General features: G+C 40.7%; 2 protein-coding genes and 1 long non-coding RNA gene across 4 annotated transcripts; 2 read left to right on the forward strand and 1 right to left on the reverse strand.

Moving 5' to 3' along the window:
- Window positions 1-8,320: 8,320 nt before the first annotated feature.
- On the forward strand, window positions 8,321-29,348 carry LOC117421189 (ventral anterior homeobox 2-like). The gene is made up of 3 exons (XM_034912976.2): window positions 8,321-8,822; window positions 15,412-15,599; window positions 28,917-29,348. The coding sequence occupies exons 1-3, from the start codon at window positions 8,570-8,572 to the stop codon at window positions 29,073-29,075; spliced, it is 600 nt and encodes a 199-aa protein (XP_034768867.2). The 5' UTR covers window positions 8,321-8,569; the 3' UTR covers window positions 29,076-29,348.
- Window positions 29,349-30,258: 910 nt separating this feature from the next.
- Window positions 30,259-38,039, reverse strand: LOC117421400 (protein TEX261). The gene is made up of 6 exons (XM_034035774.3): window positions 37,863-38,039; window positions 35,892-35,971; window positions 32,128-32,281; window positions 31,928-31,995; window positions 31,323-31,425; window positions 30,259-30,879 (listed from the first exon to the last, which is right to left on the reverse strand). The coding sequence occupies exons 1-6, from the start codon at window positions 37,930-37,932 to the stop codon at window positions 30,764-30,766; spliced, it is 591 nt and encodes a 196-aa protein (XP_033891665.1). The 5' UTR covers window positions 37,933-38,039; the 3' UTR covers window positions 30,259-30,763.
- Window positions 38,040-38,086: 47 nt separating this feature from the next.
- On the forward strand, window positions 38,087-41,658 carry LOC131740081 (uncharacterized). Of its 2 annotated transcripts, none has more exons than XR_009330736.1 (3): window positions 38,087-38,419; window positions 39,999-40,283; window positions 40,639-41,658. It is a non-coding gene; the product is annotated as an uncharacterized LOC131740081 (long non-coding RNA). The 2 variants fall into 2 exon arrangements; XR_009330737.1 differs by having other exon boundaries at window positions 38,088-38,419; window positions 40,753-41,658.
- The last annotated feature ends 21,101 nt before the right edge of the window (window positions 41,659-62,759 follow it).

Here is a 62,759-nt window from a genome sequence, read left to right on the forward strand (position 1 = left end):
GGTCAATGAATTCATTATATAAAAAAAAGCTAGAGGCGGAATAGTTTCAACTGAATTCTCTACCCAACAGTATTGGATTAATTCTTAGAAGGAATGCAGATTCTTTGTCTTACAGTTATAGTATTTATAGCCTTAAAATGAAAATGTTAAGCCACACAAAAAAAGCTGATTCGTTTTGTAATTCTGAATAGGAATGGACAGATGAGGGGATCACAATGTTTGTGTCAAGCTTTGGAATGATGTCACAAAGTACAGAACTCTGGGGCTCTGTGACATTCTAGGGCTCAAAGGGTGTCATTCAACAGCCCAGCCACTGGGGGGCAGAAACACCTGAGGGAGAGGAGACCCAGGACAGCGGAGAGACGTGGTGTTACACAAAGTGCATCAAATCGTTCGGGTAATACACGCCGTTGTATTACTTACCAGCATTATTATTTCCTGTTTCTTTCGCCGTCAGGCACTGGACAAAAACAACTAATAAAAACAAACCTTTTCACCTGGATTACAATTGTCTGTCTGTTCTTTAATCACCTGTAGACAATATACCACTTTGCCACACTGTTATCCAGAGAGTAACGAATATTCAATATTGGTTAAGTAGAGAAGTAAATCATCTGCACAAAGTCTACGTTTATAATCATTTTTCCCAATATTAATCCCTTTAATTTCTTGCAATTGTCTGATTTTCTCTGCTAAAGGCTCACTAGAAAACAGTAAGGGAGATAAGGGACATAGCCTACTTGACGGGTGTCTCTGGATAAAAGGAAATAATTCAGAAAGGATGTTCTTAGTATACACTTGGGCATGGGGAGAACTGTATAGAATTTTTATGAAGTGAATTATTTGTGGAGGAAAGTTAAATCTTTCAAGGGTAAAAAAGCCCATTCAAGCCGATCAAAAGCTTTTTCAGCATCAACCGACATTAAGTAGAGATCAGTCATGTGACAGTTGTTTAAAGAAATAGGTCTGTCGTGAAGGGGAGTGTCCAGCTCAGCCTGGTTTGAGAATAACTGAAATTACTGTCTGATACATGGAGGGAGGTAGTGCGTTTCTTATTGCGATTTAGTGTACAACTTCCATAAAGAGGGGTGACATTTTATTCCAGATAAAACTCAGCAACCAAGCCATCCACTCCTGGGGCTTTTCTGAAGGGAGAGCTTGTTAGAATGTCTTTGATTTCCAAATGAGTAAAACCCTCAGTTAACTTATCTTTCTGATCTGAGGATATTTGTTTGAAGTTTACTGAATTTAAGAAGAGTGAAGGATCAAAACTTTCATCTAAAATCTGAGATGTGTACAAATGTTCATATAATATTTTAAAATTCTTGTTTATAATCGTATTATTTCTTACTATCTAACTGGTATGAGGATCTTTAAGAATTATCAAAGGCTATGAGTTTATTCGCTTAGTTAAGGAACAAGGTTTTCTGATTAGTTAGCAGCCACGTAGTGTATTGTATTAGAGTTGAGTTTGTAACTGTTAGCTCTTTGTAGTAGGAGGTAGTCCTCTTCTAGCTTCAGTTTTTGAAGTGTAATTTTGTCAGTGTTTATCAATAGCTTCTTATGAATTTTTTTAGGTTGGATTTTTTTTCTATTTCTATTATTTTACCTTCTAGAACAGCGGTTTTTTTTTGTTTTTTTTTTGGCTGTATATGAGATAATTATGCCTCTTAAATACGCTTTAAAAGCGTCCCAAATAATATGAGGATGGGGCTTGTCTGGGTCTTTGGGATCAACATGATGAAAAGAATCAATATGATAATTTATATGTTTGATGAATTCAGGATCCAGGAGGTGTTTTCTATGAAATCTCAAAATGTTATGAGAGAGTTAATTAACTGTAGGAGTTACAGTGCATGTCACAGGAACCTGGTCAGAGATTAGAATTTTATCTTGAATTTTAGAATGTAATTATTATTATTATTATTTATTTCTTAGCAGACGCCCTTATCCAGGGCAACTTACAATCATAAGCAAATACATTTCAAGTGTTACAATACAAGTAATACAATAAGAGCAAGAAATACAATAACTTTTGTTCAAGCAAAGTACAAGTGTGACAAACCACAATTCAATAATACAGCAGATAATAGTGATAGTTACATCAGGATATGATTAAATAGTGATAGTTACATCAGGATATGATTAAATACAAAGTACTACAGGTTAACCACTTGGCAGATTACAGTATTCTGAAGTACAGGATTAAATGCAGTAAAATAGGGGGCAGATAAAAGCAAAATAAAGCACATTTACATGAAGGGTGATAGTGTCCCAGGATACAAACAGAGGAGTTCTACAGGTGCTCTTTGAAGAGGTGAGTCTTGAGGAGGCGCCGGAATGTGGTCAGGGACTGGGCAGTCCTGACATCTGTAGGAAGGTCATTCCACCACTGCAGAGCAAGGGTGGAGAAGGAGCGGGCTCTGGAGGCAGGGGAGCGTAGCGGAGGTAGAGCTAGTCTTCTAGTGCAGGCGGAGCGGAGAGGTCGAATGGGGGTGTAGGGAGAGATGAGGGTCTGGAGGTAGCTGGGTGCAGTCTGGTCAAGGCATCTGTAGGCTAGTACAAGAGTCTTGAACTGGATGTGAGTGGTGATCGGGAGCCAGTAGAGCGAGCGGAGTAGTGGAGTAGTGTGGGCGAAGCGAGGCAGAGAGAACACCAGGCGGGCAGCAGAGTTCTGGATGAGCTGGAGCGGACAGGTGGCGGACGCAGGGAGGCCAGCCAGGAGGGAGTTGCAGTAGTCTAGGCGGGAGAGTACCAGGGCCTGGACCAGGAGCTGGGTAGCATAGTTGGTGAGGAAGGGTCGGATTCTTCGGATGTTGCTCAGGAAGAATCGGCAAGTGCGTGCCAGAGTGGAGATGTGCTGGGAATAAGAGAGGCAGGGGTCCAGGGTGACTCCAAGGTTCTTAGCTGAGGAAGAGGGAGAGAGTGTGGTAGATTCCAGAGGAACAGAGATAGAGAGATCAGAGGAGGGGGAGGAGGAGGGAAAGAAAAGGAGGTCAGATTTAGAGAGGTTGAGTTTGAGGTGATGCGAGTGCATCCAGGAGGAAATAGCAGACAGACAGGTAGAGATACGGGAGGAGATGGTGGAGTCAGAGGTGGGGAAGGAGAGGAAAATCTGAGCATCATCAGCATAAAAATGGTATGAGAAACCATAGGATGCGATGAGGGAGCCCAGGGAGCGGGTGTAGAGAGAGAATAGGAGAGGACCCAAGACTGACCCTTGGGGGACTCCAGTTAAGAGAGGGTGAGGTGTGGAGGTTGCTCCACGCCAGGTTACCTGGTAAGTGCGGTTGGAGAGGTAGGAGGAGAACCAGGCCAGAGCAGTGCCAGAGATCCCCAGGTCAGCGAGAGATGATAGTAGAATAGAGTGATCAACGGTGTCAAAGGCAGCAGAGAGGTCGAGGAGAATTAGGACAGAGGAGAGAGAGGCAGCTCGGGCACACTTAAGTGAGTTGGTGACAGAGAGGAGGGCGGTTTCAGTGGAGTGGGCAGAGCGGAAGCCAGATTGGAGAGGGTCAAGCAGAGAGTGGTTGGACAGGAAAGCAGAGAGCTGGCGGTGTACAGTCCGCTCGAGGGTTTTGGAGAGGAAGGGTAGGAGGGAGACAGGACGGTAGCTCTGGAGGGAGGTGGAGTCGAGGGTAGGTTTTTTGAGGAGGGAGTGATAGAGGCTTTTTTGAAGGCAGAGGGAAAGAAGCCAGAGAAGAGAGAGGTGTTGAGAAGGGAGGAGATGCTCGGCTGCTTGACTGTGGTGGAGCGCCCTTGACATCACTAAAAGCGATAATTTATATGTTTGATAATTTATATGTTTGATGAATTCAGGATCTATGAAATCTCCAAATGTTATGAGAGAGTTAATTAACTGTAGGAGTTACAGTGCATGTCACAGGAACCTGGTCAGAGATTAGAATTTCATCTTGAATTTTAGAATGTAATAAGCTGTAGGAGTTACAGTGCATGTCACAGGAACCTGGTCAGAGATTCGAATTTCATCTTGAATTTTAGAATGTAATAAGCTGTAGGAGTTACAGTGCATGTCACAGGAACCTGGTCAGAGATTAGAATTTCATCTTGAATTTTAGAATGTAATAAGCTGTAGGAGTTACAGTGCATGTCACAGGAACCTGGTCAGAGATTAGAATTTCATCTTGAATTTTAGAATGTAATAAGCTGTAGGAGTTACAGTGCATGTCACAGGAACCTGGTCAGAGATTAGAATTTCATCTTGAATTTTAGAATGTAATAAGCTGTAGGAGTTACAGTGCATGTCACAGGAACCTGGTCAGAGATTCGAATTTCATCTTGAATTTTAGAATGTAATAAGCTGTAGGAGTTACAGTGCATGTCACAGGAACCTGGTCAGAGATTAGAATTTCATCTTGAATTTTAGAATGTAATAAGCTGTAGGAGTTACAGTGCATGTCACAGGAACCTGGTCAGAGATTAGAATTTCATCTTGAATTTTAGAATGTAATAAGCTGTAGGAGTTACAGTGCATGTCACAGGAACCTGGTCAGAGATTAGAATTTCATCTTGAATTTTAGAATGTAATAAGCTGTAGGAGTTACAGTGCATGTCACAGGAACCTGGTCAGAGATTAGAATTTCATCTTGAATTTTAGAATGTAATAAGCTGTAGGAGTTACAGTGCATGTCACAGGAACCTGGTCAGAGATTAGAATTTCATCTTGAATTTTAGAATGTAATAAGCTGTAGGAGTTACAGTGCATGTCACAGGAACCTGGTCAGAGATTAGAATTTCATCTTGAATTTTAGAATGTAATAAGCTGTAGGAGTTACAGTGCATGTCACAGGAACCTGGTCAGAGATTAGAATTTCATCTTGAATTTTAGAATGTAATAAGCTGTAGGAGTTACAGTGCATGTCACAGGAACCTGGTCAGAGATTAGAATTTCATCTTGAATTTTAGAATGTAATAAGTTGTTTAAGACAGATCTGGACACAGATATAGTCTTGAATGACTTTTATGTGATTGGGAATAGAATTTAGTGGGAGTAGATATTTCTACTGGCTACTGTCTTTTAATGTGTCCTTTTTAAAAAGACAATTTAGCATGTTTATTTAATTTCTCTTTTTATCTTTTTTTACATTGTGTGGCGTTGTTTTTGGTGTCACTGCTGATTCTAACCCTTGTTGTTGGTAAAACAGGTGGTTACACACTAACCTGAAACCTTGTATTTATTTATTTATTTATGTATGTCTCAAAAACGGTGTTAATTTATAACAAATAACTTCTGATATTAATAAATATGTAATTTACTAACCAATTTGGTTCTAATTCAGACATACTGTAGGTCTCTGTTTGTGTCTAATGTGATCAAAAGCAATACAAACACTAAAGTGCTTTTAATCTGCTCCATACAGTTAATGTTTCATTCTTAAACTTCATTTTTTGGTAAACCCTGAATAATCGCTGAAGGTGATTAAAGAAAACTGTATAAGGTGCATATTTAATGAGAAACAGCACCTACAGATAGGAAAAGATGTGCTTATTTATGGGCCATTCCTACAATTAGGCTTTTACACAGAAGGAAATTACACTGAAAAAAATCAAATGCAACACAAATAGATTTTCCCAAAGAATGTATTTAACCAGTAACGGAGCCTCTTCTAGAAAAACGAAACGTGTTAAAGTATATGGTGCTAACTGTAATATAAATTGGTGGAAAATGTAATCAAACAGCCGCACTTGTGATTCCCTTATAATTGAACACACGCTTCTTATACGTACCATTTAACAAAACAGCCATCACATGAATGAACAGCGGTGAGGAACTCGGAATGAATATATTACCCACGAGGAAGACACCTGACTGTGTAGCGCGTGGAGGACACAGAAAGCTCCACGCTAATGAAGGTAGCAGGAAAACAGATACATTTAATTCAGTAGGGAACATTGGGGACACGTGTTGACGTGACTTAGCATTGCTTTGCACTTGTAGGTTTTCGTTATTATGAGTTATTTTGAAACACATGTAACGGGTGTTGATTGTGCAGGGTGTTGTTAGAAATGAGATGGTATTAATATGGGTGAGGCTAGGGCTGTTACTGGGCACAGTGTTGGAATCTGTATATCTGTGCAATAGCAGGTGCAGCTCCACGCGGGCCCACGCACTCAGAGGGAGCCGGAGCGGTTCAAAAGTTTTTATTTATTTATTTATTGACAATGATAATATCCTTCGCATTTATATTTGCAGATGTTACACATTTGCGTCACTGTAGCTGCCGGTGTGCGTTGCCAGTAATTCAGATTGCATCCTGTATCAGGTATCGCTATTGTCTTCATTATCCTCACTTTTTTCCCCGGGAGGCTGGTACGAGGCTCGTCTTCATGGAAGGTTTCGGGTACTATTCACCTCAGACATTTGCAGTTATATTCTGCGTGCACGATTTAGACGGAAGCTGATGGGTGCAGCTGCGGGCACCAAAATAAACTACAGCATATCAACATGCCTGTATTTCTGATTAAATAATAATAATTAAAAAAAAAAAAAAACCGTTTCCTATGTTAGACTATCTCTGCAAATGTCTGTAGTGTTGGATGTAAAGATGTACGCAAAATAAAATGAAGTAGGTGAGTAGAAAACGTTCTTATTATGTAGCTACTGTTTCATACGTGCTAACATTCAGACAATTAAATATAGTTCAATATTGAACACTTGATTTGGTGTGTTTGATGTTTATAAATAAGGGTTAAATTAACGTTTCGGCAGGAGGGCCCACAATAAGTCCTGCAGTGGGGCCCATCTTCCTCTTCCTCTGTCACTGATCAGTGCGTGTGCTTTACGCTTCCTATAATTATAAAACCGTGCACGCACATACGGTATCTAACAATACGGTATCTGAACATTTAAAACACTGGCATACATTGAGACTTAATCGGATTGTAACCAAATCCCTTTTGAAACGCCTATAGGAGACTATGAGAAGTCTGGTGAAGATCGGTGCAGAATCAGTGCTGTATGGAGTTCACCATCGCCACGCGTAAAGCCCCCCATTTGTGAATGAGGCGCTCAAAGAGAACACGCCGGAATCAAGCTAAGTGCTGAGGAAAGTGTAGGACCTGCCCTGTTCATCTCTCGTGCCGACAGCTTTTAGCAGGCTAGTTGAATGCTAGCTTACGCTCTAACACGCTCCCCTCAATGACACATAAAAGTATACACCAACAAGAAACATGTTAGTTGATAAAATAAACAGTTTTCCGTGTTAAATCTTTGACTATACAGTATATATATATATATATATATATATATATATATATATATATATATATATATATATATATATATATATATATATATATAGACACACACACACACACATCAGTGTTGATTGTGTTCTATAAACACTGATGGTATTATAATGAATAGCCCTTATACATGCAAACTCAACAGGGCAGGAAGAAGAAGAAGAAGAAGAAGAAGAAGAAGAAGAAGAAGAAGAAGAAGAAGAAGAAGAAGAAGAAGAAGAAGAATCGCAATACATTTTGGTAGCCTCCTCTGGTCTTAAAAGCCTGTATCTATATTCTGTGTCAGTACACACAACGCGAGGAGTCGAAAGTATTCTAATACTTGGCTTAGCCCATTGTTTCTTCAGTTTGCTATTGTTCAAGAACACAGGCTACACAAAATAGTTTTGCCTTTCAAGAACGCAACTGTGCACATAAAATATCCATTGAAACACGATGATTAAATCACAACATCAAAATCACATTGAGAGGAAAATAACGAACACATATGAACAAGTACATAACTTTAGCTCAGAAAAGAATATGGGCCTGCAATTATTTTGCATTAAATGTAAAAACTCGTAAAACAGCATAATAATTTAAAAATAAATACACACACACACAGGGACTCGATGCTTTCTTTGTTATTACGTTGCGGCCTACAGTCAATTTAAAAATCACCCCCCAGTAGGTTTTTAAGAGTCATTAATCTTGGTGTGATTCTTAACTGGCGTCCCGTCACTATACCGTAAGAGAGGAGCACGATAGGAGGGTAATTCTGACTGATGTCCCCTCTCCTCATCTCGAAAATAGGAGTCTTGTTAAAATGTTTTTTTTTCGTCGTTAAAACGGAGCGTTTAATCCCTGGGGAGGAAGATCATTTTTGAGACTGAGTAGAATCTGCGATAAATCCGATCGCTCTGCTCAGGAAAGTTTGGAAGAGGGATCCCCGTGTCCAGAGTCGGCACTCTGTTGGTTGCGCGCCTTCTTGTCATTTCCTTCATACTTGGTTAGGCAGAAAAGCACCTCCCCAAATATTTTCACAGACAGAGCTTCAAGTCCATAGATCCCCTATACATGCACAAAATGTCTTTTTGGCGAGTGTGTCTCTCTAGCTGAAGGAGGGTCCCCTAGACGTCTCCAAAAGGACCCCCCTCCCCCTCCCCTCTTGCCGTTCGGATCATGTTCAGGCACTTGGAGGGGAGCTGCGTTCCTGCATTACGCAACCTGGCTATTTTTTTTATTTAGGATCGGAGGAGAGGTCTTAAAGGAAAATAGAAACAAAAAAATAGATAGATATTTTACGAGAAACCCGTTTATATCGATGTTTGATCAGGCCATTATCACGGGCGATGGAATCGGCGAGGACAGAAGCCACAACTGTGGATCCAGCGCCCTTTGTCCTGAGAGAGCGAGGGAGAATAGAAGACGTACCGAAACGGAGAGCCGGTCGCCCGGGCACGGACACCCCGACACCTCGGGGACCTCTGCTTCGACCCCGACCTCTTCCAAAGAGGAAGGACAGGACAAACGTTCAGGACCGGACCCCGACTACTGCAGGAGGATTTTAGTGAGAGGTAAGGAAACCCAACACAGTTTCAAACTGAAAAAATACAACGACCATCAGATACAACGGGCCTTCCGATTTAAATCGAATATTTCCAGTATGACTTCAAAGCAAGAAATGCACTATATATATATATTTGTTGAATCCCGAATCCACAGCAATAAAAACAAAATTTTACTGAAGAAAAATATCGACATTTCCATTTGCACAAATACAAGCAGACGGTATTAGTATTATTTCACACTTTAGCCTGCTGTGTCTTATACCTCCTCACGAGGTCCTGTTCCAACACAAATAGTATGTCGCTTGACACACTTTAAAAAGGCTGTTATTAATATGGAGGTTTTAAATATGGGTAACGATGCACACGAATCATGCGCTATAGGGAATAGCACCGCTTCTGGTTTCAATAAGCACCATGATGATGAACTGGTGTGTACTGCAGGCTTAAACAAAAGTCGCATAAATAACTCGACATTAATAACGTACTCCTTTAGTTAACAATTTAACTACTTAGTGGCTAATGCCGTTTTTTTAACACTGGCAAATTACTTAATAGTAACGAGTAGCTAACAGTATTGCAAAGAATGCCATGAGTTTCAAATTATTGCTTGTACCAAAAAAGAAGAAAAATACACTTTTGCGATCCGTTAACCAATCAACACAGTAAGACGACACAGATCTTATACAATCAGCGATGCTGTTAATTCAGAGGGGCATGCTCATCTGCCGGTTAATCTAATTAATCTAATTCCGAATTGTATTCAGGTACATGAAGAATAAGTAAAACAATAATTCATGTTTAGATTTTCTTCTTTATTATGCTAACTAAGGCTGGGACCAAATCAAAACTTTGACAACCCGCTAATCGCAATTAACAAAACTGTATTTAATAGCGTTTTATTTGTATCAGTAGAAATAAGATACAAAAAAGAAAACGCTATTAAATACAGTTTTGTAATTACTGTAATATATAGTTGAGCAAAATGAACACAGACATTCTAAATGCATCAATAAAATGAACACAGACATTCTAAATACTTAAATAAAATGAACAGACATTCTAAATACTTAAATAAAATGAACAGACATTCTAAATACTTAAATAAAATGAACAGACATTCTAAATACTTAAATAAAATGAACAGACATTCTAAATGCATCAATAAAATGAACACAGACATTCTAAATGCATCAATAAAATGAACAGACATTCTAAATACTTAAATAAAATGAACAGACATTCTAAATGCATCAATAACATGAACACAGACATTCTAAATACTTAAATAAAATGAACACAGACATTCTAAATGCATCAATAAAATGAACACAGACATTCTAAATGCATCAATAAAATGAACACAGACATTCTAAATACTTAAATAAAATGAACGCAGACATTCTAAATACATCAATAAAATGAACACAGACATTCTAAATACTTAAATAAAATGAACAGACATTCTAAATACTTAAATAAAATGAACACAGACATTCTAAATACATCAATAAAATGAACACAGACATTCTAAATACTTAAATAAAATGAACGCAGACATTCTAAATACATCAATAAAATGAACACAGACATTCTAAATACTTAAATAAAATGAACACAGACATTCTAAATACTTAAATAAAATGAACGCAGACATTCTAAATGCATCAATAAAATGAACGCAGACATTCTAAATACATCAATAAAATGAACACAGACATTCTAAATACTTAAATAAAATGAACACAGACATTCTAAATGCATCAATAAAATGAACACAGACATTCTAAATACATCAATAAAATGAACACAGACATTCTAAATACATCAATAAAATGAACACAGACATTCTAAATACATCAATAAAATGAACACAGAGCTTTTAAAGTCCAGATGTAAAAGGCACCTTTCATGGGAAGAGTCAAACAGTAATGGTAATTCATTCCGGGCTATAGCCCGACTGTTTCCTTAAAGCAAACCAACAAAAACAATCCACACTTATGAATAAGATAACTGACTGCATCCGGTTGGTTTGGTTGTACTTGTTTGTTTCTTTCATGAGCTCAGTATGTAATGGCTATTTTATGGTAAGGCTTTATTCACCCTCCCTATATCGCGACTGATCCAAACACATACGTGCATTTAGGATATACTTATCCAAGCAACAACAGCCCGTCCTGACCAGCAGTCTACCTGTACCAAATAAATGCATATGCAAATACTCGCAGACCCATAAGTACCATTTGTATTTGTATGAGAAAAACGACTCCTTAAATAAGCGGTGATATCATTTGTTTTGTAAACTTATTTTTCTATGAACTGCCTTGTTTAACAGTTTCATCGTTAATTTTATGAATTATTACATTAAACAATTGTTAGTAGTGTTGTTATTATTATACTAATGCGTGTAGTATTGTATCGTTTACTGCACGTCGTTTGATAAAAGCATGTGTCGCTGTCTTTATTTGTATATATTACCATCTGTCCACTTGTCAAGCGTTTTAATACGCACGCACGCACACACCCACGCACGCACACACAAACACGCACGCACGCACACACTCACACACACACAAACACGCACCCACAATTTGAAAGTTCCTATTTTGTGACAATCTAAATGTGTTCCGCTTTTTGTATTATATTTTTGTATTTTTAAGTTCTTAAACTGTATGGAAATATTGTGCATAACTTCCAAGCTACGGGGAAGCTCTGAGGTTTTTATTTTCACTTTGATAATGTTTGATCTAATCTCATATTGAATGTGAATGCAGAGACTCACGGTGATATTCAGAATGGAATCTTTTACTTTCAAAAACTTCTTGTGAATAAATGATCTTATTGTCTTTGGAATGTCATTTCTACACAACGGGTATAGTTGATGATTTGAACTCGGCTCTCGAGTTCAAATTTTATGTTACAAAATTCAGAGAATCTCGATTTACAAAACATCTATTGTATTGCTGATTATTGCTGCAAATCTAGTCCCTTTTCTGCCTGATAAACTGCATCTTCTCTCTTTGATTTCCACTTTCCATCTCACTCTATCGCTACCTTTATGCTATCCTCCAGTGTCCAATCTGCAAACCAGGCCCTTCCTGTATGAAAATATTACATGTCAATATTTCTATTTATTAAATGGTTACTTCGTTAGAATCTTTTTTTTTCTCAAAATATTTAATTTCTTACCATTTAAAATGCCATGGTATTTGTTCTGTATGTATGTATGTATATATATATATATATATATATATATATATAGATAGATAGATAGATAGATAGATAGATAGATAGATAGATAGATAGATAGATAGATAGATGCTATAGGATAGTCATACATTTTAGATTATTTGGTGGGAACCCTAAAGGTGATGAAATGTGTTAAATATCCCTACCTTTTCACAGATAATCAGCTTTTCCGAGTTTTGTTTAAAACAGGAATTTCCTTCTGCAGTAGTTATTAAGTATAGTAAATAGGCAAACCCTTTACATTTTTCCGAATAGTTGTATTCCAAGCTCCCCTTTTAGCATATTGCAAGCTGACCGGTATCGCTTAAAACGGAAAGGAACCTCGTAAGGTATGCACTGCAGGACGGAATTGTCTGCTGTTCCATTATTTCAATCTACGCATTTTCTCGGTACCGATCAAGGATCGTGCAGATAAACTTTCACATTGTCAGCAGACCCTTTGTCATTATCACTGATTTGTAGGTACTGAAAAACTGCACAGAGAAAGCAGGAACTGTCACATCCAGCCCCCGGTAATTCGAGAAATGATTTGCCTCTTGCTGAAGTAAAAAAAAAAAAAAAGATTTATGTTTTTCTTCTATAAAACTAATAGCAGTGGTAAAATAAAATACCTTATAGAGCAATCATGCAACAGATAGCATTAATCTTAAATACCTCATTGTCTTTTTTCTTTTTTCTTAAAATATACTAATTTTATAATACATTTAACACAGAGATAAAAATACGGGGTCACCAAATTAAAAATAGATGCATCCCGCCTCTAAGGCAGCTTATTTAGATATACAATTTTTTTTTTTAATTAGAAAGGTCAAATGAAACGAGGACGTGATTCATTTGTTTTAATTGTTTTAAACTATTCGTATCATCTACAGTACTCAACTATCAATGTAAACATTTTTTAAAGAAATTAAATGGGCACATGGAAACCTGAAACTATTGGATTTCATTATTTAAAAACAACACAAAATGTCTACTTAAAGCAATAGAAAAATCTGAAAAACAATATTTACAACGTGAGTTTCACAAATGTGAAAATAACAACAGTAGTTTAGTAATGATTGTGTATTACCCTCTAGCATATGTGTCTTAGAGGGTGGTGAAAGTGAATATAGACTTATTTCAATAAAACAAACATGTTTCCAAACACTTTTGTCATGTTTTACAGCCCCTCCTATTGTTGTGATGGGCTATTTGGTGCACAAAGAAGCGTTCAAAACACAACAAGCGTCACTGCGCTGCTTTGTAAACATGGCACCGTGGCGTGAAACTACAGCGTTGATTTCCGCAATTGTCCGCTACAGCTACACACGAAGCAAAGCCGTTTGCACGCAGATATACAAATAACATGGACGAAGAGAATAATTCCAACACAGTACCTGTATGAGCCGTTACTGTTAGACTACAGTAGGCTTAGTCTAGCCTCTTCAGGCAGTCAGGGTGATGATTCAGACGAGGATAGCCGCCAGTTCGTTTTAGCAACACCCACCTTCACTCTGATAGTTTGCAAATATGAATGTTGACTGTTCAGTAATTACCCAGATTTGCACGCTCTGTACATCCGCTTTTTAATCCTACCGGTCGTTCAACCTTCCTTTAGTCACATCAAATGTCATTGTATTGTTATAAGTTATATATTGTAGTAACACAGCAGCCTGCATGAAAATACAATCAAGTACAATATTCTGTTACCGGCGCGGCGGTGCTCATTTGAAAAAGCGGGACGAAATGAGTCACGAGAAAAGTGGTGGGGACACTGGGACCAGCGTTAGAAAAGCGGGACTGTCCCGTTTTAAGACCTACACGAGCATGATTATTTTAAGTCTCCTTCCATAATTAGAGTCGTCCATCTGCTTTGCTTTGTTGTTTTGCTTGGTTTAGTGTAGTCACATCATTAGACGCTATAGTTTAACGAGAAATAAAGAACAAAATAACACTAATAATAAAATAAATACTTTGTAGAGCAAGGGTATTACAATTGCTGGCCTTCACCGGCTAATATACAAAGATGCTAAGCAGAGTTGTTTATTATTATTATTATTATTATTATTATTATTATTATTATTATTATTATTATTATTATTATTATTATTATTTAAATAAAGGTAAATTGATATAAACAATAAACACGGAAGTTCTTTAGGCTCAGTAAAGCGATACATTTGTGAGTCTAAAGCAATATTAGTTTGTGCGTGTTTTAGTGTGGTACGTTTTAATTTAAAAAAAGAATGTAAAAATAAAAAGGTGTATCGATAGTTGATATGTTTTACTTTTGTTAAACATGTGTATGTGGGGTGGAGGTGTCCGATCAAGCTACACGGTGATGGTTTCCTGTTAGATAAACAGGCCCAGGTGTATGGGGTTAGACTAGGTAGTTATAAATCCGAAGCCACGAATGTCATTTCAGTATCATTTATATACTGCCTGGAACGGTAGAACAGAAACAAGACAGTAAACACGTTTTATATGCAGCCACACATGTAATTGATACCAATAATAATTGTATTGCATAGCACATTGTCTGTTTATTATTAGTGTGCTGTTGTCTTTATTGTGTGTGTTTTTTTTTTTTTTTTGCACTTATTAACTTGATACTGAATCTAAAAGAAAAACGATGTTGGAATATTGGTCTTAAACATATTCACACTGTTAGGCTAGGTTTTATTACGGATTTATTTAATTTATTATACCTTTTTTGTATTCTCATTATCATCATACTTTCAACACATCTAAGTGTTCATTTTTAAACTTTAGATGCGCTAAAGGCTATAGTTTTATGTAAAATAAGTCATTTATTAGGGATTTCATATCTGAAATGTTTGTGTGTGTGTGTATGTATATATATATATATATATATATATATATATATATATATATATATATATATATATATATATATATATATATATATATATATATATATAATATCAATGTGTTTTTAATAATATTACAAAAATAATATTGCACTTGAAGGAAAAATTACCGAAAACAAAAGCGTTTAAAAAACAATAATGAATCAATACATAATTGAATAATATAATCTGTAGGCTTGCTGGGTCAGATATTTTAGCCTAGTTATTATTAAAAAGGGAAAGAAATTGCCATTCCCAAAACACAAAATACACGTGTTACAATTCTACTACTAATAATATAGTAAACTCGCTGTGTAGTCTTATCTGGTATGTAGGCCTGTGTATGTATGTATGAATGTATGCGTGTATGCAGGTATGCGTGTATGCAGGTATGTATTTTATCTAAGTTCTGGATATAAACCACGTGTGCTGTTGTGTCTATGGTAAAAACTTGCTAAATAAAGAAGCGTCTTTCTTCCCCGTTGTTCCCCTCACACCAGACGTCAAAGGGACGATTCGGGAAATAGTTCTCCCAAAGTGTTTGGACCTGGACCGGCCGAAGCGCATCCGGACGTCGTTCTCTGCGGAGCAGCTGTACAGTCTGGAGCGGGAGTTCCAGCGCTGTCAGTACGTGGTGGGCCGGGAGAGGACGGAGCTGGCACGGGAGCTCAACCTGTCTGAGACGCAGGTAACAGGAAACAACACAGATGTGATGCATGCAACGCTACATTCACAAGTGTGAAGCATTTCTGAAAGCAAGACTGCCAATGATACAGAACTAGCAGCAAGTAACTAGGAGCGCGTACTGCTGCTCATAACCCGAGGGGTGTCCTCCTGGTAATATTTCATACCCCAGTTTAGAATCCTTTAAATAGCCTATCCCTTTATATTAGTATCAACCAAATACAATGTTCTGAAAACATCAATGCTTGTAGTCTGGTTATCAAGTTTTTCCACCCCATTTTTTCCCTTAGATAGCGATATTAAGAAAAATTATGTGTATCTGTGGTATATTAGTTATTTATTTGAAGCAAGTTTGATTTTCAAATTACGGTTTTTGTAATAGTAAACCCACAAAATTAGACAGGTGTTTCAACATAAAATATAGAATACGGTATCTATTGAGCATTTATTAAGTACAAACACAAGTAGCACCAAATGGCAGAACCAGTTCCAGTGGCATATCTGCACAACGCTGTACAGTACCTAGAATTCCAACATGCAGCTTATTAAAGGGAAGCAAACACAAACAATGCAATACTTACAACATGTAATAATATGACTTGTTTATTGATAGATATATTGACATATGTATGTCAACAGTTAAAATATTCCTTGCTCGGCTTTGTTTTAAATGTAGTGCTGGATGCTAGAGAATGTTTTTCACGTTTTGTCATCAGACATTGACTTTTGGAAAGTAAACCTATTGAGGGCAATGCTTGGTGCTGATAGGTTGAAACGATAAGCACCCGCCCTGACATTGCAATGCATAGTGCTAATTGGTTGAAACAGTAAACGCCAGCCCTCACACAGCCGATTCATGACAATATTACAGGCAGTGCAGATCAACCATACACTGCTCATAAGTTAACAAGAGTACAGTTGTGTTGGGCCTCACCGACAGCACTTCCACTTCTGCATCCAGCCACTAGAAAGGGAGATCGAGTCTAACTAACCTACTTGACTTTTTTGAGGATGCAACATTGAAAATGGATAACTGCAGAGCATACGACATGGTTTATTTAGATTTCCAGAAAGCTTTTGACAAAGTCCCGCATAAAAGATTAATTCTCAAACTGAACGCAGTAGGGATTCAAGGAAATGCATGCACATGGATTAGGGAGTGGTTAACAGGTAGAAAACAGAAAGTACTGATTAGAGGAGAAACCTCGAAATGGAGCGAGGTAACCAGTGGTGTACCACAGGGATCAGTATTAGGTCCTCTGCTATTCCTAATCTACATTAATGATTTAGACTCTGATATAGTAGGGCAGCAGCGTGGAGTAGTGGTTAGGGCTCTGGACTCTTGACCGGAGGGTCTTGGGTTCAATCCCTGGTGGGGGGACACTGCTGCTGTACCCTTGAGCAAGGTACTTTACCTAGATTGCTCCTGTAAAAACCCAACTGTATAAATGGGTAATTGTATGTAAAAATAATGTGTAAAAAATAATGTAATTGTATGTAAAAATAATGTGATATCTTGTAACAATTGTAAGTCGCCCTGGATAAGGGCGTCTGCTAAGAAATAAATAATAATAATAATAATAGTAAGCAAACTCGTTAAATTTGCAGACGACACAAAAATAGGAGGAGTGGCAAACACTGTTGAAGCAGCAAAGGTCATTCAACATGATCTAGACAGCATTCAAAATTGGGCAGACACATGGCAAATGAAATTTAATAGAGAAAAGTGTAAAGTATTGCATGCGGGCAATAAAAATGTGCATTATAAATATCATATGGGAGATAGTGAAATTGAAGAAGGGAACTATGAAAAAGACCTAGGAGTTTATGTTGACTCAGAAATGTCTTCATCTAGACAATGTGGGGAAGCTATAAAAAAGGCTAACAAGATGCTTGGATATATTGTGAGAAGTGTTGAATTTAAATCAAGGGAAGTAATGTTAAAACTCTACAATGCATTAGTAAGACCTCACCTAGAATATTGTGTTCAGTTCTGGTCACCTCGTTACAAAAAGGATATTGCTGCTTTAGAAAGAGTGCAAAGAAGAGCAACCAGAATTATCCCGGGATTAAAAGGCATGTCGTATGCAGACAGGCTAAAAGAATTGAATCTATTCAGTCTTGAACAAAGAAGACTACGCGGCGATCTGATTCAAACATTCAAAATCCTAAAAGGTATAGACAATGTCAACCCGGGGGACTTCTTTGACTTGAAAAAAGAAAAAAGGACCAGGGGTCATAAATGGAGATTAGATAAAGGGACATTCAGAACAGAAAATAGGAGGCACTTTTTTACACAGAGAATTGTGAGGGTCTGGAACCAACTCCCCAGTAATGTTGTTGAAGCTGACACCCTGGGATCCTTCAAGAAGCTGCTTGATGAGATTCTGGGATCAATAAGCTACTAACAACCAAACGAGCAAGATGGGCTGAATGGCCTCCTCTCATTTGTAAACTTTCTTATGTTCTTATGTTCTTACAGCACTGTACAGTACATTAAAAAGAGCATTTACATTTACACTCTACCTTTGTATAAAGATCCCCAGGCTTGTCACACACACAACTGCTACATATTAAATAGCATATTTAAATAACTGTATGATAAAAAAAATGTTAAAAAGCAGCAATTTAAAAGTTACATTAAAACCCACTAAGATAAGACAGACGTTTTATAAAAGTGTGTTTTCAGTCTTGACTTAAAAATTGTAACAGTCCCAGTTCCTTGATGAGGGAAGGGCATTCCATAATTTAGGGGCTCTGCATGAAAAAGCCCTTCCTCCCGTGTTGCTCTTGTTGACCCTAGGAATAACCAGCAGCCCCGCATCCTGTGATCTCAGAGTGCGGTTTGGAAGATACAGGGTCAGTAACTCCTGCAATTAACTAGGTGCTAATCCATTCAGGGCATTGGGTTAACAGCAAAATCTTAAAATCTATCAGGGCTCTATGTTTAGATTTTTAACTACGGGCCCCTTGGGTCACTGGCTTACTGTTTTTACTGGCCCGGATGCAATTTTATCTGGCCCAATATATCTATATGTTTTGTCATTATGTGCTGAGAGAGTGACAGCAGCAAGAGCTAAGATCATTTGTGAGCTAAAACAACTACACTTATAAACGCTAATCCATTTCTACAAAACAACTGCACTTATAAACGCTAATCCATTTCTACAAAACAACTGCACTTATAAACGCTAATCCATTTCTACAAAACAACTGCACTTATAAACTCTAATCCATTTCTACAAAACAACTGGAACTTATAAACACTAATCCATTTCTACAAAACAACTGCACTTATAAACGCGAATCCATTTCTACAAAACAACTGCACTTATAAATGCTAATCCATTTCTACAAAACAATTTTTGACCTGAACACATCGGATCCCAAATCAAAAAGTTAGACAATTCGATCTCGTATCTGGGTGTCGATCGGGATCATCTTACTGTGAGACTACATATGATGTAAACAAAATGTTGAATTCACAACAAACAAAGCTGCTGTTTTATCTGCAAGTCTGGGAAACTGACGCCAAACAAGGTAGAACATTACTTTTTTTTCACTGTCATAAGGAAGCCAGATGAAACCTCCACTCTAAATGTTTGTCTTCATTTTTTTTCATAATTACTTTCTTTATGATTTATTGATTTCAGCGCTTTCCTTTTTGCTTATTGGAGGCTAATATGTTCACTTTTCCTGGTTTTAGTCAGAATTCTAGCGCTGTTATTCTGAACAAGCTGCAAGCTGGATATCACATGTAGAATATATAATAATCAATTCTAGATGAAACAAAGGCTCTCAGCATCAGATACAGAAATAATTTGACTAAGTTTGGCTATATTTCTCAAATGGTAAAAAGATTATTTTGTAACTTCCCTAATATAAGTCTCAAATGATAGATCAGGATCAAAGATGTGGGGCTCATTAGCCCCACATTTTTAGTTGGTTCTGAGAGCCCACTAGCATAACCTCTGTTTTATCTGAATTTATCATTAAATAATTCTGAGACATCCAACACTTGATGTCTGCAAAACAAGCAGCAAGTGGCTCCCCAGCAGAAGAATTTCCTGGCTTTAGGTACAGATGTAGCTGGGTATCATCCGCAGGGCAATGGAAGTTCACTCCGTGTGTGCAGACAACTTCAGATCTTTCAGATTTTGCTTCCCTGTGACGGGGTACACCCTGCCCCTGTTTTTATTTTGTATTTCTGTTGTATTATTCTGTTGTATATGGAGGCTGTGTGGTCCAGTGATTAAAGAAACTGCTTTGTAACCAGGAGGTCCCCGGTTCAAATCCCATCTCAGCTACTGACTCATTGTGTGACCCTGAGCAAGTCACTTAACCTCCTTGTGCTCCGTCTTTCGGGTGAGACGTAGTTGTAAGTGACTCTGCAGCTGATGCATAGTTCACACACCCTAGTCTCTGTAAGTCATCTTGGATAAAGGCGTCTGCTAAATAAACAAATAATATTTAATATTATTATTTAAATGTACTGTTTAGTGGTTGTTAAAACAAGTTCTGTTGTTATTGTTTGACAGCTCTGGATGAGGTTAAAATTCCCTAGCTAAAACTTGTGAGAATGTGTGGTCGGCAGCGAGTGATTTATCAAACACGCATATCAGAAATCCCGTGCAGAATGTGCTCGATGGATAAACTAGGTAATTGAAAGCCAGTTAATCCCTCGACTATTATATAAAAACCAGCAGCTTTTGCTGACCGGGGTGGGTGTGAAGCGTTTCATCATCGAGTGTCTGTGTGAACAGCTGATCTCCATAAAAACAATGGGAATGCTGTGCCTGGTAATAAAGGCTATAATACATATAATACAACTCCTTCCATCCATCATTCAGTCAATGCCTAGCAGTAGAACCGCAGATGCAATTTGAATACAGGTTTGTACATTTCCACGGTTGGTTACAAACTTGGTTTCTACAGACATGCTGGTGGAGTAGGCAAGGTGCAGAAATGTGCATGCTTATGATGTACAACATGCATGTTGGCTAATCTAGATGAGTGTAGACTATGTATGATTCCTAGTGTTGGACTGGAGAGCAGTTTATAGAAGTGAGCACAGGTCAACAACACTGATAATCTGTTCTCAGTGTTGTATATATATTTAGCTCCAGCCTTATTCTTCCCCTGTTGTTGATGATTGTAATAATATGTTGTTCCCCAGTCCTATTGAAATACTGCAGGGTTAGCAGTTAAATCAACGAGGGGGATAGTTCACCTTGCCATTATTCAGCAGCCCTACTGGTCAGATAATGGTGCCATACAGGCCCCCTGCGTGCATAAGAACATAAGAACATAAGAACATAAGAACATAAGAACATAAGAAGGTTTACAAATGAGAAGAGGCCATTCAGCCCATCTTGCTCGTTTGGTTGTTAGTAGCTTATTGATCCCAGAATCTCATCAAGCAGCTTCTTGAAGGATCCCAGGGTGTCAGCTTCAAAAACATTACTGGGGAGTTGGTTCCAGACCCTCACAATTCTCTGTTTAAAAAAGTGCCTCCTATTTTCTGTTCTGAATGCCCCTTTATCTAATCTCCATTTGTGACCCCTGGTCCTTGTTTCTTTTTTTCAGGTCAAATAAGTCCCCTGGGTCGACATTGTCTATACCTTGAATGTTTGAATCAGATCGCCGCGTAGTCTTCTTTGTTCAAGACTGAATAGATTCAATTCTTTTAGCCTGTCTGCATACGACATGCCTTTTAATCCCGGGATAATTCTGGTTGCTCTTCTTTGCACTCTTTCTAAAGCAGCAAATATCCTTTTGGTAACGAGGTGACCAGAACTGAACACAATATTCTAGGTGAGGTCTTACTAATGCATTGTAAAGTTTTAACATTACTTCCCTTGATTTAAATTCAACACTTCTCACAATATATCCGAGCATCTTGTTGGCCTTTTTTATAGCTTCCCTACATTGTCTAGATGAAGACATTTCTGAGTCAACATAAACTCCTAGGTCTTTTTCATAGATTCCTTCTTCAATTTCAGCATCTCCCATATGATATTTATAATGCACATTTTTATTGCCTGCGTGCAATACCTTACACTTTTCTCTATTAAATGTCATTTGCCATGTGTCTGCCCAGTTCTGAATGCTGTCTAGATCATTTTTAATGACCTTTGCTGCTGCAACAGTGTTTGCCACTCCTCCTATTTTTGTGTCATCTGCAAATTTAACAAGTTTGCTTACTATACCAGAATCTAAATCATTAATGTAGATTAGGAATAGCAGAGGACCTAATACTGATCCCTGTGGTACACCACTGGTTACCTCGCTCCATTTTGAGGTTTCTCCTTTAATCAGTTCTTTCTGTTTTCTACATGTTAACCACTCCCTAATCCATGTGCATGCATTTCCTTGAATCCCTACTGCGTTCAGTTTGAGATTTAATCTTTTATGCAGGACATTGTGAAAAGCTTTCTGGAAATCTAAATAAACCATGGTGTATGCTTTGCAATTATCCATTGTCAATGTTGCATTCTCAAAAAAGTCAAGCAGGTTAGTTAGACTCGATCTCCCTTTCCTAAAACCATGCCGACTGTCTCCCAGGATATTGTTACCATATATGTATTTTTCCATTTTAGATCTTATTATAGTTTCCATAAGTTTACATATAATAGAAGTCAGGCTTATTGGTCTGTAGTTACCTGGTTCGGTTTTGTCTCCTTTTTGTGGATCGGTATTACGTTTGCAATTCTCCAGTCTTTCAGTACAACCCCTGTGTCAAGAGACTGTTGCATGATCTTGGTTAGCGGTTTGTAAATAACTTCTTTCATTTCTTTGAGTACTATTGGGAGGATCTCATCTGGCCCAGGGGATTTGTTTATTTTAAGAGCTCCTAGTCTCTTTAACACTTCTGCCTCTGTTATGCTAAAGTTATTTAAAACTGGATAGGAACAGGTCGACATGTGGGGCATGTTCCTATCCAGGAACATACTATTTTTTTGCTATTTTTTTTCTTCATCTATGATTTTGCCATTTGTGTCTCTTAGACATTTAACCTCCTCATTGAATGTTCTCTTGCTGTTATAATATTGGAAAAATATTTTGGAATTGGTTTTAGCCCCCTTAGCAATATTGATTTCTATTTCTCTCTTGGCCTTTCTAACTTCCTTTTTGACTTGTGTTTGCAGTTCCAAGTACTCTCAACCCATAAATCAATCTGACCAAATACAATGTGAAAAATGTGCAAAAATGCAGAAAATCAGACAGGGGGCAAATACTTTTTCACGGCACTGTACATAAACGAATAAAAGTCTGCAAAGCTTTGCAGCGGAAGCTTTCTTTTCCGTTGTAACAGTGTGTACTCTAACCCTCGAAACCCCCACCCCCACCCCCACACACTTCTTCCTCCTTGTCTAGCCACAGCCTTGGCTGCTACCATCTCGGGATTATCATAGGACCATGGAATGTGCAAAGTGCTGCCAATGGCCAGGACGCAGGTGGCTGGGAGAAACAAGGCAGGATTCTGTTTCCCTGTCGCTTGGAAACAGTGGAACGGAACAAGCCCTCCGCTGTCATTCACCATGAGGTCCGTCATGCGCAGCATGTGCTTCGATTCAAGGAGAAAACATGAACAAGGGAGAAGAGGAAGAGGGGGGAATCACCCAGTACAATAGTTTTAGAAACAGTTGAACTCTCATATCTGCTCACCCTCCCCCACTGCTCCCCACAGAGAACTGAGGAAAGCCAAGCCCAATTAGAGCAGCTACACTTTTCAATCGCCTCCTTTTATTTATTCCCAGCTTTGAAGCGCAGCAGAAGGCAGGTGGTTTAATCTGCTGTGTGCGGGGCAGGGCTGAGGTTGCAGGCGCAGTGGGCAGCCCCGGTCTGAGCCATGCAGATGTGTCAGCTCCGAGCCCTGCCCTGGCAAGGCCTGCTGCGAGGTCACGACCTTTACACAACTGGTGCTTCTGCATGTCAGAACCAATACTGGTCAAGCAAAGGCCGTGGCCCTCCGACAACATAGCACTCGAACAGCAACAATCATCTCTGACTGCAACCTTTATAAAACCACAGCTAAGTGTTATCAAGCACTGTGAAAGAATAGGAGGCTGTGTGGTCCAGTGGTTAAAGAAAAGGGCTTGTAACCAGGTGCTCCCGGGTTCAAATCCCACCTCAGCCACTGACTCACTGTGTGACCCTGAGCAAGTCACTTCACCTCCTTGTGCTCCGTCTTTCGGGTGAGACGTAGTTGTAAGTGACTCTGCAGCTGATGCATAGTTCACACACCCTAGTCTCTGTAAGTCGCCTTGGATAAAGGCGTCTGCTAAATAAACTAATAATAATAATAATAGTAAAGAATAGTGAGGTATGGTAAAGCATATTAATAAACATGGCAATCCTAGGTAAACTATGGTGAATGCAGAGTTTAACCACGGTAAAACACAATGCAAAAATACTGTGCAAAGATACTGTGGTGAACTTTTATAAGGGAAGTTTTAGCAAGTCATCTATTCCTTGTTTACAGCTGGTCCATGTACAGAATAACTCTGGTACCCCTTTGCTGCCCAGTGTCCAGTACATTTGACATTGGGCAGGGACCTAAAGGGGTAGAAGTCTCGGTAAGCAGACAGTTTGTTCCAAGATGGACAGTTATTTTACAATGAATAAACTGGCAGATCCTAATCTGGGACTACCAGCAAATCTACTCAGTTACTCTTAGGGGTATAAAAGGGTGATGCCTTGTTTCAATATTTACCTGTCAACTTTTTTACACTTTAAGTTTTAATCCTACGACTCTGAGGTCTTTGGAACTTTCCTCTCTATAAAGAATCTTGTTTTTTTAAGGGCTGTTTATTGAGAGTTTTTATTATTATTATTTATTTATTAGCAGATGCCCCTATCCAGGGCGACTTACAATTGTTATAAGATATCACATTATTTTTTACATAAAATTACCCATTTATACAGTTGGGTTTTTACTGGAGCAATCTAGGTAAAGTACCTTGCTCAAAGGTACAGCAACAGTGTCCCCCACCTGGCATTGAACCCACAACCCTCTGGTCAAGAGTCTAGAGCCCTAACCACTACTCCACACTGCTGCCCGTAAACATTTTAAACATTCCTTAAGGTTAAATAGGACTTTGACAAATTAAATACACCTGTACCGCAGTTGCGACTATTGAACTGGAAACTTGATTTTATTAAGCAAACTTTCCTTAAAAAAACTTTCCTTCAAGCTGTTCTTAAAGTTTTGCCAATAGGGCCCATACAGATCTAATACATGAATCTTGTTTTTCCATGGCATAAATGCTTTATTGATATGCAATTACCCATTTTCTGAAGTTCAGTCAACATACATGCAATGTACGAAGTGTGCCTCAATGTTTTAAACCTGTCCAAATATTCTGCATATCTTCTGATATTGAAGGCCATTGCCTTGGACGTTCAAAACTAACCTCACAGCCTTGGAACCTGCTCTTCAACAGTCAGAGTTTGGCTATCATTGTAGTTAAATTATACAATGACATCAGGGCTGAATTCTTAACAATGCCATGAATAATGCAGTTAGAAACATGACGTTCACACTGCAGAGATCCAAGAGAGATTGAAGCAGCACTGAATTGAATTCTTAATGATGCCATGAATAATGCTGTTAGAAACATGACGTCCACACTGCAAAGATCCAGGAGAGATTGAAGCAGCACTGAATTGAATTCTTAATGATGCCATGAATAATGCTGTTAGAAACATGACGTCCACACTGCAAAGATCCAGGAGAGACTGAAGCAGCACTGAATTGAATTCTTAACAATGCCATGAATAATGCTGTTAGAGACATGACGTCCACACTGCAGAGATCCAGGAGAGATTGAAGCAGCACTGAATTGAATTCTTAACAATGCCATGAATAATGCTGTTAGAAACATGACGTCCAAACTGCAGAGATCCAGGACATTCTCACTTTTTTAAACACCGTCCAGACTCTCCGTTACCCCTCAGAGGGTTCTCTCAGTGGTTGCCGGTGGCACAGTCCCTTCCTAACGCTCCTTCTCTTCTCCACAGCATGCAGGACGGTGTGTCAGTGGGCCTCTGCTTGTCATGTTCAATGTGAAGGGGAGCTCGGCCTGTCCACAGCAGAATGTTTCAGGAGTCAATAAAATGTGTTGATTGCAGAGCTACCATCAAAAGCTACATCCAGGAAATTAAAAATTAATAATAATTGAAAAGTTGTGGAAAAGCAAAGCTACAAGCATTTCAGTTTTCATATAAATGTGTTGGGTTAGTAATAAGGACGCTCGGGTCGGTTTTCATATGAATGTGTTGGGTTTGTAATAAGGACGCTCGGGTCGGTTTTCATATGGATGTGTTGGGTTTGTAATAAGGACGCTCGGGTCGGTTTTCATATGAATGTGTTGGGTTTGTAATAAGGACGCTCGGGTCGGTTTTCATATGGATGTGTTGGGTTTGTAATAAGGACGCTCGGGTCGGTTTTCATATGGATGTGTTGGGTTTGTAATAAGGACGCTCGGGTCGGTTTTCATATGAATGTGTTGGGTTTGTAATAAGGACGCTCGGGTCGGTTTTCATATAAATGTGTTGGGTTTGTAATAAGGACGCTCGGGTCGGTTTTCATATGGATGTGTTGGGTTTGTAATAAGGACGCTCGGGTCGGTTTTCATATGGATGTGTTGGGTTTGTAATAAGGACGCTCGGGTCGGTTTTCATATGAATGTGTTGGGTTTGTAATAAGGACGCTCGGGTCGGTTTTCATATAAATGTGTTGGGTTTGTAATAAGGACGCTCGGGTCGGTTTTCATATGGATGTGTTGGGTTTGTAATAAGGACGCTCGGGTCGGTTTTCATATGGATGTGTTGGGTTTGTAATAAGGACGCTCGGGTCGGTTTTCATATGGATGTGTTGGGTTTGTAATAAGGACGCTCGGGTTGGTTTCCTAAAGGAAATGAAATGTGGGGTTTCATGTGATTTCCAGGACATCCCTGTTTAATCTGCATGATCCCAGGACACACTTAGAACACGCATGGCATTCATTTAGTGTATCTTCAATGTACTTATTGATTTACAGTCATTCAGCAGCTACATTGTTATTACATACAAGTCTGTGCATGGACTTTGTTTTCAACCCTGTTATAAATAGTTTAAATGAACCAAATAAACCTCCATCTAGTTACTGTACAGGAATACCTGCCCCAGGACTAGAATTGTCCAGATTTTGTCTGTACCATTGTACAAGTCTTCCATGTCAAACCATAGTAAACTATGGTATATGCATTGTAGAATCATGGGAAAGCTTTAAAATGACAATGTTAAACTTTGCTAAGGGTGCCTATATGAGCCAGGGGGGTATATCATATAGCTGTATAACATGTACTGTACACTGTAAAGCACGATGGTGTGCTGAGATTGATTGACACCGGTCAGCAGTCCTATCGCCCCGCCCCGCCCCAGCGAATGTGTGTGATCACTAATTACATTGTAACACATGCCTTCTGCTCCTCTTTGTACCCCCGTCATTCAGGACACAGCCATGGGGGAAAGGGGCCTGAACGAAAGTAACAGTTATTTAAAGAGGCTACAGGCTGTCAGGTCACAAAAGCCAGTCCTCACCCCTCCGCCTCCCCTGACATCCTGACCCACCCCGAACACACAAGAGGGTCAGTGAGTCACAAAGATCCTGAACCGCCCTCCCTCTTACTCTTTCCAGTCCCTCTCAGCCTCCTCCCTCCTAGCTCAGGGGGCTGCCTGACAAGCCCAGTCGGGTGTGGGGCTTGATCAGACTCCTTCCTCATTAGCGCCTCCCCTAATGAGCCTGGGCTGGCTGCACCTGGAGAGCTCATCTCCCCTGCAGAGAAGGGTAGGATCCGTAGACCACCCGGCACCTCCTCTCCGATTCTCATTACAAGACACGGACCAGCTGGCCTCTAAGCATGCACCTGAGTTTGGAGTTTGCTTGGGTTCAATGTAATGAGGTGGAATGTGCTTAGCGGGCAGCAGGCAAACAGACACGTGAGAGAGGCAGGGACTCAGACTGGGGTTTGGGGTAAGGGTGTACAAAGGAAAATCTGTCAGTAGGATATCGATAGAGGCACTGTGTCATCCAGTGCTGTAATACAGTAATTCTGGGAACAGCAGGGCAGTAGTTTAAATCTTTTTGTAAGAATTGAAGTTTTTAAGCATTTCCAATGAAGGTGCATGGGACAGGCCAAGGTTCTGTAGGATCTGTGAACAGTATCGAAGTTGATGTGGATGATGGACTCTCACAAGTTGTTAACCTTTAAAAGGTCACATAGTCGTTATGCTTAAGGGGAAAAAAAGTCAGTTGTATTTATTGTATATATAGTTCACACATGAAATATTTCAAAACCTTTAACACATGATTGTTTTTGCAAAAGTTAGTGTGTCCTCCAGTGTACATTGCCCTAGCCCCAACAGCATATTTAGCTTTTAAATAATATGTTTCTGAAACAAACTGAGGAAAACAGCCTATCAGAGACCATTTTCTATGCACAGTAAAGCACTACTGCTTATAACATGGTTTAGAAGGACTCGGATTTTGACACAGCGATCTCGGCTGGATTCAGATCCAGTGTTGTCATGAAAATGTATCATTCATGACAAACGTTTGAAATGCTTCAAAGGCATTACATCGTAACAGTTGTGTTTACATTGAATGTGCAACAGAGCCCTTATAAAACCAGTCAGGCCCTTTTAACATCACTGCGAAGGGACTGTGCAGAAACAGTGACAATACGCAGGTCACCAGAGTGTTGATGCAACATTGCTGCGGAACTTGGAATCTAGTGCCAGGTATTCATTGCACTGCTAGTGGGCACTGAGTTTACCTGACAAACTCCCAGACAGGTAAAGGCAGATACAGAGAAAGGGACTCAGTATCTGAACTATTGTACCGTATACAGCAACTACTCCCTGCTGTTGGTCTGGCGAAGCAGGTCTCCACAACAATATGTAGGACGATGTGATCAAGAATGCTATGCCTTTGTTTTCTGAAAGGAAAAAAAAAATTAATACAGTAATATAAACCTCAGGAAACAACTTAGTTCCAGGTAGAACAAGTAAAATTATTTGTTTCTCAGAGAACAGCTTTAAGTTTGCCCTTCCGTTCTCCTTAGCAGGCTGGTGTGCTACCCTCTACACACAGGGAAGGAGATCTGCATCCCCTGTATACTACTCGGCACTCTGTCCCATCTAAACACTCACCCCCAAGCATGGCGGTAACTAGCTCTGAGGACACCGAGGTTGTGTCCTGGGTTGTTTTTTCCACCCCCATCTTCAATGCTGTAAAAATTACAAAAGACTGAATCCCCTCACTTAATTTTCCAGCACCGATCCCACCAGCCCCCTGGAGTCAGACTGGGCAGGCTCCTCGCGGAGAGAGCCCAGGGCAGTGTGGCTTCATGGAGTCCCTGTCCTCTTGCAGGGGACACACACCCACGTCCAGGTCCACATGATCTGGGGCCCAACCTGCCCTGGAGGTGCTGAAGAAGCATGCATGCCTTGGAGCAGCGTTTCTCCAGCCTTCGACAGAGCCAGCATTTCTCCAAACCTCGACACAGAGCCAGCGTTTCTCCAGCCTTCGACAGAGCCAGCGTTTCTTCAGCCCTCGACACAGAGCCCACCTATCATTACACAAGGGCTCTCCCCATGCGTGAAGTAACACATAACTTACTATGTATACTACAGTTGGTGTGTTTTTTTTTTTGGTTTTTTTTAGAGCTTATTTTGATTATTGTTAAAAGAAATGAATGTTCATATTTTGTGTGTAACATAAACTAAGAGCAGGGCTATACTTTTGAAAAATGTCCCCCTTCCAACAGTGTGAATGTTAAATTCATTGAAGACTTCAACTTTAAGGGTAAAGTCTGCAAATGGTTTTGATTTTACTGAGGCCCTCGCATTGGGAAATATTGAGAAACATTTTACATGAGACACGGGTGGGTGTCTATAAGGTGGGAAATTGGGACACCTAAAATATTGAAAAATAAATTTTAGTGGAATCAAAACTTTTAGTTTAATGGTTAACAGCCTTTCATTGTCACAGCTTGATGGCATTATTTCAAAGCAAGTCTAACATACCCAACACTGAAACTGTAAGAGTCATTCACTGTGCTCGGCCCCAATATGGTACATTTCCAGCAATGTCTAATCTACCGCTGACAGCAAAGCAGCAAATCCAGACACATTTCTCCTGGGACCTCAACTCAGAATGTGACAGTGACCAGGGCTTACCAGTCCATCAACCATCAATCCCTGATCATTCTGTCACATTCAGAGTGAAGCTAAGCCCTAAAGCCAAATATCACATCCAGGGTCAAGTCCAATTCCATTTTAAAACCAATTCCCTATTCAAATTCCTTCAAAAGGAATCGTTATTGATATTTAAGAAACAGAATTTCAGTGACTGTTCAACTGCTTTCATTTGAAGACACTTTCATTGACTAACCGGGAATTCAGTTGAAGTAATGTGTTGCCACTGTTGTGAGAAGCTCATTTTAACGGAATACTACTGACTGCACTTTTGATCAGTGAATTGATTGAAAGGGAATGGGAATTGGAAATGGAATTGAAAAACAGGAATGGACTCTAACCCTGAAATGAATGCAAAAAATGTATTAAGAAAAAAAAAAGACAGACAATAAAAAATAAATTCATCCAGACAAACGCGTTGACTTAATTTTCATTCCTTGTTTTCTTTCTTAGTTTTTTTTTTATTATTTGCTAACAGTGCCTTCTCTATTTATTCCTTCGGAGTTTAAACATTTGCAGAGATCCCCCCGTGGGACTGCCAATAACAGGCATACAAAAAAACTAAAGAAACAATGATTGTTAATCCCAAATCATTCATGAGGAGACACACCAGAGGGCAGGGGATCTGCCCCCTTACAATGATTGTTAATCCCAAACCATTCATGAGGAGACACACCAGGGGGAGGGGATCTGCCCCCTTACTCCTCTGTGCTCTGGATTCTCAGTGACAGGATTCCGATTCAAATAAAAAAAAAAGTCCAAAGTCGAGAACCAGTCTTTTTTTTGTTTTGTTTTGTTTTTTTTTCTTCTTTCTCCTTCCCTTAAATTCTTCTTCTCTTCATGGAGCGCAGATGTGCAAAAAGCAATGTGGTGTTTTTTTTTCTTCCTTGTTTCTTATACCTGCCCCCTGCCCCCCTCTCCTCTCAGTACATTTTCTGCCGGCTGGGCAGCACTGCCTCTTTGAGGAATGAGAATATGACCAGGATTCCAGAGCGCTTGCCTCTCTTTCCTTTGGTGAAGTAGTTTGACACCACGTCATCTGCAAAGTGTAAGCAGATCAATGTATAAATAAACAAAGACATCAGTAAAGCATCTTCACAAATAGAGCTGAATTGAGGGGTGTCCTGAAAAAAACTTGATAACCAATCATTTCTTCCTATTTTCTGTTTGTGGGTTATTTTTGTATTGTGGTAGCAAATCAAGTGCATCTCAAACTGTTAGATAGTCTTCTCAGAAACCCCTCAATTCAAAACACATCTTAATCATTATTACAATAGTCACAAGTATTTCAGTGACTTGCTTACAATATAATTCACATCTTTGACCAAAAAACTATTCTGAACTCTTCCAGGTAGTGTTAACATTTCGGATTTGCCTGTCAAGTGTTTGAAAGTTTGGAAATGTACATTGGCAGTGTGTGTGAGCACACGCACACGCACACGCACACACACACGCACACGCACAGGGTTCCATTCCTCTTACCCCCGTGCTGCACTGTGGAAGGAAGCACGTTCTCCCCGGCCGACAGCGACACGAAGAAAGAGAAGGGTATTACCCACAGGCAGATGGTGAAGTACGCCAGGACCTGAAACCACACAAGAGCACACTTTAAAAACACTCGGCTCGGATACCTCCTGCATGATACCAAGTGTGTGCCATCAAGGGGTCTGGGGAGTTTCACAAAGCACTTCCAGGCAGCAGTCTGCTAAATCCGATTCACTTCCATAAAGAAAAAGAAAATAACATTTATCCTGTAATCATTGCTGAGTGGACTTCTACTAAGCTATCGCTCCATCTTAAAAATATTGCTTTTTGCTTAGTGCTGTAAGAATGAATGCATTTCCAGAGGGGATTGTAAGAATGAATACATTTCCAGAGGGGATTGTAAGAATGAATGCATTTCCAGGTGAGAGGGGATTGTAAGAATGAATGCATTTCCAGGTGAGAGGGGATTGTAAGAATGAATGCATTTCCAGGTGAGAGGGGATTGTAAGAATGGAATGTTGGGAGCATACTGTATTACTGCGATATTTATACAAGCTAGATCGACTGACAGATAAAGTAATGTGTACAGAGAGCTTCCTTACCTCAGAGAAAGGGTAGTATTCCTCTGCAAAGAACTGGAATGTCATATAATGATTGACAACGACCAGCACTGTGACAAAGAGAGAGAGAAAGAGGGAGAGACACACACACACACATTACAATATGATACGATACCAGCGATGGTCCTGAAGGGCTACTTGCAAGATGCAGAATGCAGACTATTTTGTTAAAAGACGCTCACCACAGGATAGTATGAAGTTGGGCGAGGTAAGCAGGATGTATGGGAACGTCTGCAGCAGGCCGAAGTAGACGAGGTTTGTGAAGAGCCCCACACTGATCATCACTGCTGGGAATCCCTCGAACAGGTAGAGCCCGACCAGCACCGCCGTGGAGAACTGCAGCACAGCAAGCCATTAACAAACAGCAGCCCCTGTACCATACTACTGCAGTACACTGTCATTAGGGCAGGATGCTTATTTCACAGTCTAAAAACAGGTCATTCAAGATATTTCACCATTAAAACATAATGGGGGACATGTATCAAGATCGATGACACAGAGCTAAATTGGCAGAGTGTAAAGTAGCGCTCTGCCGCGGCACAAATTTGACCCCATCCCGAATGTATTAACTGGCCCAAAAGTAAAGAGGCACGGTGTAAACTGCCACATTTAAAATGCGAAAATTCCGCTGCGCCGGTATTCTGAAACACTAAAAATGGGCTACGGTAGCACAGATTAACAGACTAGTATGAAATCTACCCTCCCCTCCAAATGGGCTACCTCAGTTAAAGAATAGGTAGGTCATTTGGATTAATATTAATATTATTATTATACAACAGATAAAATCAAAACCAAATATACATAAAAGAAAATAATGAACCAAGTTTATTATACAACCAATATAAACAATTGTACATAATGAAATAGCCAGTCTCGAGCTAGAATTTCATCCTCAGGGAGATCAGAAAGGGTAATGCTGACCCTAAACACTCTCCCTTCTTCTCAGTACTCTCCCTCTGTTCCTGGGTTGTTCAGGAAGGCTAGGAACCTGCACGCTCCATTGTAAGAAATGCCGCTGAACATTCACAATATCACTTATTTCACAGAAATCGTGTATTTGACTGCCTACCGTGAAAAATATGCATTTTATTTTCCATTACTGTACTCTGTTGATTTCATACTTTTATTAAGTAGAAACAGCGCTACAGTAGCTGCACACAGTCCGACTCAATGCCATGCATTTAGTTACTATGGCAACGGAGTCAAACAAATACCAGCTTCATGGATTGATGAATTCCTCATACTGTACAATGACATTTCTATACACTACTAATGTACAGTGTGTATAAAGAAACACAAAAGCTTTGGTTTTGTCATTTCAGGTTTGCCGGTAACCTTTCTCCCATGTTTAATATTTTAGAGGCAGCAAAATAGGCTATAAATTACACAATCATTTTAATTGATGTGTCAACATAATCGTGCAAGGTTTACAAAACTCAAATATGTTGCTGAATGTCATTCAAGGTTGTTTTTAGAAAATCTATTTTGTCTGCTTGTTACTTATTTTTGCAGCCAACACAGACCAATTCAAACATCTTGTTTCCAGCAGAAGTTTGTTGTATTTTTAAAGACTGTTTCAATAGCGAATCGAGTTCCAAAGTACATTTTTAAAGAGTTGACTCAGTAGCTAGGCTGAATGTTAATGTTTCAGCCTTGGTTTTTGGGTGATGTTCTTGATGAACTATCACTGATAACACATTTTAGGCATCTTACATCAGTAGAATATAATGTAAATAGAAAAAGTGATTTTTATATCTATAAAATGTCGGACGTGGGACACATTGTGTGAAACACTTTTTTTTTGGTTTTATTGTCATAAGTGAATTTCTTTTTAAAATACTGGGAATTTTCCAGGCCCTGATATGACTGCTGCCATAATGCTCTTTCCTATCGGCTGCTTTCTGACTTTCTTTGCACTCAATAAGACCAGTGAACTCGGTCTTATTTGTGGACCCTTCTAGTCTGCCACATCATGAATCTCATTTCAATATCATCTCAGACTTCACTTACAAATGAGCCCCACCTACAATCTGCCATGCATATAATTAAGGCTTGACACGCCTTAAAATGCATGGCTAACGAGCGGCGGAGCACATTTTGGCCGTGCTAACACAGCCTTAACTTGCCATGATACATACGGGGCGTAAACTCGGCGCTACGGCCTTAACGCCATCGTAAACGCTTGATACATGTCCCCCAATATTTATTAAAGCAAAACGAAGATAGCGTTATCACATTCAAAACACATCATTTCTCTCTAGTTATTATACAACAAATGTTCCTAAATATTTAAATGCTTACCTAAAAATTAAAAATAAAAAACAGTAAATGCTAAATTGTAGAATATTTCATTCATTTTTTCCCCCCACATTTTAAGACATTCTATTTACCAATCAATGAATAAAACATCTCTGTTCTTTGATGCAGCTGGTGTGTTTGTCGTTGAAGACATTTTAAAGAAATCGTGCAGCTCTATGCAGTGTGTGTTCAGTTATTTACTGGAAGCAAACTAGGAGGCTGTGTGGTCCAGTGGTTAAAGAAAAGGGCTTGTAACCAGGAGGTCTCCGGTCCAAATCCCACCTCAGCCACTGACTCATTGTGTGACTCTGAAGATGTCAGCGCCCAGAGTGAAAGGAAAGCTTGCTATGGAAGGCCCTCCTGGTTAAAAACACATACCTAGTACACATACTCATTTGGACCAATCAGGATATATAAAATACCACGCGTTAATTACACGTTTTATATGTAGGGGCTGGTCATTTTACAGGCATGCAGCGTCATTACAAGAGTAGCCAATCACCTTCGGGTTAACTAGGACTAGAGACATGCACACATTCTCTCTCTATTAAAATAATAATAATAATAATAATAATAATAATAATAATAATAATAATAATAATAATAATAATATATGCTGTGTACCTGCAAAGTCAAAAAGAAAAAGGTAATGTAGGTACACAAAAATGATTGATTAAAAGAAATTATATCAGGACATTTCAGACTTCAAATATATATATATATATATATATATATATATATATATAAATAAAAAAAACACACAGGTATTCCATTGGTTTGTATACAATGTCCATGCTGCTAGGTTTTGAAAACAAGCCCTGACTGCAGCACCTCACCCAGACAGGCCAGCTCAGCTCTACCTAGAGAGAGAGAGAGAGAGAGACAGCAGAAACACCCTCCAGCCACACCTCACCCAGACAGGCCAGCTCAGCTCTACCTAGAGAGAGAGAGAGAGAGACAGCAGAAACACCCTCCAGCCACACCTCACCCAGACAGGCCAGCTCAGCTCTACCTAGAGAGAGAGAGAGACAGCAGAGCTCTACCTGAAGAGAGAGAGAGACAGCAGAAACACCCTCCAGCCACACCTCACCCAGACAGGCCAGCTCAGCTCTACCTAGAGAGAGAGAGAGAGAGAGAGACAGCAGAAACACCCTCCAGCCACACCTCACCCAGACAGGCCAGCTCAGCTCTACCTAGAGAGAGAGAGAGAGAGAGACACAGCAGAAACACCCTCCAGCCACACCTCACCCAGACAGGCCAGCTCAGCTCTGCCTGAAGAGAGAGAGAGACAGCAGAAACACCCTCCAGCCACACCTCACCCAGACAGGCCAGCTCAGCTCTGCCTGAAGAGAGAGAGACAGCAGAGCTCTACCTGAAGAGAGAGAGAGACAGCAGAAACACCCTCCAGCCACACCTCACCCAGACAGGCCAGCTCAGCTCTACCTAGAGAGAGAGAGAGAGACAGCAGAAACACCCTCCAGCCACACCTCACCCAGACAGGCCAGCTCAGCTCTACCTAGAGAGAGAGACAGCAGAAACACCCTCCAGCCACACCTCACCCAGACAGGCCAGCTCAGCTCTACCTGAAGAAAGCATTATATTTAAAGGAAACATTACATTTAAAGTGTCTCTGGTTCTGGTAACTTACCCATATCATGTACTTGATGATTCTGCTGGTTGCTACAGTGTATTCCTCGATTACCTCTGCCAGGTAGTAGAGACCAGCAGCTGTGAAAGAGGAGAGCAGTTAGAACGGATCTCTGTGGTTGTTTAGGGCGAGCTACACTGGCTGCAGGACTAGTAAGAGTTTCTATCCCTTCATAAGCATTGCATACATGCCAGGCAAAAGCAAGCTCACCTCATTATCAGCTTATTCGATGCAGTTCTAAGTCATTGTTCTGCAAAGTGACAAAGTAAAAACGTGTGTTTCACAGTGTCACAGGTATAATATTTGAACATGTTCTATAATCAGGGAGCCCAGGAAGCGCCTTTATTCACAGCACATTCATTACGGAACCCCATCAGGAGACAGCGCTGAGAAAGACTGTCTAGGGTTGTGTTTATTGGTGGAATGCTTTATGTCTAAGTACATACAAGGGAAAACAACAGTAGCACTATTTTCTTAAAAACGGTCTGTTATTTTACTATGCCTGTTTATTAATTAGATCTATTTTAAGTGTATGGAAAAAGAAAATAGGCTGCCTGAGAAGGAAGTAAAATCGCCATAAGGCAGAAACTGACCAATGAAGTTTATGTATTGCCTGAAAGGAACCCTCAGTACACAAAATCAATAAACACAGTACATTAACTATTTAAAGTTTTTTAATCGTTTTGATAAGTAAATATTAACAGAAATTACTGTAAAAGTCTTATTATAATTTGAATAAAACAATGTATGAGAACAGTTAAAGGTCATGAGAGTTAAATATGAAATACACCGTGCGGCTGCTAATGTAAAGCTAGAAGTGTAACACGATCAAGAGCAAGCGTTAATATAACAGGAACGAGCTATTTATTTGCTGCATCGTTCAAGGATTAGAATTATATTCTTAATGCAATAAACCGCATTTTATCCGCATCTAGGTATTTGCAGCAACCTTTACGCAAAAGTACAGGATTATAATGTATGGGCTAGTATTATGACTTGTACAGCTATTAAAACCGAACGACATCGGCTAAGGTCAATGTGCGCTATACTGGTGACAGTTCAAAGTCGGTAGTGTGTACAGTAACTTGCACACAAGGTTACCGTATGTAAAACAACACATATAAAATGCCTGAAGCATATATGCGCACATATATATATATGTATATATATATATATATATATATATATATATATATATATATGATCCGTCTATTCCATGCACTTAAATTATTATTATTATTATTATTATTTTTTTAAGAGTTTTGACAACTAAACAGAATCAATAACGCCCTGAAAAACCAACACACACGCACACACACAGGAAGGTACAAATAATAATTCAGGACTGATACAATAATATTGAAGGGCCAGCACATTAACTGTATAACTCAATGGCAAACAGAAAAAAGCGTGCAATAGAAAAATGTAACATGCAATTTAAAGGTTATGGTTATCATCATCATCATCATCATCATCATCATCTCTGGGTCGGAGAACAACCGGATTACGTGCTCGTATTGCCGTGCCTACGTGGACAGCATAGCTGCATACGTTTTACACTTGCAGAGCAGTTAAATAGAAACGATATCCTGCAGATTAACTGCATTCTTTTTAAAACACATAAAAGGAATTGAGTTGCAAATATACGATATTGTTTAAGCCCATGTACGACACGTTACACGTTAAATAAACGTAATCATTCCTAGTCTCCTAACGTTTTTATTTACCGATTCCACTTGATTTGGCCCAAAATAATAACAATTACAAAAAAATAGCTTTTGTATTTGCAACACGAATTTCCACTACCTCCCGCGCCACCACACCTCGATTAGATCTTATCCCAGGGCACTGGCTCAAACTCGGCCTTCATCAGTGACAACTACCGAGGCCACACAGAAAATGCGCGGAGCGGCAGTGGATAGATTGTACTTTTTTCTTTTTTTTAAAGAAATGTAATTGCACTCAACTCACCAATTGCTAATGTGACAAATGCGACTTGTATCACCAGGGAAAGCCAACTGAGCAAATACATAAACCACATCTCTCATATAAAACTACTTAAAAAAAATACTGTTAAAATACAATAAAGTAGAACAACGTCCCTCCCACCCAGAACCAGAGGCAAGAGCGGCGAGAATGCGCTGCAAGAGGTGCAGTAAAATCCTCCTTAGAAGCGACAGCGACACCTGTAGGCCTGGAAGTCGGTATGGTCCAATAAATAAATACAAATCGTGGCTTACCAAAAACTGCTGCACAGCACGGCAAACACATAGTGTAAGCGTGACTGCTTTCAAACCGTGCTAATATACAGTGATGGCTTGACACATATATAAAACAAACTGAAGATAATTTAGAAGTTAGAGGAACTTTGTAGTATGGTCAAAATCACTAAGGAGAGCCTCTGTTCTGCCTTTTTTTGCCACCTGCCACGCATGCTTTTTGCTATCATTGCACACTGCGTATGCTCAACCCATCTGCTATGGAAATAGCTACCCAACACCAACCAAGAGACGAAAAAGATTGAGAAGGTAAGATAGTTTCATTTCTGCGACTGTTTCTTCATTAATAATACTGTTACTTTTTAGATTGGAAAATATTGCAGCTGTTTAGGCTATATAAGTATCTGAAAAAAAAAAACATTCCTAAAAAAAACTACTCGATACACTCAAACTAAGCAGCTCAGATTTCTCACTTACGCTGTAAAATATGTTACACCTTTGTGACAATTCCTTCATTATTCACATTGCTCTTTAAAAATGGAAAAGAAAAATGCAGTTTTTTTATACACTTGTGTGGCTGCTGACTGCTTCCTCACCGGTGTCGTGACAAGTTTCCCCCACTGCTAAATTCCACCCCTCCCCCTCTAGGATCGTAAACATATCACGGGAAGATTTTTGTATTGGAATTTTTTTTCATTATGTATGAAGCACAATGTCAGTCAAAGAATTCGCTGTCATCGTCAAGTTCTGAGGTAACCATTCATTCAAACTGACTCTGACATATGCAAGTGGCTTCTTTGGATCTCAAAATACAACTTGCTACAATTTAATACCACATTTTTCCTACAGAATATAAGGGGTGGTATTTTCTGACACTGCAGTATGATTTACCATAATTTACTACCTTCCTTTTCTATAAAACATACAAGGGTGGCAATTTCTGGCAAGGTGGCAAATTTCAGCAATTATAACTATCACAAATTACTACCATTAACAAATTCTGGCAGTACACCCCCATAGCTATATGGAACAAGGGGACTAAGCGGAAACAATATCGTTTATTCGAAAGTTCGTGGAGAAAGTATAATGAGCAGCATACAATTACACATGAAAACTGTCCAGTTAAATTGTCATTTTGTGGGATAATCTTAAAAACTGTTATTTAAATAAAACAGGAGGCATGCAAGTAAGAGTCAGTCACAAACAAACGTTATTCTCACTACCTCATATAAAAAATAAAAAATAAACATAAAAAGCATGGCTTCCTGGATCAGTCCGCAAATATAAACTTTCATAAATACTTTCTTCTCTAATATACTTAATAAAATGTTGTACTGGATAGTCTAAGTATTCTAAGAGGAATGACCTAGTGGTTTAGGCCCCTGCATATTTCCACTTTAACCACAGTAAACACCATCAAACTGCAGCATCAAGGGCGTTAGCATTAGACTGAGACGCTCACCGAGATCTTGCCGGACATGATACAACCTATGCCGTTGGGTGTCCGCCCGTTCATTCAGTTTTATCTGTATCAGGAGCTATGGCCCTTTAGTGCACACTGCCCTCTAACGATACAATTTGGAACTGCACCTGCTTCAGTTCCGACTCTGTGCAGGTCAGCTCCCTGGTAGCTTGATGTCACGTCTGTGGTTATGATGTTGATTCAAAGGTAATGGGTTTATTTTGAGCACTCACTGTCATTTAACACACCATGTTATTTATGTAAGTCCTATGCTCTTGTGCATTGCCATGGAAGGAAACGTAATTGCGTTCAATTCCAGCAGTGAGAATCCTCAACCTAGAAAAGAAAGAGCTTTTGAAATCAGTGCCATTGATGGCTCTCGAGTCGTTACCAGCACTGACCTGCATCATGTGTTCATTTTTACAGCCACCAATGCTGAATGGCTGTGTGGGAGGGACTGTCCTTCTGTTGTGGTGACTGGTACAAGACTGGTACAGCATTCAATGTGTTGAAACCCCAAGAGGCAATGATGTCTGTCCAGCTGGACACACACACACACACACACACACACATACTGGAGAGAGCACTGGCTCCAGCTGGTCACACACACACACACACACACTCTGATGTTGTTGTCCAGCACAGGGCTCTACCAGGGACTGAGTGCTGGGATTTCAGGGATTTCAGATGGCTGTATCACATCAATACCAGGTAATTATTATAAAGACAGAAGTCTAATGTGTTAGTGTATTCATCAGCAAAGGACCCTGACACTCCCAGTGTAGAAGTGACTGCTTGGTACACATTGCACTGATTCTCTGTGTTCAGTTCTGGTTTTCACTGCATGCTTGTAGCTGCACTCTCTGGCCCCACTATAATCCTGGTGCTTTCTTATGGAAGATGCTGAGAGCAGCACTCCTGTGTGTGTCTGTGCGCACAGCGTCTATTTTACCTTTCGTATCTCATTAGCCTTCAGCAGAAAGTGTTGTAGTGTTGTTGTTTTTTTTACATAAATGTAGTAGTTGCCAATTGATTTTTACCCAATTTTTCTCCCAATTTGAAATAGCCAATTGTATTATTTTAGGCTCAGCTCACCGCTACCACCCCCGTGCTGACGACGAACACACGCTGTCCTCCGAAATGTGTGCCATCAGCCGACCGCTTTTTTTTCATTCTGCAGGCCCGGCATGCAGCCACCTCAGAGCTACAGCGTCGGAGGACAACACAGCTTTGGGCAGTTTACGTGCAAGCCCGCAGGCACCCAGCCAGCCTGCAGGGGTCGCTGGTGAGCGGTGAGCCAAGGACACTCTGGCCGACCTTTTATCCCTCCCAACCCAGCCGACGCTCGGCCAATAGTGCGCTGCCCCTTGGGAGCTCTCGTCCACGGTCGGCAGTGGAATAGCCTGGACTCGAACCGGAGACCTCCAGGCTATAGGGCGCATCCTACGCTCTGTGTGGAGCGCCTTTACCGGTTCAGCCGCTCGGGAACCCCAGCGTTGTATTATTAATAAAGGATGTACAATGCGTTTCAACTTATTATACATAGATTGGAAATAAAATTGAAGATGACAAAATTAAATTAGCCTTTTATATGAATGTACATTTACATACATACAGTACATACATAAATACACACATACATGCATGATGTTAGCCAGAGTGAGGCAATGACCCCGGTATTACAATATGCAGTTTGTCCCCTTTGTCTCCCAATATATTCTGTCCAGAACATTCCAATGTGTTGGCAGGCAGTCTGAAGAACGGTGGGCTGGGAAGGAGTCCTGGTTCATATTTCATGAACCACCTTAAGAAGAGCCCTGTCCCTGGGGAGGGGGCTGCGTTTGTGTAAGTGCGCTGATGCCTCTCCGGTGCTCACTGAAGCAGCTTGGTGCTAATGCACCCTGCCACAGTCTCCAGCACAAAGTGACAATGTGACCTGGCTGTGCGCAGTGACCACACCCTGACCCCGCTCCGCAGAGACACACCGAGGAGGAGATGGGGACAGAGAGAGAAAGAGACTGTCCTGCTTCAGAGGAGGGGGTGAGGAGAGCAAGAGAGACGTAGAGAGCTGTTGTGAGAGGGAAGTGGAGGGTGAATGGGAACATGAGAGACTATGAACACACCGAGTACTTAACACAGTAAGTCATCCCTTATACAAGTTTCCCAAAGTAAAATAGAAAAGTGTAACAAGCACATGGTAAGCATGGTAACGCACACTTTAGGTAAGCAATGCAAAGCCCAGAGAAGTATGGCAAGCATATTAATAAACATGGCAAACCAGGGTAAACTATGCATAGGAAAACTGCAAAAATACAGTGGTAAACTTTTATAAGGGATTCTACAAGTGTAGCAAGTTTACAATATGAAGAGATAATATAATAGTCTGACTACGCCACGTTCACATGCACAAGTCATGACAGATTTCCTCACAACGTGTTTGGCGTACTTTTCAAGAAATGCGTTGCAATGCAGTTCTGATTTAGGAAAAAAGAAAAGTAGGCCTTACCAATGCAGATTACTCAATTCATAGGGGAGGGGATATTTAAATATATGTGTCTGCTTACTAAGTAGGAAAAGAACGACTCCGAATATCGTGAAGAAAGCTTCATGCGTTGCCATGAAGATAAAATCATTTAACAAGAGAAATGAATTCACGTGTTGTCGAGCACATTTGAATTACGCTGCGCATTAGCTACTTGTTTGTCTGGTTACCTTTCCAACACAAACACACACACAATTATATAAAATATAATTTCTACTAAATTTTACTACTATACTATAATTTCTACTAAGTTTCACTGGACCTAGCAACCATCAGTTCCTTTGTTTTGTACAAGAAATGCACCGGGGGAAAATGTCCGTAGAAGAGATTTCATCTTGAAGCTAGCCACAGCGCTTCAGCAGAAACATTTCGATCAGAAAACTACAAAGCTGCAGCAGCGCAACCTGGATTCTGTGCTGTGAGTGACACACACACAAAAACAAATCATATGTTACTTTCATTTTAGATTAAAAACTACTTTTGTTTTTACAGTTTTGTATGTGCATAAACCTGTTTATACACTAGTTTCTTTTGAAATGTTTATTTTGTTATATTAGTGCTTCATATGTGGCAAGTTAGAAAATAAACCCTTTTATGTTTAATTGTTCATTTAAATACAGCGTTTCGGCTGTGCAGATAGATGTGCTTGAATAAAACTTTTGAGTTGTATCCGATAGTTTGTCTTTCTTTTTAATACTGATGATGTTTAAAATGGACCGTGACACGTATGAGTATAACCGCGGCGGTTCTAGTGTTAAAGTGGTCCATAAATGTACATTTTGTGTGGATGTATGTATGTATGTTTTGTACAGACTTTCTACTGGAGATTACGTGAGATTAAGTCAGAAGAACTGGGTTTTGGAAAGAAAGACAAGTTGTGCAATTTTAAAGGTTTTATTTAGTTCACAAAAAATGAAAAATCAGACAGACAGCACACCATTCAATCACAGAATGAAAGCAAAACTAAAGTCTTTCAGCCCAACAGTTCAGTTCCGCTGCAATATTCAATTACCATTCCTGTTGCGAACACAAGACTTTCAATTCTTTGGGTAAAACCATTACAGCGATCACCGGAAGAGACAAAACAAGAAGAAAAGAACACAAAAGAAAAACAGCATCTTGGCTCTGGTCTAGTAGCAGAGAGTATAGCTACAAACAAGGGGAGGTAGGGCTATATTGGTAGAAACAAATGCACTCGCTCTCTGCACTTCTCCGCAACAGGAAGCAAGTCCAACAGTCGAAATTATAAGGTTAAAAACATATTTTATTAAATGACAAACAAAATACAAACGTTTCTGTCCTTTAGACCATCATCAGTGCTTAAATACCGCACATCTGACAATTATAAATGAGCCGTAATTCAGATTTACAATACTAGACATAAAATCCACATGCTATATACGATTGAATATTAAAAATAAAGCAAAGAGCAGGGCTATACAAACGGTTGCTAAAACTGGCCAGACAAAACAGTTCTAAACTGGTAGGAGTTCAAATGCTGCTTAGCAGTAACACTATAAGAGCACGTCACAAAATATGCTGCTTCCAAAAAGGCCGGGTTTTAAATACGATACTAATGCAAGCAAAAATGAATAAAACAGTATCTCTCTGAAAATAAAACAGGAGAAATGAGCTATAAAACCGGATTAAAAAGGAGACACTCTCACTCTCACTCTCACTCACTCTCTCCTTTGGTTTTCCGCCTCCTCCTCTGTTAAAATTGTTTCTTTAAAACTTAAAGAAACAATCCTATCGGGTGCAGCACAGCTTCCTCAAACAAACCGTTATTCTGTTCATTGTTTATCATCGTCCAGACGACGTTGGCGCACCCGCTATCTGGTTCCTGGAGGGAAACAAAGTCTGCAATATTTTAGTTCCGTTTGTCTTTTCAAGCCGATACTTTTCAATTGGGACACGCACCTCCCGTGCGTCAGTGTTCTGTAACTCGTGTTCAACTCAGGTAAAGTGCGTCTTTAAAACAAACCCATGTTTAATAATAATATATAATAGAAAAACATACATGTGAATATAAATAGAAAAATAAAGTGACATTCAATAATAAAAAATACAAAATCAAATCATAAAGTGAAACACACACAATTACAAAAGTGAAAGATAATAAGGTTAGTTGTGCTTAAATATTATAGGCTATATGAGAGGTTTACATTTGCAGCGTCTTTTGCGTTCTTTCTTGTCTGTGTGTGTGTGTGTGTGTGTGTGTGTGTGTGTGTGTGTGTGTGTGTGTGTGTGTGTGTGTGTGTGGTTTGGTACGGCTTTGCTGAGGAACAACATGAGATTCCTCCAGTTAAACGGGATCTTCACTGCTGAAGTCTCCTGAGACACAAGCACGATTCCTGCTCTGGTTTACATGAGTTTTTATAGCTATGTTTATTATTATTATTATTATTATTATTATTATTATTATTATTATTATTATTATTATTTGTTTATTTAGCAGACTGGTTAAAGAAAAGGGCTTGTAACCAGGAGGTCCCCGGTTCAAATCCCACCTCAGCCACTGACTCACTGTGTGACCCTGAGCAAGTCACTTCACCTCCTTGTGCTCCGTCTTTCGGGTGAGATGTAATTGTAAGTGACTCTGCAGCTGATGCATAGTTCACACACCCGAGTCTCTGTAAGTCGCCTTGGATAAAGGCGTCTGCTAAATAAATAAAGAAAATACAAGAAATATGAATGTTTAAAACCGAAATAAATATACAAAGTACTATCAGTCAATCTGTATCTTGATAGCATCAAATAAACGGGAGCTTTGTGTATTAAAATAAAACAACAAATACATACAGCAATAAACCATACCGGGTACACAGATCAATGAGGAAGAAGAGGAGGAGGAAGAAGAAGAAGAAGAAGAAGAAGAAGAAGAAGAAGAAGAAGAAGAAGAAGAAGAAGAAGAAGAAGGCAGCAATATCTATGTAGCACTGCTAGCTGCACCGAGTCCATCTTTTAAACCCGCCCCAAGATCGATCAACAGGTGTATCTCGTTAATTAATACACTTGCTTGTAGGGAAGGGAAGGGGAGGGAAGGGAAGGGAAGGGGAGAGGAGGGAAGGGAAGGGAAGGGGAGGGGAGGGGAGGGGAGGGGAGGGGAGGGGAGTGGGGGAATGGCTGTGACAAACAGTGCAACTGATTTACCAAACGTGTGAATTATATAAATCAAATCAACAAACAAGTGCACAAGCACACGTGAATAAACAATAACTGTCATTTAAATAATGAAATGAAAGTAAAACATACATGTGCTCAAAAGAAAACGTGATTAAACAACCTTCCATTTCGAGATAAAACAATCAACTATTACTAATAAAGTACAGCGTTACACCAGCAATGTTAAGAACCGCTGTGTCCTGTAAAGCTGCTAAATAGTCCCCAAGGAAATCCGCGGAGAGTTCTCTGCACACTGGAGGAGATGTGTTGCAGGACTTTTATTAGATGCTATTTTAAATATTCGATTTTTACATGAAAATCAAAGCAGCATCAGCAGGATTGTGATGAAAATGCCAGTTTCCTTTGCAGAGATTCACAATCAGCTGAGCAGACTCAGTGAAGGCATCCACACAGACTTCTTTGAGCTCAAGTAGTTCCAGGGTCCAGTCCTATAGTGTGAGCTGCAAAGCAGCCTAACATGCATGTGCAGACTAGATCAGATTAGCATCATTCATCATCCCAGGTCACAGCCTGGCCCCCTGCAATATCCCTGGATAGGATAAGAACCTTTCTGCTGGGTACTGAAATAACTGTGGTGTGCTTCAGAACAAGCATATTAGTAAGTGAAGAAATACAGCAAGTGATAGCAAAACTTTTTTCTGGGCATTTGGAAACTGCCCTGTGTGTTGCCTAACTTGCTGTATTCAGTGTGACACTGTGATTATATTCTCATAATGCACAACAGATCATTTAACAGCATGAATTCAAACTACTGGTATTATTCCTGGAACACACCCATAAAAGAAAAGCCTGGGAAATGGCAATTTACAGGCTTTTAAAGGCTCAGCCCTTTATATTGCTTTTGCCCCTTTAAAGTAATTGGCAAAATAGTTCCTTATATCTTACTCGCTGTGCCCTTCTAATTCTTTATATAGGTCTAAAATAGGCTGTTTTGAAAGTAACATGTATTTCTTACTTCCAACATGATATCTGGTAGTACACAAAATAAATCTCGGTTTGCAAACCATGCTTTCAGATTGTGTGGCACTTTCTGTGTCACCTGAAGTGAAATCATCCCTGCCTCTTCGACAGATTATTTCCTGTCATTAAGCAATCAGATGCTTCCCCTCAAGTGATATGCTTTCAGCAGAAGACACTGCTGAGGCGGAATGACCTAGGAAGTGCACGTGAAACCGACTTTACTGTAAACGAGGCATCAGAGAATGACTTGAATTCAGCCACTCCCCCATATATTGTGGGAGAGAAGTCATTAGTTTCACAAGATGATGAAAATGTTTCAGATCCCAACAATCAATGACAGAATCTTTTCCAGCGTGTTTGCACACGTTACCCCCTTGAAAAGTGCCAGTCTGTGCTCACGTTACCCCCTGGCAAAGTGCCAGAGTCTGTGTTCACATTAACCCCTGGTAAAGTGCCAGTCTGTGTTCACATTAACCCCTGGTAAAGTGCCAGAGTCTGTGTTCACGTTACCCCCTGGCAAAGTGCCAGAGTCTGTGTTCACATTAACCCCTGGTAAAGTGCCAGTCTGTGTTCACATTAACCCCTGGTAAAGTGCCAGTCTGTGTTCACATTAACCCCTGGCAAAGTGCCAGAGTCTGTGCTCACGTTACCCCCTGGTAAAGTGCCAGTCTGTGTTCACATTAACCCCTGGTAAAGTGCCAGTCTGTGTTCACATTAACCCCTGGCAAAGTGCCAGAGTCTGTGTTCACGTTACCCCCTGGTAAAGTGCCAGTCTGTGTTCACATTAACCCCTAGTAAAGTGCCAGTCTGTGTTCACATTAACCCCTGGCAAAGTGCCAGAGTCTGTGCTCACGTTACCCCCTGGTAAAGTGCCAGAGTCTGTGTTATCCATGTGCATTAATTCAGTACCGTAGCTGCCATATTCTCAATTTCCATCTAGCTTCTTATTAATATTTGATATTTAACGGTCGGTTTCACATACCCTGATTAGCACTAAGCTTGGTCAGCCTTTCCTAAGGTAACACTCTGTAAAGATTAATGCGAATCAGGGTCTGTGAAACCAGCCGTTGGCTATCTGTATAAAACAGATTTTATTTGAAATAATCAAAAATACTGAAGAAAGAAAGTAGGTACAACATGATAAAATTGTGCTTCACGAACAATATCCTTTCCTAATTATCAATGTTGATATTTCTGGGGCCTCTTCTGGTGGTGATGATGTCACACTGAAAAAGCCGGAATGTACCATGGATAGAAAAAGCGCTCGCCTGAAGTACCGTCATGGTAACCAAGAGGCAGGTTACCGAGTACACGACCGCCTGCCACTCACTCTCTGTACCGCAGAAAGCCTGAGTCTTAGGCCGCGATTGTGTATGCATCCCCGCCCTAACTAGACCTGACATCGCTGGCTGCACTTGCTGCTTCGCAAATAAGCAATCTGAAAACGCCGTGCTATCTTCGTTGATGTTAATTTGCTCGTGTTTGGGCTCCAGTTCACGGCTCGGTCAGCCTTCTCTGATACTATGCTCCAGTTTGTTCCCCGAAAGGTTCTTCCGTCACATCTGGTTACCCCTGATGCTTGGCGCTGTTGAACTGTGAATGCACGAGCATGGGCAGATGCGGCTCCCACGTGAGCGCTTTGCTTAGCTGGGTCCTTGCGGCGCCCGGTTGCCTAGTTACTACAGGCAGGAGCAATGTGAAGAACGGCGCTACAATCATATCATGAAAATGTAAACTTCAGACATCGGTCCAACAAATAAACAAATTAATAAATAAACAAATACATAAATACACACATAAAAATAACAAATAGGTCTATACTGAACCAAAAATCAAACACAAATATAACAAAAAGCTTGCTCTCCTTTGAAACATTTTATAAAACAATTTTCAATAATTGGACTTCAGCCTAGTTTCTCATGCTATTATTTTAACAACTACAAGTCTGGATAATACAAGTCGACACACAATGTGTTATAAGAGTAGCGTTCATATGTTTTAACACACTATACCCAATTCATTGAAGATGGTTAATTTCATTTTATCATACACACTTATTTAGCATTAATGGTTTTAAACTGTAACATTATATAACAACTAAAACAGACAAATGAGCCATTAATTAATTTATTGTCATGTTCATAACTTACTTTTTCTTTATTTTATATTTTTAAGCAGGAATAAATTACGCCAACCCTGCAGGAAATAGCGACACATTTAAAAAAAAAAAACTTTTTAGAAGTTTTAAAAGCGCTTTTTTTGTGCGAGTCACCTCAGAGAGCTGTAGCCTATGCTGTGGTTCGCTCCTGTTCTTGAGTGCTTGTGAGTACCGCCCGCCAATACGAAACACAAAATGCCTCCGTCTGATTCAACATGACAAGATTATTCCGGGTGTCTTCTAATCCCGGCACTCTTGAAAACATGATTTAAAGACGGTTCTTAAAGATCGTTGTATTGCAGCACCTATCTCAAGTTACTGCCTCCATTGTCATCCATTTCATTGTTGTTTAGACGATGATGGAGTGCACCTAATCCCATAACTTTTAATAAAAATGAAAATATAAAATCCGTTTCTGTGAAATATATATTTTTAAAAGCTGTATATCAGTCTTCCATGTACTGCATTGCATGCACAGTTTTAAGAGATTAAAAAGGTATTAAACTTTATAAATTATAAACAAAAATAAGACAAGCTTGGGTGTACACATTATTTATTTAAGCGACAATCCTTTACAGAAAAATACACCTTTTTATTAGATGGTATATCAGTATTTTTCTGCAGTTAACATTATTTTAATTATTAGTTTAAATAGGTACAGATACGGTGGCCCTGAAGTGCAAAACACACAGAATAAAACCCACAACAGAGCCTAATACACTGATACGTACAGTCTTGACACATCTGTGTAGGTTCACTTTAGAGTACAAAGCATTCACAGCAGTTCTAGGTTTGCCCCATGTTTGTTGTAAAACTAAAGATAAAACATTGACATTATACTGCTGTTACACAACAGAGGAAGCTGCTAGTGCGGGAGAGCCCTCAAGGCGCTTCATGCTTTGTGAATATGGTCCATTACATTGTTTTAAGGCAGTGCTATCAGAGGGATGGTAATAGCAAACCGCGTTGCTTTTTATTTGAATTTGTTTTTGATGGTTAGCAGATCAAACATTTTTCAAAATCAAAGCACATTGCCCTCTGTTCTAGAATGACAAACTGTGCACTCTATCAAAAGAGGGATCTTGGGTGTGCTGTGCCAACTAAACAATGAATCTGGACCTGGAACCTTGTTTTATTCCTAGGTTCTACTCAACTGCACCCTCGAGGCCACGGACAGGGTGGGGCGAGAACCCTACCCGCTCTCGCCGGCAGCTCTGAGGGAGCTGACCGCTCAGCTCTCTCTGGTCGACATCTGGTATTGGCAACATCCACACGCCTCGGCCGTCACCTACACCAGAGTGAGTGAGGGAGGGGCGGGTGTCTCAGTGCATTCCTGGTTAGAATTTTTAATCTCACCTCGCCGACAGGGAACAAGACCCGTAATGCAGAGCATCACAGCACACGTGGACATCATCTGGCCACTGTTGCGGAATTCCGGCTCTTTCAGAGCAGTGCTTCAGACGCCACCAGCCTGCCCTCAGTTAAACTGTATCATTTGTGAGAGATATGAAGAGTGGTGTCTGCTAGCTAACAGAAACCACTGCTGACATCCCCTGTCTGTGGCTTTCAGCGAACCCTGCCACCGCCACGCTAATTGAATTAGACTGCTTTGCCAACTAGAAAACACATGGCTCAGAAATCTAAGTGGAGTTGCGTGCTATGACGCCACAGTCCTGGCGAAAGCGACCCGCAATGCGTTCGTCTGCTCCGTACCCGCACCGCGGACAGACAGGAGCATTCAGCTGTCCAAGCTGCCGATCCTTCAGACGCACACGAGAACGCGGCATGCATCACCACACCTGCCTCCTCTTGTGACTGACTGGCGGACAGGCCGATCGCTTCAGTGTCCAATATGTCGGTGCTTCACGCACACTGCACCTGTCCTGCTTGAGTCATGTCAGGTCATCCCTACACTCTCCCAACACGGCAGAGTGCCAAATACCAGTAATCCCATTGTCATTGCGTTCTTTGTACATTCCAGACACCCCCGCCCCACCCACCCTGCAACATGTCAAATAATACCATTCATTGATGTGTAACACGGTGTGTTATTTAATGTATTTGTATTTGCACATTCACAATATGGTTTGTCATTTAGTATCACTAAATTATTATTATGATTTATTATGTGTGGGTTTTGTTTATTCACTATTGAATTATTGTTTGATCACGGCATAAAGTGTGTGTGTGTGAATATTTCATTTGTTTTGTGTTCCTACCCCTGCACGTGCCTTGAATGATCCTGCTGAATTTCAGAGCGTGGAGTTGATTTCTAATGATTGACAGCTGTCCTCCAAACGGGAGCAAGATGACATCAGAAGCGTTGATTGAATCGATTTCCGCTTGAAGCTTACTTAAAACCAACAGACCAGACCGCAGAGAGATCAGAAAGGAAAGCGGTCTTGTGTTCGCTGGTGCTTCTTCCTCTGTTTATGCACCACCTTCTTTTGTCTTCTTACTTCTGGTTTTGTTTTTTGTAAATCTAACAGGTTGCAGACCTTGTGTCGCTCACTATTACTACTGGACCTTGTTACGTTAGCAAAGAGATATTGTCGGTAACTCTTAGAATAGAAGTTCTGAGCTATAAAGGTCTTGTGTTAAAGAAAATGGGTTGAAACTGTAATGACGCACGAACGTTATGTTTAAAGCGAGGGTGATTCTGCTTTGTACGGGGAATCTGAGGTTCGCATGTTATCTAACGAATAATGCACAGGAATTTAGAATGTGTTAAAAACGAAACTGGAGGTATTCGAATTAATTATACAATCGATTTAAACTACACAATAAGAATGAAACGGAACTAAACATACTAGTTTTGAGAGTGCTCTGTGTTTTATGGGTAGTCCTTTTTTGTATTTTATGTTTCCAGTCTTAAGTTTGTGGTTTTTAAATGAATGTTGCATGTAAATGGTAAGACGATCACGGTGCCAGCCTGGTTGTGCTCTGTGTTTAATTGATTCAGGAGCTCATTTGTATTCCTGGTGTCCTGAGGTGTGTACTGAGTGCTGGAGGGGAGCAGAGCTTTTCAATGTACCATCCTCTGCACAATAGAGGTCTTGGTGGTGATTGGCTGCTCATGTAGGCAGAGAGTTTAGTCAATGAAATGGTGCCATTCAGGTAAGGGGGAACTGGTGCTGCTATGCTTGGCTGCCTAGGGCCATCCCGGCTGCAAGTGCTTGTGTGTCCCCTCAGGATATCAGGACCCTAGCCACTGGGGTGGGTAGTGATTTGGTGCATTTTCTTCATTGTACTCATTTACAAGAGACTGCTACTATGTATTGGCTACCTGTGTGAAATATTGTGGTGTTACTAATGATTACACTATGTAACACAATTTTTGTTCCTGGGTAGTAAGTGTTATTTCCTAATTGCTTATGCCTCAAAAGTATAGAAAATGGCTATTATTCCCCACAAACTTTGCTTTTGTGACCAGGACAGTGATATTTTGAAATGTACCTAGTTCCAATGAGAAAACGGGCGAATTTGTGTCTTTTCGTTCACATAAAGTCAGAAAAAAACAACATATGAATCCAAATTAACATGTATTTATACTAAAGTAATACAAAAATGACTACAAAAGATTTAGAAGTGAGTAGTTTTTCGAGATTTACGATTATACTGTAAATCACTTTCACGAATCAGCCCCCAAATGTAGTCTCCCATCATGTTCTCGTTATACTGTCCTTGGTAGCGGCGTTCAAAGTCCAGTATATCCTGGTGGAAGCACTCACCTTGCTCCTCCGAGTACTCTCCCATGTTTTCCTTGAATTTATCAAGATGAGCATCAAGGATATGGACTTTGAGGGACATCCTACAGCCCATTGTGCCGTAGTTCTTCACCAGAGTCTCAACCAGCTCCACATAGTTTTCGGCCTTGTGATTGCCCAGGAAGCCCCAAACCACTGTGACAAAGCTGTTCCAAGCCGCTTTCTCCTTACTAGTGAGCTTCTTGGGGAATTCACTACACTCCAGTATCTTCTTTATCTGTGGTCCGACGAAGACACCGGCTTTGACTTTTGCCTCAGACAGGGAAGGCTTGAAGGCTGCCGACTCCTTATCTAGAGCTCTGACAAATTGTTTCATAAGGCCCAATTTGATGTGCAGTGGTGGCATCAGCACCTTCCGGGAGTCCACCAGTGGCTCCCACTTGACGTTGTTCCTCCCCACAGAGAACTCAGTCCGCTGTGGCCAGTCCCGCCTGAAGTAATGCGCCTTGGTGTCCCTGCTGTCCCAAAGGCAAAGATAGCAGGGAAACTTGGTAAAACCGCCTTGGAGACCCATCAGTAATGCCACCATTTTGAAGTCTCCTATGATCTTGATGCCATCTCAGAAAAATGCAGATATGTATCCACTTAGGCAGCTGGAACTAAACTGAACTGGTGGGCTTAAGGCCCCTGTATTTATACTACTATTTATATTACTGGAAAGTTCTAGAAAGTTCTAGAAGTTACTCCAAGTTTACTCAGCACTGAATCTATCTGGAATGTTCTGGAAAATATGTCAATTTCAAAATATCACTGTCCTGGTCACAAAAGCAAAGTTTGTGGGGAATAATAGCCATTTTCTATACTTTTGAGGCATAAGCAATTCGAAAATAACACTTACTACCCAGGAACAAAAACAAACAAAAAAAATTGTTACACGGTGTTATTAATATCTATTGAAATACTATTTGTTAATTGTTGATACCCGTTTTATGTATTGTATAAGGCTGCTAATCATGACCTGTTCATATATCTGCCTTTCTGTGTATAATTGCTGAGAAACATTGGCCGTTAGAACTGGCTTGCTTTTTTTTAACTAGGATAGTACTGTGACAACAATAAAGTGTTTTATTTTAAAGAAGCCTTTGTGTGTGGTGAGTGTCCCTCTGCTCTTCCATATAAAAGAGCCTGTGTGCGTGGAACTGCTTCATACTGGTTTGCCATAGATGCATGTCCCAAAATGTTGGGACATTGCATGTACAGTTCATCCCAAGGCTTTATATAAAACGCTATTAATAAAATCTACCAAATACAGTGCTTGCATTTCAACAAGCGTCTCTTATTGTCAGATCTTGTCTGCCCCCTGCTGGTCAGTACAGGAATTATCACCGTACAAAACTTCATTAATACTGTTAAAACTTCATTAATACTGAGAAACTGTATTTCATACCACACACAGTAGAATCGGTTCATTTATCAGTCTGGTAAAGAAAGGAGGGAGAAACAATAAAACAGCCCCCCCCCAAAAAAAGAGCTCAAGTTTAGTGTGCAGGAGCCAGCTGAAATCATTCAAACTGGAAACAACAGCAGGTACAAAATCAAGTCAAAAAGGTTTAACTGATTAAGTACCAGATATACTTATTTGAAAAAACAAGAACACAAGCTGTATTTATGTATTTTGAAACATTACATTTCGACTTGATATACATATACACACATGCGTAATGAACATGAACGTTTTTTAAATAAATAAATTAACTTAAAAAAACAAACAAAAAAACAAAACAAACTGAAGATTGAAAGAAGAAATGCGCTCTAGTTTTTGGCTCCGCCCCTCCTCGTGGTTCTAGTCGAATCCGTGCCAGTCGCTTTGCTCAGAGTCGTGCCGTGGCGCCAATCTAAACAGCGACAGCACACACACACACACACACACACACACACACACACACACACACACACACACACACACACACACACACACACACACACACACACACACACACTTGATCACATCTGAAACCTTGTTAAAAATGGCATTACTGGTGCTAAAGAAAAAGAGAAACTTCAGACTCCTTGTTACCCCTCGTTGGGGATGAAATCCTGTGAAAGGGGGTACAGTGGAGGCCTAACCCTATAAATATGAAGACGGCATCCAAATGTTTCATGAGGTACAGTATGAGCAATTACAGTGTATCGGTTAGATCTCTGGGCTAGTCTTACAATCGCAATTCTGAAGTTGCTCAGGTTTTCGCCAGCAGATGGCACCACCTGCTCATTCAGTGTGCAAATCTATATGGCAGAAATCGAGCGTATGTGAACAACGTAAACAGTATTTCTGTTATGGGAGTTTGTCTTGACATATCCTGTTTATGGCATGGTTGTTTACATTTGCTATCCTAAATCATCTTTTTAAAATTGTAATTCCTCTATGAAGATGAAAATTTAGATCAGAATTTCCTTTCATCTTAAAACATTCGGCATATTATGAATTTCAAAATTTTGCAAATCGAGTTGGTTTTAAATTAGAGGCAGCGTGCTTCGCAATAGAAAGCATTTGCATTGCCGTATGTCACAATGAAAAAAGAAATGTAGCAACAGAAGTGGTAGAAGAGTCTTTAGTGTAACCCTTACTCACCCAGGACCCTCGCTTGCACAGTGACTTTCACACAGGCATTCTCACTGGTCTCACTCATCAGGGACACCTCCTCCTTCAGGACCCCCTCCTGGTGGGCTATGTACTCGCACCTGATTCTGCAGCCGTCTGTCGGGAGCAACCACATAAAAATGTACAACACATAAGAACATAAGAAAGTTTACAAATGAGAGGAGGCCATTCAGCCCATCTTGCTCGTTTTGTTGTTAGTAGCTTACTGATCCCAGAATCTCATCAAGCAGCTTCTTGAAGGATCCCAGGGTGTCAGCTTCAACAACATTACTGGGGAGTTGGTTCCAGACCCTCACAATTCTCTGTGTAAAAATGTGTCTCCTATTTTCTGTTCTGAATGCCCCTTTATCTAATCTCCAAAAACTCATTAGTGGATCAATCTCATTAGTGGATCAATCTAGAACAAAGACGCCAGCAATGGTTTCAAATCTCACTGCATCTTCAATAGCTGCACATGTGCAACCCCCTGATACTCTGATCACTGTGAAGTAAGACCAGGTCTCCAGGGAATGCCCCACACTGACCCGAGCTCAAATCAATGCCTGCGATCATTGCCCAGCTCAGGCCATGCCTATCGTTCTGAAAGCAGGGCAGCACACGATAGCAGAGGCTGTGGGTGGAACTCGGCTGACAGGAACGCTTCTCAGTGTTCAGTTGCAGTCCGCAGCATGAGACAGCTACCAGCAGGGGTGGAGAGAGGAGTTATGGGGCCCCCAGCGGTGGACTTTTGCTGTTCCTCTGTGCTTGGAAAACTAAACTGTATAAAAAGCATGCACAGCTCATACACGAATGCAGGAACCATGCAGACTTTGCATTATTCCTGCAGCAGTTCCCATTGCTTTCTGTTTTGTTATGATCATATTTGAAACAACGTTAAATATTATTAATGGTGCTAAAGAAAAACAGGAAACTTCTTGCTACAAATGATCCCCCGCTGGGCATGAAATCGTGTGTATGAACCCTAACATTCAAATATGAAGACGTCATCTGAAAAGTTTAATGAGATATTAGAGAGAAATGTGTATCAAAACCTTAACATTCAAATATGAAGATGTCACCTGAAAAGCATCCCTGAAAGAGAAGATGACCACCAATGATACTTTTGGGATATGCCTGCTTGTCAGGTATTCGCTGAGCATTTTATATCAAGCTGCTGATAGGCCCCTCCGCGGAGTGACATCCTCGGTTCCGCCCCCCGAGGTAATAAATAGTCACTGCGCGGAGACGTCAGTCTCTTTTGTCTTTCACAGACAGGTCGGTAAGGTGAGTATAACTAACCTTTTTTCCAGTTGTGATTGACTCTCTCAGAGCTCCTTCTACAAGTTTTTTCTGGAGTTCCCTTGCAGTTAATTGCTGGAAGTCGGCTCGCCACTTCAGAAACTCAGCAACTGAAGGCTGAGCTTTTGCATTGAACCTGCGAATGCGAGTGATGCGACCTTGCAAGGTTGGCGGTCATCTTCTCTTTCAGGGAACCAGGGTTACATCCGTAACCTATCGTTCCCTTTCATTTCGAGAAGACGCTCAGCTGAAAGGCAAAGCAGAGATATTTCCTGTGTGCTGAATGGATAAGAACGGGAAAAATACGCGTCCTTCAGGTCCACTGTTGTAAACCAGTCGCCTGGCCGGACAGACTGGAGGATGTGGCGATGTGTGACCATCTGGAACCTCCTCTCCCCCGAGAACCCATTGAGGTGTCTCAGGTCTAGGATGGGGCGAAGGCTGGCATCCTTTTTTGGCACCATGAAATACCTCGAGTAGAACTCCTCTCTTTGAGAGGTGTGTTCTACGAGACGGATGGCCGGTGTGTACAGTGGCGAGCACCCAGGAGTCTGAGGTGCAACTGCGCCAACAGTGCAGATGGTGTTGCGCGAACGGGTGGGTCTGAGGCTGCAAGCCTTCAGGGCCCCTGCTGGAGCTGCTGAGGCTGGGGCGGAGGCTGCCTGGGGCAGTTCCGCTGGAACTGACTCCCTGGGCGCTGGTGCGTTGGGGGCCCACGTCTGGCATTCCCCCGTCCTTGTTGCTGGCTCCTTGCCGAGGAGGCCTGGAGGCGGTGCCTCAGGTCACCCCGTGGTGCCGTAGGGACCGGGATAGTCTGGGTACTGTACATATATTGTACCATTCAATAACGCTTACTCTATATTGAACCATTCAAATAACGCTTACTCTATAGTGTACAATAGAAGAACGTTTACTCTATATTGTACAATTCAAGAACGTTTACTCTATATTGTACAATTCAATATGTTATACGGTACCCTGCCAGCCTGCCACATTGCAGCAGCCTACAGCTCTGGCCAAAGCTGCATCCCCCTATAGAATTAACTTGTGTTGCTTCATAAAGTCGAATAAAAGCTGCTGAATAATGTTACGTTAACGTATTGAATTACACACCACTTTGGAGTTTTCCCAGATACTTAACGGAAAATGCGACATTTCAAAATCTAACATGAATTACTGCACTACTATTATGGCTTCCAGTTGGCTTTTGCAATGTCATTTTGTAGTTTCTTTGATTACATGATGTTAAATAAAAATCGAAATTCTGTTCATCTAGCCTTTTAAATGATGCATGAAGGTTACAGGCGGTAAAGGAAATACTGCTGCATTGTTATGATTTAAATATCTGTTGAAACATTACAGGGACTTGGTCTGTGTCCTCATAAGGTAGTTTCCTTCCTTGTGGGAACTTTGACCCAGCAAGCACAATCAACGCGCACACAGACACACACACAGACACACACAGACACACACACACACACACACACACTATAGAAATATACAGAAATACTGTCTTGCAACATTTCTGTTGTTTGGATTAATTTCCCTTTGAACTATTAACCCATTAAGTACAACACTAATTTTCATTTGAAAAAAAAAGAAATGTATGTAATTTGATACATTACATTTAGATTTAACTTGCGGTTAACAGAATTAGGAGTAAGTTATCATAACAATAAAGTTAAAGACAAAATGTAAACAGGTACAGCATTTAAACAGGTACAGTAGATCCCAGTTAGAAATGCTACAAAACATGACAGAGTAGCCTGCCCTCAAAAGAGGACAATGGCACTTCATGGGTTGATAAATGAGAGCCAAAGAAATCCACTCTTACTTATTTTAGGAAACAATAAAAAAAAAAAAAAAAAACACAAAATCATACATTATAATTAAGGCTTCTGTTTTTCGTTTTTTTTTTTTTTTTTTTTTTAAACAATTTTTGTTTTATTAATTTTCTCCCAATTTTGGAATGTCCAATTATTATTCAACCTGGCTCACCGCTGCAACCCCTGAAGTAACTCGGGAGAGACGAAGACAAGCTCTCCCGTCCTCCGAAACGAGTGCCGCCAGCCGTCCGATTTTTTTAGATATTTTAAGTTTTTTTCGGGGCTGTCGCTTTTTATATGCTGTAAGAAATTAATGTTTTCGGTTACTTTTCAAAATGATTGGTCATTTTTTTTTTTGTCAAAATATGTATAGTAGTAATTTGACAGTACTTGTACACTTAAGTTGTACCTTCTTTCATTTGCTGTCTTCCACAATGAAATCCTTATGGTCACGGACACATTCTTCTGGGGTTTTTGTGTGTAGGCATTTTTTAACATTTCGCCACATTTTGCAATTCTGTTTTAAATCCTCCATATCTTGTAATACAGCTTTAATCTGTTTAAGATGGTTTCATTTCATATCCTCTGAACTGTGTCAGAAACAGAGAAACCAAAACAGAATCTGTAATGCTCCTCACAGGGATCAGAGTTTTAAAACATGGAAAACAGAAGGTCTGCGGAAAATGTTTTCACTGTGAATAGGAGCCCGCTTTCACAGAACACACCAGACCAGGCCAGAGCAGGGTGAGCATGCACAGAGCACCTTTCACCCACTTGTGCGGAGCAAAACACACTTTAAACAGAGGAAGGAATGCCAGACGAGGGCTCTCTCGGATCTTCTTAAGAACAAGGATTATTCTGCACACTCCTCTTTGTTAAGCTCTGGTATCTCAATTGCATCAGGTTGTTTAAATGCATGTTAGCTCTAACTGCAGCAGCTAGCATACTGCTTACTCTCCCACGATATCTGACAGGCGCTTGACACCTCAGAACTGGTTTTAAAGCAGTAGGATCACGCAGGGATGGAAATAAGGCTCCCATTGCATAGCAGTTTGATTCATTCCTGGCTGGATAAGCCACACCTCAGCTTGTTGCCTATACACTGTAGTTAATTAAGCTGGAAAGGGGTGAAACTGCTATGCAACAGCAGTCTTATTTCCATCGCTGAGCATGGCTCCCTTTTGTCCCTCATAGAATTTGCCCAATCAAGAGAACTACATGGACAGTAATGACCCAGACGGGTAAGCGGGTAAGCGAGGGGAAAATGTATTGTTAATGTGATTTGTGGAAATGTGAAAACCCATGCATTAGTGGACACAAGGTGTGGTCAGACCTTAATTAGAACGTCTCTCTTGGGCGGTGTGTTGTGGCAGCCACAAGGTCAGGTGGCTATCTCCTGTATCCATTATTATTATTATTATTATTATTATTATTATTATTATTATTATTATTATTATTATTTATTTCTTAGCAGACGCCCTTATCCAGGGCAACTTACAATCGTAAGCAAATACATTAAGTGTTACAATACAAGTAATACAATAAGAGCAAGAAATACAATAACTTTTGTTCAAGCAAAGTACAAGTGTGACAAACCACAATTCAATAATACAGCAGATAATAGTGATAGTTACATCAGGATGTGATTAAATACAAAGTACTACAGGTTAAACACTTGGCAGATTACAGTATTCTGAAGTACAGGATTAAATGCAGTAAAATAGGGGGCAGATAAGAGCAAAATAAAGCACATTTACATGAAGGGTGATAGTGTCCCAGGATACAAACAGAGGAGTTCTACAGGTGCTGTTTGAAGAGGTGAGTCTTAAGGAGGCACCGGAATGTAGTCAGGGACTGGGCAGTCCTGACATCTGTAGGAAGGTCATTCCACCACTGCAAGGGTGGAGAAGGAGCGGGCTCTGGAGGCAGGGGAGCGTAGCGGAGGTAGACCCAGTCTTCTAGTGCAGGCGGAGCGGAGAGGTCGAGTGGGGGTGTAGGGAGAGATGAGGGTCTGGAGGTAGCTGGGTGCAGTCTGGTCAAGGCATCTGTAGGCTAGTACAAGAGTCTTGAACTGGATGCGAGCGGTGATCGGGAGCCAGTGGAGCGAGCGGAGTAGTGGAGTAGCGTGGGCGAAGCGAGGCAGAGAGAACACCAGACGGGCAGCAGAGTTCTGGATGAGCTGGAGCGGACGGGTGGCGGACGCAGGGAGGCCAGCCAGGAGGGAGTTGCAGTAGTCTAGGCGGGAGAGTACCAGGGCCTGGACCAGGAGCTGGGTAGCATAGTTGGTGAGGAAGGGTCGGATTCTTCGGATGTTGCTCAGGAAGAATCGGCAAGTGCGTGCCAATGTGGAGATGTGCTGGGAATAAGAGAGGCAGGGGTCCAGGGTGACTCTGAGTTTCTTAGCAGAGGAAGAGGGAGAGAGTGTGGTAGATTCCAGAGGAACAGAGATATAGAGATCAGAGGAGGGGGAGGAGGAGGGAAAGAAAAGGAGGTCAGATTTAGAGAGGTTGAGTTTGAGGTGATGCGAGTGCATCCAGGAGGAAATAGCAGACAGACAGGTAGTCGAAATATATAGCCACATGCCCAGACTGCCAGCGAGTAGCGCCCTGCCCCTTTTGTCCCACTGCCGCCTATTTCCACCCCCTTTGAACGCATCGCAGTGGACATAGTCGGCCCTTTGCTACCTTCTGACTCCAGGTATACGCATATATTAGTGGTGGTAGATTACGCAACACGATACCCAGAGGCAGTTCCATTGAGGTCCACTAGTGCCGCTGCAATAGCCAAAGAGCTAGTGCAGATTATGGCTAGAGTAGGGATCCCCAAGGAGATCATGACTGATCATGGAACTAACTTCTTGTCTAATAAGTTACAGCAAGTATACAAAATACTAAAAATACGTCCCATCAGGACGTCTGTTTATCATACACAGACGGACGGTTTGGTGGAACGCTTTAATCAGACCTTGAAGGCGATGCTGACACGATTTGTAAATCAGGAGCAAAAACATTGGGCATCGCTTCTTCCCTACCTCCTTTTTGCAGTGAGAGAGGTGCCGCAGAGTTCGACAAGGTTCTTCCTCTTCGAGCTCTTGTACGACCGACAGCCTCGCGGCATTCTCGATCTGTTGAGAGAGGGGTGGGAGGAGCACCAAGGCTTGTCCAAAAATGTAGTGCAGCATGTGCTCCTACTCAGAGATCACCTAGATTTGGTCGGTCGTTTGGCCCAGGACAATCTCAAATTGGCTCAGCACTGACAACAGCAGCATTACAACAAAAATGCATTAATTCAAACCTTTCGACCTGGAGACAAGGTAATGCTGCTGCTTCCCTCCTCAGAATCAAAACTATGTGCTAAATGGCACGGGTCATATGAAGTGATTCGGGCTATAGGAATGGTGAATTGTGAAATTAGACAGCCCGATTGGTGTAATGAAAAATACATTTATCATGTAAATTTATTAAAGCCCTGGCAGGCAAGGAAGGCCTTATTTATAGCCCCAGGCAATGTAGAGGATGATTTGGGCCCCGATCTAGAGACCTCTTGCACAAAGGACATTTTGATGGAATTTGATGGACACATTGAGGAATTCAACAATGTTTTTTCTGACGTGCCCGGTAGAACTAACCTTGTTGAATATGCCATTGTCTCTCCCCCAGGTGTCACAGTGTGAGAGAGACCTTATCGGACCCCAGAAAGTCGACGAAGTGGCATTCGCAAAGAGGAATGGGACATGCTTGAACTTGGGGCGATTGAGCTTTCCAGGAGCGAGTGGTGCAGTCCAATTGACATAGTGGCCAAGAAAAACGGCACCAACCGCTTCTGCGTTGATTTCCGCAAGGTAAACGCTATTGCCAAGTTTGATGCATAGCCCATGCCTCGGGTCGACGAGCTTCTAGATAGGAGACGGCAAGGTTTATTTCCACTCTGGATCTGACGAAGGGATACTGGCAGATCCCGTTACCTTGTAGTTCTAGAGAGAAAACTGCATTTTCAACACCAGAGGGGCTGTTTCATTTCACAACCATGCCGTTTGGGCTACTTGGTGCTCCCGCTGCCTTCCAGAGACTGATGGACCAGGTTTTACATCCACATCGTGAATATGCAGCAGCGTATATAGACAATGTGGTTATTTACAGCTCCACCTGGCGAGAGCATTTGGCTAGGATCACAGCCGTCCTTCAGTCTCTAAGGGCAACCTGGCTGACAGATAACTTGCGAAAATGTGCGTTTGCCAAGAAAGAGACACAATATTTGGGATTTATAATGGGGAATGGCAGGGTGAAACCCGTTGTCACTAAGGTCCAGGCCTTGGTGGACGTGGCAATCCCCGAAACCAAGACTCAGGTGAGGTCGCTACTGAGGTTAGCCGGTTATTACCGCCGCTTTATCCCCGAGTATGCCACAGTGGCTAATCCCTTAGTTGACCTTACCAGAAAGAGCGCACCAAATTCAATTAAGTGGTCAGAAGAATGTCAGTGGGCGTTTGATATTGTTAAGCAGAGACTTTGCCAGGCCCCCGCTCTCATCACTCCAGACTTCACCAAGAGATTCATCCTCCACCCCGATGCATCGGATGTTGGTTTGGGTGCAGTCCTGTCCCAAATGGTAGACAGAGTAGAACATCCCATCCTGTACATTAGTAAAAAAATGCTCCTTCAGGAGCGCAACTACTCCGTCGTCGAAAAAGAGTGTTTGGTCATCAAATGGGATACTCACTCTTTGAGATACTACCTGTTGGGACACTCATTTGATCTCGTCACAGACCACGCCCCACTCAAGTGGTTAAGCACAATGAAGGACAGCAATGCCCGAATAACTACGTGCTATCTAGCATTGCAGCCCTTCATGTACCATATGGTACACAA

This window comes from Acipenser ruthenus, chromosome 1, assembly GCF_902713425.1.
Source record: "Acipenser ruthenus chromosome 1, fAciRut3.2 maternal haplotype, whole genome shotgun sequence".
Lineage (NCBI taxonomy): Eukaryota > Metazoa > Chordata > Actinopteri > Acipenseriformes > Acipenseridae > Acipenser > Acipenser ruthenus.

What these genes read in the sequence shown, in the direction of transcription:
- LOC117421189 (XM_034912976.2), top strand. Translation starts at nt 8,570, where the DNA reads ATGTTTGATCAGGCCATTATCACGGGCGATGGAATCGGCGAGGACAGA. An exon ending in CAGGAGGATTTTAGTGAGAG is followed by an intron (nt 8,823 to 15,411) that starts GTAAGGAAACCC and finishes CCCTCACACCAG; the next exon opens with ACGTCAAAGGGACGATTCGG. An exon ending in TCAACCTGTCTGAGACGCAG is followed by an intron (nt 15,600 to 28,916) that starts GTAACAGGAAAC and finishes TTAATTTTCCAG; the next exon opens with CACCGATCCCACCAGCCCCC.
- LOC117421400 (XM_034035774.3), bottom strand. Translation starts at nt 37,932, where the DNA reads ATGTGGTTTATGTATTTGCTCAGTTGGCTTTCCCTGGTGATACAAGTC. An exon ending in CAACTTCATACTATCCTGTG is followed by an intron (nt 31,996 to 32,127) that starts GTGAGCGTCTTT and finishes TCTTTGTCACAG; the next exon opens with TGCTGGTCGTTGTCAATCAT. An exon ending in TTCCACAGTGCAGCACGGGG is followed by an intron (nt 30,880 to 31,322) that starts GTAAGAGGAATG and finishes TACACTTTGCAG; the next exon opens with ATGACGTGGTGTCAAACTAC.